Source organism: Puntigrus tetrazona, chromosome 21 (genome assembly GCF_018831695.1).
Source record: "Puntigrus tetrazona isolate hp1 chromosome 21, ASM1883169v1, whole genome shotgun sequence".
Taxonomy (NCBI): Eukaryota; Metazoa; Chordata; class Actinopteri; order Cypriniformes; family Cyprinidae; genus Puntigrus; species Puntigrus tetrazona.
The window spans coordinates 5,594,362-5,655,309 of record NC_056719.1 but is presented as its reverse complement, the minus strand read 5'-3'; the positions used below and the strand labels follow the sequence as shown (position 1 = coordinate 5,655,309).

Below are 60,948 nucleotides of genomic sequence, written 5' to 3'. Positions count from 1 at the left end.
TTCTTGGAATTAATTTTTTTGTTCATCATGAGTAAAAGATACCTAAAGAGTCATATTCCAAGCCTCTTGTTTGTTTCCTCCGCAACTGGGTTTCACCTGCTCCAGAGGTGCAGTAGTAAGTGCCAAAGGTTAACTTACCGTGGACCTGGGTTCGATACCTACCGGGATCATAACAGCTAACATTTCCCACTGATTCTAGGAATACATTTGGGTTAGGTTTAGGGGTAAGGATTTAGACAGTGATGTTAATCCAGGGTCATGTCTTACTCTGCAAAATCACGGCGACCAGATTGTCGTCAAATAGTGACTTACAGGTAGTTGGATATTACAGTACTTAAATATAGGCAACTTGTAACAGGAAAAAAATGTTTTTAATAATCAAATCTGTAATTTACTTTTTTTTTTTATACATCTATTTAGCTCAGAGTAAAGTATCTCTATCCTAAACGTACATGTGTCTGCCGTCCCGGACAGGTCTATGCTCCTGTCTAAAGTGCATATATACTGTACATAGGCTATCTAGCACATCATTGGTTCAGACAACAAGCCTGGGTGCAAACACTACATTAATGTGCCGCTCAAATTCTCTACTAAGGCCCAGTATCTAGCTCCCTGTAGCACTGCCTTTCCTCAGCTGTGACCATGGCTTGTTCTTTAACACGCAAGCAGACATAAAACAAAAATGTGTTAATGTTGTTGAACTGCTATATTTCTGAGCCATTCTGCGACGAAAACACACTACAACTAAACACTGGCTGACCAGTGAATATATTACAACTGAAAACACATTTACACAAAGTAATTTGTCATGTTTTTTTAATACCACAACATGCTCTGAGGCTCTCTCGAGGGCCAACCCCGGACAGCTTAGCTCGTGTAGTGGCGATTAGTACACGGAAGTGAATCGAGCACAGGAAGCTGTCCGGGAAGTCCTTCGTATAACCCTTTGAGAGAGCGATCCTACTGCCCCAGCAGGAGGATGAGAAAGTTAGGGTCATCGTACGGGGGACAAAAATAAAAAAAATATAACACTCCGCTTTAAACTTTTTGTACTGTTGTGTGGTCCGATCTTCTCTCAGGGTGTGGTTTAGAGAGAAGGAGCACACGACGAGGATAAAAAGTTAACGATTTTAATCATGCACGCATAAAGGAATAATACCCCGGGCAGACAGGCAGGTAACCTAAACCACATAAAACATTGACGAGATCGGACCAACGGAGCTGAAACACACATATATATACACAATAATAAATACACAATAAATACACAAAGTGATTGACTAAATTAACAAGACACTGCTAAAAACAATAATACAATTCACAGGAACGGAAGGTAGGGCACACAGAGCACATGGCACAAAACAAAAACAAGAAGAACACAGTCCACGTGTGTGACAGATATACATACAGTATAGACTTGATCATAACATCATAATCACAAAACACAGACAATGGACAAGTTAGACTAATAGTTCACCCAAAAATATACATTATACATGGGCGGTTGACATATGGATGTGTCCTAAGGCGTGATGTAAAAATGGCAAATGGAAAAAAAACTCTAACAGATAAACTTCTTTCATACTATTTGTAAATGAAAATGAAGATACCGTTATCTCATGTTATTTGGATGTTAAGGGTTTTTTTTCTAGATTTTTGCTTGTCACATCATAGAACACAGTTCATTTTTTATTTGTCAACTACCCTCATATATTACATTAAATGGTATATACTGTAAATACTACATTTAAAACAGACATTGAAATTCTGACATTACATATAAATGCAAGTTTATTATATAAAAAAGCCCACCTACATTTTAAAATCCAAGTGTTTTAGTTAATGCCAGCTTAAACTTTTTTTATTTCACTATATTTTATTTTGTTTAATTTCTTTTACATGAAAAACCATTTGAAAAGTTCTCTCTCTCTCTCTCTCTCTCTCTCTCTCTCTCTCTCTCTCTCTCTCTCTCTCTATATATATATATATATATATATATATATATATATATATATATATAAACGTTTTTCACTTTTCACTAAAATTCACTCCAGCATATAAACAACATACTTCATACTTTGTCATTTTTGGTAAAATTTATACATAATTTTAAGATTCTTTTGCGAATTTCTGTTAGTTTTAAGCCATAGATTACAGGATTGACTAGAGGTGGCACTACAATCATCTCTAAAGCCATAAAACTACGCAGATGAACAGGAAAATCACTTGATCCATATCTGTTGTAGATGGTATCAAACAGTATTGCAACAGTGAGATTTATCAATGAAACTATATGAGGCACACATGTCTGCCAAAATTTCCTTCTGCACTCCAATGAGACTTTACATGAAATAATAAGTTTTATATAGGACATTATAATTACAATCACAAGGCCAAAATACAATGCAATAAATATAAATCCATAAATATTATTGATGACAGTTGATTCGCATGAGAGTTTTACTATTGACCAGTTGTCACAATACAACTTTTCAATATGATTTCTACAGGGAACCAACGTATTTGCCAAAAAAACTGCAATGAACATATTAAGAAAAGGAAATGCCCAACATAAGCAAAGTAATATGCTGCATGAAAATCTGTTCATCTTTAAGTGATATTCTAAAGGCTGACATATGGCCACATATCTGTCGTATGCCATCACTGCTAATGTAGAATATTCACACATGACATAAGTATAAACAACAAAAGCCTGTAACGCACACATGTATGATGGAATTACATATGAATTCAATATTAAATCATGCAAGAATTTAGGATAAAATGCTGTTGTTCCATAAACATCATTTACACAAAGATTACACAGAAGAATGTAAATTGGTTCATGAAGGGCTTTTTCTAAGACAATGACTACAGTGAGCCAAATGTTCACAAACAGTATTATAACATAGAGGAACAAAAAGCATGTGAAATAGATACACTTGAATGATTTAGCATTGTGTGGTTCCATCAGGGTGTATGTTGTAAAATTCACATCCATTGTATATTTAACAATAAGTAACTAATAACATCTTCAATTTGAAAATATGACATACATGCTTTTAAAATACAATGAGCATTAAAACCAATCAAACATTACCATGTCATTATCATTGCCTTCTGTGATCTGCAATCCCAATTATAAGTAGTGTGAACCACTGACCTGCTTATAAATAACTTTTTTGCTCACCATCAGGGTATATTTTTGTTCTACCAAATATACCTAGGGGAAATTCACTGAGAACTGAATAGAGTGTGTGTAATATATATATATTATATATATATATATATATATATATATATATATATATATATATATATGTATGTATGTATATATATGTGTGTGTGTGTGTGTGTGTGTGTGTGTATATATATATTACACACACACACACAATTAAATATTTAAATTACAGCCAGGTGATAGCGTTACGGCCAGGAGACAACACAGAAGAACTGACAAAGTCAAGACAAGTTAGCACACAATATAAACATTGGATTATGGTGAATGGTGTTTCTATTTTCATGTTAGAACAATAGAATTGCCAATTACTAGAGCACTTTCATCAGGTTTCTCATTGGGTGCTTCACTGAGAACAGGGAGAACCTGTGTGATGTTCTGATCGGAACGGAGGAACGTTGTTTTGACCTGCGACTAGTGCGCCTCACAGTCACCCAGCTGTCCTGCTGCACGGGCTCTACTGCTGAAACCAAACAGTGTTCATGAATGAACTAAATATAGTCGCATCCGAAGGAGTATCTACAGCCCTCACATTCTTACGGTCCTTAATTAAAGTTTGGATGCACATATCTAATTATAAAACCCTCTCTGTTAGCCTAACTGTATTTAACACATATGAATCCCTGGTCGGCGACAGAGAGAGATAACAAAGGAAAACAACAATAGGTGCAAAATATAAACGTGAGTGGGAACGAGAGTGATAAAGCTGACCGGCTAACGACTGCCTAACACACTGCGGCCGCGTTACACAGTTTTAGATTAAAAGCAAACAATCAGCAGTCAAATTAGTCAGATTCATTTGATAAATATTATTAGAAATATGGAGGGAATTAAGTTTATATTTGATCGCTTAAAACAACAGGGAGAGATAAACAAAAGAGCAAAGCTACAGAGCTACAAACACACAACCTCTCGTCAGGAAGAAGCACTAGAGAGAGTGCAATGACAAAGCCATACAGCATGACAAGATATAGGTATAGTATACAGGTATAGTGCCAGAACAGGTCACTAACACTATCGGCCATTCATCTGCCTCACCTATTTATACACTTAGTGAAAACAGAGGCACCACATGTATGTTTCAAGGCCAAACAGTTTATTTTATTTTTTTTTAAATGTAACATGATCGAAACATCTGAAGTTACATAAATAATAATATTAATAAAAATAAGAAACTATACATATACAGGTGCAAGCGCAGGCAGAGTTTCTATTTAGTCAAACCCATCTGCAGCATTCAGCAATGCAGTGCTGAAATGTGCGTGCTCACGAATCCTCTCATTATAACACACAAATTATAAAAATTATGAAAAATTCATTATGCGTATATTTATTGTGTTATAACATAGATTTTTTAGATCGCGATGAACTAAGAAGTTTTTTTAGAGATTAGAAATGCAGAGCTATTTGCTGACATTCTGCCATGCCAAACCACGCAAACGCCACTTGCTTTAATTTTAAAACCAGTTCTTTGTGAATGTTGATGCTTTAGTGACGTATTTATCAGTGTGTATGCTAGATTTCCTTAAATGCCATGGAGAACAAAGTAACATAACTTGTAATGTAACTAATTGCTAATCAGAGCAGTAACATGATTACTTTTAAAAGGAGTAATCAGTAATTTGATTACATTTCAGAGTAACTTGCCTAACAGTCCAGGTAAGAACAAAGCAAAGTACAGAAAACACACAGCAGACTAGGGGACACGAGGGAGACAAGACACTGAGCTGAATATCAGCAAACAAGACCGGACATAAACTGATGTGATCTGTGTGTTTAAATAGCAGCTCTGGAAATGAGATGAAATGCAGGTGTGTTTGATTAGTATTCTGGTGAGATTGGGCCTGGATGTTCTGTTACAGATAACACCTTAAAGAAATAGTCAACAATTAAAATTTGCTCAACCTAAGTCTATAACTTGTTAGCATTACATCACTTGCTTACAATGGATCCTTTCAATAATCCATGGGCAATCCACGTGACTCCAGTCTTTAAATTCTTGCTAAGTGAAAATGATGCGTGTTCATAAGAAACAATTCAATCCTCAAGATCATTTACTTACTATCCTTACTTTACAAGTATTCGTATTCTATACTTTCAGTCTGTTGCTTTCAGCTAAAATAGTTACCTATACATAATATTGCTTTCTAAAGTGAAAAAGTCTGAACTAGGCTAGAAATATGTTCAGATCAAATATTGTTAAATAGTTAAAAAGTAGTTCTAAACAAACATATTATGATTTGAAATATATTATGGATATGCATTACGAAGTGAGATGACAACAGATTAAGGACTTTTTCACTGCAGGAAACATTATTATCATGTATTTTGGCAAGAAATAATTGTGTGAAGGTAAAAACACTGAATGATAGACACATTTCAAATGAAGTGGCTTTTCACTTCACAAGAGATTAATTGATCCACTTGAATCATGAGGAATACTTGATTTCTATCTTGAATGGCCTTCAGCCTTTAGTCTTCCGCCAATATTTATTTTTGGAACTATCCCTTTAGCAGAATTTGGCAATATTATTAAAAATAAAAACATAACTCAGCAAGTAGGTTAATCACTTAATTTATGATCAGAATAATGTATTAAAGAGTTACTTCATGAGATTCTATTAAGTTGCATTATTGGTGTCATAAAATAGCAGTATAATTTGAAGTTAAATATTTACACAGTAAACTGTTTTAAGCAAAATAGCTATGCATTTAAATCTCAGTGCTTATAATACTGTTTTATGAAAGTTTTATGATACTGTGCCTAATGTTGTTCATATATAATGTTGACAGTTCTGTTACAGTTCATTCATAAAATTATAACATTTGCATGTCTATAACGTTTTATGTCTTCTTGTGCTTCCAATACGTTCACAAAATGCATATGGTAAAAAATCTGCGCACTGCTCTGATATTTAACCCATAGATCAGAGGATTGAACACAGGTGGAACTATCACCAGTTCAAGAGCCAAAAAATTACGCAAACTCTCTGGAATGTCATTCGAACCGTATCTGCTATACATAACATCAAAAAGCAAAGCAAAAGTGAAATTTATCAGTGATAATACATGTGGCAAACATGTTTGCCAGAATTTCCTTCTATTTTCTAAAGATGCTTTACATGCAGATATCAGTTTAACATAGGACACAATGATAATAACTGCACAACAACAAAATATAACAGCAACAATATATCCATAGACATTATTAACAAAGGATGATGTGCAAGACAGTTTTACAATTGACCAGTTGTCACAATATAATTTGTCAATGTGATATTTACAAAACGGTCTCAGGTTTGATAACAGGGCTGCTGGAATCACAGAGAAGTTGGGAACAATCCACGAAAACAGAATTAATATTAAACAGGTTTTTTAGTTAACTTGGAATGATACTCTAAAGGTTTGCATATGGCTATGTATCTGTCATAAGACATCACTGTTAATATTGTGAACTCACACAGTAAAGAACTGTAAATAACAAAAGACTGCAGAGCACACATGTGAGAGGAGATCACATATGAATCCAATATTAAATCAGACAGAAATTTAGGATAAAATCCCGAGGCTCCATAAACTCCATTTACAGAAAGATGACACAAGAATATGTACATTGGTTCATGAAGAGCTCTATGCATGATAATGACCATAACAAGACGAATATTGATTGATAGTATGAGAACATAAATGAAAAGAAAACAAGTGAAATATATATGCCAATATGATTTAGATTCTTTAGGTACCATAAGAGTCAGTCTCAAAGGATAAGACATGTTATCCATCAAGTTAAGGATATTCTTCCAAATTGCACAAAATAATATCCTGCAAAAATTAAGTTTGCACTAAAATTGCTATACACTTATTTATCATACACATTTATCATCTGTTAATTAGACTTCAGTATCCATTGTTGGCTGCGGATAACATACAAAGATTGAGCTTGGATAAAATGGCAAACAATCTGATCAACAAATGATCAGCTGTGTCTGCATGTGGAGAGATGATTTTTTTTATAACATCTTTTTTTTCATTTGGGAAATGATCTGACAATATTATGAAACATCTTGGGATTCATTACAATTGTGGCCTATGCAAAATGTGCAATCATTATTTTTAATTTGAAAAAAGGCAACAAGGCCAATATATATATATATATTCCACATTGGAAGATTTCTTCTCATGAGATTGTGTCATAGGCTTCCATAGTTTGTTTGTTTGTTCATTTATTTTCACATTGTGAAGTCAATGGGGACCAGCAACTCTTTGGTTACCAGCAGTCTTCATATCAACTTTTATGTTCCAAAGAAAAAGTAAACTATTTTACTAACAACATAAAAGTGAGTAAATGGTGACAAATAAACAAGTACAGTAAACCAATAGACAGATATACAGACTAACTGATAGATACAGACAGTCAAACTTCACAGGACAGTTGTGGTAGCAGAGGGGACATGTAAAATCAATTTAATGTTAAATCAGTGGCTATATAAAATGATCAATATCAAGAAATCACATAAGTGTTCTGCCTAATAGACATGTTGGAAGTGGGCTTGTATCTGTGATACTAGTCTTAGCACTTGGCATTAAATTGGGAAAAATGTATCTGCCTTTCCAAACTAGCTCTCTTATATTTTCACTCATATAAAGAACACATTTTGCCATTAAATACCTCATTAGTCTAATTTAAGTCTTCTTATATATATTAATATGGCATGAAATTTATTACGTTTAATACTTTATTTACCGGTATTTACACATGACTTTAAGCTTCTTTTACGAATCTCTTTGAGTTTTAATACATATACTAAAGGATTGAAAAGAGGCGGCAGTATTAGCAGCAGCAAGCCAAAAACAACATAGACACTCTCAGGGACGTTGCTTGAGCCATATCTGCTGCACATCGCATCAAAAAACACAGTAAAACTACAATTTATTATTGAAAATAAATGTGGAACACATGTCTGCCAAAATTTTCTTCTGTTTTCTAGAGATGCTTGACATGCAACAATTAGCTTTATGTAAGACACAATAATTAAAGCTGTAAGACAGAAATAAAATAATAAAACTATCAATGCCATGAGGTTATTAATATCCACCTGTTCACACGAGAGCTTTACCATTGACCAGTTGTCACAGTACAATTTGTCGATATGATTTTTGCACACTGTCAACCTGTTCAGCAGCACTACTCCAATGAACATACAAGTAAATGGTAGAGTCCAACAGAATAAGAGTAATATGCCGCATGTATTTTTGGTCAGTTTTGAGTGTCTGTCGTATGCCATCACTGCTAGTGTGGTACACTCGCACATAGCTGAACTGTAAATTACAAAAGCTTGGAGGCCGCACATAAAATAAGGTATCACATATGAATCCAAAATTAAATCATGCAAGAATTTAGGATAAAATCCTGCTGCACCATATAGATAGTTTACGCATAAATTGCATAGAAAAATGTACATTGGTTCATGAAGGGCTCTCTCTAAAACAATGATCGCACTGAGCCAAGTGTTCATTAACAGTATCAAAGCATAGAGAAGCAAAAAACATGTAAAATATATGTGCCGATAAGATCTGGAGCCTCTTGGTTCCATCAGAGTGTACACTGCAAAATAGGTTTTGTTGTCCATATCCAAAAAAATTGTCTCTCTACAAAAATCATGTTCATTTGATTAAAAGCCATTGATCAACACTAACAGCAATATTCCAGCCCGAAACATCCTCTATAAACACAAGTAGTGAATCATTGCTGGTGAGTTGCTATCTTGCATGTTGACAATCAAGAAATGGAGGCATGAAAGTTCATTGATGCACATATAAATAACTTTTACAATGCTCTGGAAAATTCTCTGAGGTTCTAGGTAAACCCCAGGGGTTCAGTAAACTTTATAAGTTCTTGAGCTGTGTTTTTTTTTTAATATATCTAGACAATATGTAATGTTAAGATGAGTTGAAACAATGAATTCAGTAAAATAATTCTTAGTGATTTACAAAAAAGTACCTGTATCTACAGAAAATCACATATTTCTCTTCACTTGCTTTTTTATAAACTTTTTGCTCCTGAAACCAAAACTGAAGAGGAGTGACAATATTTTGACAAACTAAAACTATGTTAAGGATTTTTTCTAGTTCTGTCAAACAATTAATCGTGATTAAACCCATCCAAAAGAAATCATTTTGTTTACATAATATAGGTGTATAGTGTAAATGTATTTATTACATTTACATTTAGCCATCTTGCAGAATCTTTTATCCAAAGCGGCAATACATAAAGCAATTCAAACTGACAGAGGAAGTGCTCATAATACCAATAATACCAGCATTAGGCATTGTTCAAATAAGTTAGAAGGAAAGCTAGAAAGGAAAAGAATACATAAGAAGTTTTTTTTCTTTTAGATTAAGCAGTGTCAAAAGAGTATGTATATATACATATACATATGGATTCATTTGGGTTTTAGTCATTTTATACCATCATGCTTATGTAATGTAAAAAAATTATAGTCTGACACCTGAACCATCTCAGTCAGTTAGTTGTCAGAAACCCATCAATATACAAAGCACTGCTATTATCACCAGAACAACTTCACTTACATCAAGGGTAGTAAACAAAAAAAGTGTATAAAAAGTGAATAACCCTTCTCTTACTCCCTCTCTACATTAAACACAAAAGATAGTTTTCAATAATAGAAAAAAAGGCATCCATCTCTCTACAAAATATTTCCACTTATAATTAATTGTGTTGATTGTAACATTTTAATAAATTATTTTTATGTGTCAGAAACCCAAGAAATAACTGTAGGTAATACATGGATAAGATTAGGTTTAAGTGTAGGATCGGGTTTAATATCTAGCTGTTACCAAGTTATTATAAGTGTCATAATATTAATATAGTATGTACATGTGGAACAGAACTGTAAAATAAAGTGCCTTTGAGGCATGTACATTGTTCCTTAATCTGTTTATCTAAAAAGACATCAGGGAGACAAGGTTCACAGGTGTTGTCACTCATTATGGATTGCTTCACTATTTATACAGTGGCACTGCAGCAAAATTAGGCCATCTTATACCAAATCACATTAATCATATCCTAATACAAGCTGAATAAGTTGTAATGTTGTGCAATATTTGGATCATTTCACAAACATTACAACTTGTTTGTCTCACAGCTTTAGACACTGTCTACAAAGGATTAAAATGGCCTGAGAGGAGAATAAAGAGAACCAGAGGTCATTATCTATCATGCTTTGGATAATTGTCCCTCTTGGGCCATAATTTCTCTGATTGGTCCCAGGTGTGAGACATTCAGGCCACAACATCTGACCATGTATCAGAAAGTGTATCAGCTAATACTGCATTTACTTCAAAAACCATAGTTTTCTTCTGTCATTTTCTCTCAGAAACCACCATGGAGAGTTCTTTAAAATCTTGATTTATTTCTTTCTGGTAAAAACAGTGGTCATAAATCCAACTGAATGAGAAATTTTGGTCTTCTGGCAAACACAGGAAGGGAGGACAGGAAGAAAGGTTAGGATGATTCCAAGGGCCCTCATTAAGTATAATTACTATATAACAAGATCATTGATGTGATCAAGATCATTGTGTTTTTCAAACTGTAGGGTTTTAATAAACCTTTGAGAACAGAAACTCTCATGATCAACAATGAGCTTCAAATAAAGGTCTGCCATAATGGCATCAATTTAATAAAATAAGCAGTGCTCTGAAACATGATTAATAATATTAATGATAGGATAATTGTAGAATCGGGCCTAGATTCCTGAAATCTTCATTTATGTAGCTGATATCACATGGCTAAACAGGATTTCAATTTAATTGTAATTGTAGAAAGGTTATGTGTGTAGAAAAACAAAGAAAAGGAATGTAGAAATAATGGCTGTTTTTAAGACGGCCAGCAAAAGTTGCTCATAAACATTTGTGGTCAGGTTTAATAGATGTCCCTTTGAGAAAACCAATTTGAAATTATATAAACATGTTAATTAGAGGTCATTATTTCTTAAAGCACACAAATTCCCAGGGAGGCAATTTAAAGAAACCACAAATGAGTCTGAAGCACAAGGTCAACAAACTGACCCCAATGGAGACTGTCAGGAGGCCAAAATCACACTGTCGTTATCACGCCATAATGACCTCCCTAAAGAGCTTTGACTATCACAACACTATCCAAACAATGCTTGCAAACACTGATGCAATCACAACATTATATTACATCTTTTAGCTACAAGTAAACAAAATTATAATAATAGTCATAATTGCAAATAAATAGACCAATACTACATGTGACGTTCTGTTCTCTTAAAGTTTTAAATAATTATTGTATTTTTGCACAGTTTCTAACAATAATAAACCAATGAAATGAACTAAATCATATATTGAAAAAAAAATGAAAGTTTGCAGAGGCTAGTTTTAGGCAGACACCCATTTGACAACCATAAAAGCATATGTCACCAGAGAGAAGGGAAGATCCAGTGATAATCAAAAAAGGCTTAGTTATGGCTTAAAAAAAAAAAAATAAAAAAATATATATATATATATATATATATATATATATATATATATATATATATATATATATATATATATATATATATGCCTGAATGTAATATATACCATTAGACCTACTTTATATTTAAAAATTACAAGATAGAAACATAGAATAGAAAAAGATATTTAAACTTGCTCTGCTCTTACATGAATGACACTAACTCACTTTCCAGACATATAAACAAGTTAAGATAATTAAAAAACAATTAATGCTTGCCATCTATCTGTCACCTGCTTGTGAATAAAGTATATACTTTGGTATATGGCGTTTACAAAAAAAAAGTGTTAAATATGTGTTACAACTCCCTATTTGGTCGGCAGCTAGGGATATTTGGGAGGTAACATTTAAAATTTAAAAGATAGTAAAAATAGTTGGGCTACTGCTGCTTCTTGCTTTGGAAGTGTGGTGTGTGATTAAGCAGGCAGAGGCAAATTGTTTCTGATTTTTGTTTAGTGAAAGAAAAGTTTCACCGTAACAAAATATTCCCAAACAAACAATAATAATAATAACAATCAGAATAAACAAACCCAAAATACCTTTAAACCAACAAATACCTATTTACAAATTATATACAAAATAAATTGACGACAACATAATCGAGGGACAAGAGCGGTGCTGAAAGAAAAGAAAGTAATAAAACAAAACCCTCTAACTAACAACAATCAAGCTAATTTAAACAAAAAAAGAAAGTAACATCTTCAGCGTAGAACGCCACTAACTACGCTGACTATCAAATATAAATACAAAGTTGCACCCGCTCTCTAACTAGTGTGATTAGACAAAAATGTTACCCTGTGTGTTGTAAGATGTACGTCACGTGACATGCTCAGCTGGTCCCATCACTATGTGTGTAGGTAGGACAGAATTCAACTCAGAAAAACCGAGAGTCGAGTCACAGCACGAATGCAGTTCAATAGTCAAGTTCTTACAAAAGCAAAAGAGAAACAACTTAACACACGGTAACTAAACAAACTGAATCAAATGGGAGCAAATAAAGCAAATGTGAGAGAGCAACAAACTAAATTTAGCACTAAATTGGAGCAATTAAATTAGAGGACACTATCCTGGCAATTCCTAGGCCTACTACACAACACTAGCCTGGTCAACACTAGTATGGTCATTTTCATCATAGCTTAGCTACTATCATTTCATGCTAGTCAGCTTTTGTTATATATGGAGTGGACAGCAACAAAGCAATGTGACAATGTCGAACAAAGGAACTAAAGATTCAGAGCATGAATCCGCAAATCATCAGGAAGATGATGGAGATGGAGTTTGTGTAGAGTCAAGTCCTGCTAAAAAGAGAAAGAGGAGCATAGAAAATTTCAAGAAAAGTGGAGAAAGGGGTATTTATCAGAGCTCTCCTTGCCGTGTGTCACATCCCTGGACTGTTTTGTTTGTGTTTTTCACCCACCATGTGCTTTGTGTGACCTAATTTCTGTCTCCCTTTAACTGTCTCATTGTGTTCAAGTGTTTTTTGTTAATTAATGTTATTATCTCCCCTATATAATTTCCTGCTAATTCAGCTCTCCTTTGTCCAGTATTAAGTGTCATACCCATGCTTTCTCTGTGTCTCAGCCTTGTTAGTAATAAATTTATTTAATTGCCGAATTATCTTCATCTCCATCGCCTGCTTTTAAAGCACCAATGACAGAATACTGGGCCCTAACAATAAAGATAGAGTTTGCTGCTTGTCTCTTCGCCCCTTGTCTAGAGGGACTTCCCCTTCTTCTCCTACGCCAATAAATTCCACATGCTGGCCACAGGAACAGCATTGGATGACGCTGCCCTCATACATCTGTTTCGGCTCGGGGCCAGTTACAATCGCCCTGCAGACCTCAAAAACCTGAGCATCCAAACCCGAGTCGAAACCAGCTAGCCATTCCTGTTTCCCGTGGATCCCAATCCACAATCATGGCCAGGAAAACTCTTCCTGTTCCTGATTCTCATCGATCCCGCTTTGCAGAAGCCATGGAGGAGGAATGGCAGTCGACTCCATGGGGCCGACCGATGGCAGCGGAGCAGGTGATGGAGGAGACTGAGGCAGAGGCGAAGAGCCGAAGAGCCAGGGTGACACCAAGGCGCTGGAGGACCTAGGCAACGTCGCTGGCTTCGGCCATTGATGCGGAGATGGGGGACGAGAATGACGCAGCAAAGCCAGAGCAACAGAGGACTGAGGTGGAGCCGGAGGGATGGAGGAGCCTGACAGAGCCGGAGGGATGGAGGGACGAGGCTAAGCCGGAGGAGAGGAATCCCGAGGCGATGGATGGTCGACAACAGACCAAGGCAGACGAAGGGACGATGGAGCTGGTGGACTGATGGGCCACTGTGGAGAGGAGGGAGCTAGGAGCCTAGAGGGGAACCGATGGGTTTACGGGCAGAAGTGGAGTCCAGGACTCAGAGGCCGGATGATAAGGCACTGGAGTCAGACATCTGGACTCAGGATACAGGGGAAGTGCCGGGTCTAATTCCAGGTCTACATCATCCAGCTCTTCCTGTAGATCCAGAAGCCCCAGATAGATAATCAGCTCATCCTCAGCCGTGGTGCAGTGGGCGGTGCTCCACTCCGCGCTCTCGTTGCATTCGGTTTTCTCCACCGTAGCGTGCTCTGTAGCCGCTCACGCACCTGGTCTGACGCAGTCGGCTCGGGTCCGGTGGCACTCCACTGCTCTGTCGCTCTCTTGCGGCGATGGCTCCTGCGTCATCGGTGGGCTCAGGCTGTGGCTCCGCGACGCAGTGAGATGGTAGGCTAGACTATGGCAGGCTGGCAAGACACAAAACCACATGCATTAAAGACGAGAACCCATGATAAAACAGAAGTAAACTGGAAAAAATATACACAGGAATTGACTAAACTAACACGACACAGATGACGACAAATTAGACAATTAACTGAATGTAGATCACACTGAACACATGGCACAGGACAAAACAACAACAAAAGAGTCCACGTGTGACAACTGTGCAATAATGTTATAAGGATCTCATTGATTTTATTACTTTTTGGCCATATAAATTTCAGCATCTGCACCAAATTGCATTTTTTTCACATATCACATGAGCACTGAACCTTTAGGTAACATCAGTGTGCAAAGAAAATTCCATAACTTTATTTCACACATTAATACTCAGATGGGTGATTTTAATGTATCAAATATGTTACTCAATGGAAAACTACATATGCAGGGTTTTTTTTCAAGTGATCATGTGATCTGAAATCCCTAGATTACCGACCAAGGTTATACTCAATACTCTATATAAACAGCATAAGTGCACTGTAAAGTAAGAGTCATTTTGTATCATCCATCTGTTATTCATTTGATTTGAATCTGGATCATTCTTTGCAGATATCTTCGCTATATAGATGGATTGGAACGCTGCCAGCACCAATGTAGAATAAATCCTGAAGAAAGGCGTATTTTAATATAAAACAAGGAGAATATCTGACATACCAATTTTGTTTTTATAGTCTTTTGAACATTTTAAGATGAAAAACTCATCCATTGTGTCATCAATTATATTGGAAGCTTTTTACAGAATGGAGGACTTCAAATACCTATATTTTGTGATCTTTCTCGTGTTATATATGTTTGTACTCTTTGCAAACACCATTGTGATTTTTGTCATAATTATCAACAAAGTGCTTCATAATCCTATGAATTACTTTTTGTGTAACTTGGCTGTGAATGGCATCTATGGTAGCACAGCTTTGCTTCCCCCCTTGCTGGGTACTTTATTGTCTCCTTCTCATGAGGTATCTTTGGCGTGTTGTAAGGCTCAAACCTACTTCCTGCACACTTATGCTATCATAGAGTTCACCATTCTGTCAGTGATGTGCTACGATCGCTATGTGGCCATCTGCTACCCGCTGCAGTATCACGCTATCATGACCATAACAAAAGTGTATAAACTAATAGTTTTCTCATGGGGGTATCCTTTAGTGGTATTTGCTTTGTTTTTTATTCTGACCCTGCGCTTGACAATCTGTCAAAACCGCCTGGCGAGGATTTACTGCCTCAACTTTTATCTGGTCAAAATGTCTTGTGAGAACACATATATTGAGAGCATAGTGGGACTGTTTTTTGTTGTTGTCTACACTTTTCCTCAGTTAGCAATGACCTTCTACTCATACGGACATATTCTTAAAATATGCTTTACTGCCACTAAACAGTCTAAAATAAAAGCACTGAAGACCTGTACTCCACACTTATTCGCGATTCTGAACTATAGTGTGGGATGTTTTTTTGAGATTTTACAAAGTCGCTTTGACACAAGTTATCTTCCCTTTGAAACGCAAATATTTATGTCACTTTATTTCTTGATATTTCCTCCTATTCTGAATCCAGCAATCTATGGGATGAGTGTTAAAACATTAAGAGACAATATTTTTAGATTGTTTGCATCTAAAAATAGAATGTTGCCTTTAAAGTAAGATTTTTAGAGTGTGCAAAACAATATAATACTGTTCTCAGAATAAATAAGCAAGCAACTAAAGTCTAATGTGTGAAGTAAAAACACAATAATGTTTACTTTTATTTAGTGTCTTTAAATTTAACTGAAAATGCTAATTCCATGTAGAAATTTGACATCCAAAGACCTGAAAGAACCCCATCATGCTTTTCGAAATCAATTACTTGTCATCTTGTGTTCAATAAAAATGGATGGAATGTATATAATTTGTAAGCAATGTATAAAGTAATTAAAGGAGAAATATACTTACCTAATGTAAGACCATGTACTACTCTCTACTGCATCATCGTGACAAAGGCCTCCAAAACAATCACAATTCAGGCCTAGAACACAATTTGTGTCACACATTATAGTGTTTATCATAACCATTGAGCAAATGCCTTTTTTATCATATCATTGTTATTGTCTGTAACTTATATTTTACAACTAAACATGATGGCCATTCGAAAACATTTTCTTAATGAACATGTTATAAATAAATATTTTATACTGTTATAGGCCTTATTTTTTTAAATTAGGGTTTTTCTGTTTATAAAATATATTGTGTTGTTTTGTTTATGGTGTGTACTTTCATTAGGTAGTTAGGCAGACTATATTTAAATTCTAATATTATTGCTATGGTTTATGCCAGCCAACTCTAATCTGTATTAAGCACATATTTTACCTCTAATTTATATACTTAAACCTGATGTGTCCTTATGGACATTTATTTCTCTTTTTCTGTCTTTGTCTCTGTTGAAACCCATTAAACTAAGGCCATTTAACTATAAAAGGATGCATTATTTGTTAATTGCCTTTGATTTATATGTAGATGGTGCCATTTTCTCAGGTTTGACCCATAAAGGCAATACTTTTTTTTCCTGTTTTCTTCTTTTGCTGTATTGTAGAGTCAGTTGGACATACAGCTATAAACGTGTGGGTATGCTGGTATGCATGTGTTGTTTGTATGTGCTTTCTAAACAAATTGTGTGTATGTTTGTGTGTATGTAACATTAATGTTTAAGACTGAAATTATACTGTACTGCGAATTACAAATCAACAGAGCTTTGCTAGCATCAGCGGGAAAACTTTGGTACTGCACCCAAACAAAACCTTTCTAAAAACACATTTTTGTATTATCAGCCTCAAATTTGGAACACAGGTTGTTTACATACAGTAAAAAAAAATATTTTTATATAACAAGTTGCTCATAAATATGTTTTACTAAACTAAAACATCAAACTTTTAGAATCTTTTTACTTGTAAATGCAACCAATTCGAAGGGAGCATAATTAGCTTTTTTTTATATTTCTTCACATATCCACATGAGATTGGGCTACTTACATAAACTGAATGTAATAACGATGTGATCGGAAAACACGGGCAATTCTCTAGAGTTACAGGTAACAGACATATAAAGAGAGAGAAAGATGCTCACTTTCTGTATTTTTTGTGTGCACCATGCTTTTTCATTCACCTTTCACCCAACTGACCTGCAACCTTTGCGATAGCTGTTTTGAAATTATGGACATATTTTCTTTCTCTGATAGTGCAGGGAAAGCCTCCTCATCTTATAACTGGCACAACTGATTCGAAAAATTTGTGAAGAATGTAATGGACCGTTTCCTTTTTTCTACAGTGTGCTGAATAATTAAGAGAAGATGAAAAACTCATCGATGATTGTACTGGAGGCCTTTTACGGAATGGAGGATCTTAAATATCTTTATTTCGTGATCTTTTTCATGTTGTACATGTTTGTACTCTTTGCAAACGCCATTGTGATTTTTGTCGTAATTAGCAACAAGGCGCTTCATAAACCTATGCACATATTTCTATGTCACCTGGCTGTGAATGGCATCTATGGTAGCACAGCTTTGCTTCCCCCCTTGCTGGGTACTTTAATGTCTCCTTCTCATGAGGTATCTTTGGCGTGTTGTAAGGCTCAAACCTACTTCCTGCACACTTATGCTATCATAGAGTTCACCATTCTGTCAGTGATGTGCTACGATCGCTATGTGGCCATCTGCTACCCGCTGCAGTATCACGCTATCATGACCATAACAAAAGTGTATAAACTAATAGTTTTCTCATGGGGGTATCCTTTAGTGGCATTTGCTTTGTTTTTTATTCTGACCCTGCGCTTGACGATCTGTAGAAACATTATAGGGCGAGTTTACTGCTCCAACTATTCTCTTGTCAAACTGTCCTGTGATGACACAAATGTCGTGAGTGTGATTGGACTGCTTTCTGTTATTGCATACACTTTTCCTCAGTTAGCAATGACCTTCTACTCATACGGACATATTCTTAAAATATGCTTTACTGCCACTAAACAGTCTAAAATAAAAGCACTGAAGACCTGTACTCCACACTTATTCGCGATTCTGAACTATAGTGTGGGATGTTTTTTTGAGATTGTGCAAAGTCGCTTTGACACAAGTTATCTTCCCTTTGAAACGCAAATATTCATGTCACTTTATTTCTTAATATTTCCTCCCATTCTGAATCCGGCTATCTATGGGATGAGTGTTCATGCTCTGAGAATCAATATATTTCGACTTTGTGGTTCAAGGAATAAGATACTACCTTTAAAGTAGGGTCTTTGTTATTTTGTATAGGTGAAAAAATAATGTCCAAGTTTTCATGTATTTTCATGTGTCAATAAACAGCTGACACTCTTAATATTTGTGATCATCTACCCGTTTCTACAGGTTATGACAACAACTATAAGAGAAAACAGTTAGATGTAAAACAAGATTACAGATGATTGAGGACAGAGAAATTTATGAATGCATTTAAGAGTGGTTTATTAACACGGGATTGGGGAGTAGAATACAAGGAGAAAAAAACTGTTGAATTATATATAGATTGACCATGGATCATAAAGGGTTTACTAAATGCATGTAAAAAGAAGAATACACCCTACAGAGAATTTATAAAGCAAAGTAGTGTCAAATAATATACCTATAAAATATAAATGAATTGAATTGAAATAAATCCCAACTCAATGTTGGAAGAAAAATAAATTATGAATATTGTAAATAAGTGTAAAAATAAAATATGTACTGATTGTAATGGCAAGGTCATTGAGGGGAATTGTAATTTATAATTTCATACTGGTAAATTTCCAAACAAAATGAAAATGGCTAAAGTGGTCACACTGTATAAAACTGGGATAGACAGAACTTCTCAGACAGGCCTGTTTCTCTACCAGCACAACTTTCCAAACCTCTACAGAAAAATATTTAATAATACATTAGACACACGTTTTTAGATTTTTAGACATAAACTGTACCGGATTGGGTAAAAACGTATTTAAGAGACGTTAATATTTGAGAATCTCTTTACTGAGAAATGTAGAAGAAAAGAAAGGGATCACTGATTTGGGTTGGTTTCAACATCAACACACATGATAGGCCTACTCTGTAGGCATAAATGTAAAAAGTACTTTTAAAAGGATTTCAAATTCAAAATGATAATTATTGATTATTGACAGATTACTCGTTTCAGCCTAATATTAGAGCATTTTGATAGGCAGTTCAAGTTAGCAAATACACATTCCAAAGTTAAATCGGGAAAGATGTGGTGTTTATTTATTTAATTACTTATTCACAGTTAGTTTGTAGTGGTTGTTTAATATACATTTATAGAAAATGTAAATGAGCTGTTATGGATATGGATATGTTTTTTCAATGGTTTACCACAATTACACACACACACACACACACACACACACATTCTTGTACAGCACCACCTGCAAGCCTCCATGTACACTGATGTGGAAAAATTTGACCATATTTTTCAACAGCAGATGGCAGCAAATAAAAATAAACACGACAGGTTTGAATTGCTTTCTCTACATGGCATGCCCTCTTGACCCATACTTTTGTCACTAAAAAGGCAGAACCTCTTAAGTTGGTATTGTTTTGTGACATTACATTTGCTTTGCACCTATTCTAAACTGGTGAAAAATAACACTAGTAGCACATTTCTCATTCAGAAAATTTTAGTACATTTCAAAACTCAGTACAGATACACAGCAGGTAACACATTTTATTAAACATCATTGTAAGGGGAAAGACTAAAACTGTGTTCTTGTAAAAGAAAGTTCATAGTTTTATATCTAAAACGTTTTTTGTTTATATGTTTTTGTTTTGGTTTATATATATATATATATATATATATATATATATATATATATATATATATATATATATATATAGGTTTATATATATATAGGTTTATATATATATATATATATATATATATACACACACAAAAACAAACGACATTTTTGTCTTTCATTGTAATACAGGCTATGCCATGGCTTACTTAGGTATTTGTGTTTCTCGGTTAAGCGTCTACCGTTATCAATCCGCTGATAACTATAATAGTTTATAACATTTAATACAGCGTAGATTTATTATTTTTAATTGCCTGAGGGCGATAAAGGATCAGTAAGGTTTATCGGCACGTTCTTAACAGTAAGCATGACTTGCACTTTCTTTTGTTACTGTCCGGTTTGGAGGAGGAGGAGCCCTCTGGGCGAAAGCGGAAAGTTTCAGAAACTATTTCGAAGCTCAACAACATACTCTTTTATTTCGTGACCTACCGGCGGACTATAGAAACCCACGATGTCTAAAAGAGTAGCTGTAGTGACAGGCGCAAATAAAGGCATCGGACTCGCGATTGTTAAAGGACTGTGCAAAGCGGGTTTTAATGGGGATATTCTCCTTACTGCACGGAACGAGAAACTCGGACAAGATGCGGTTGCTGGACTGAAATCTGAGGGATGCAATAACGTGATCTTCCACCAACTTGACATATGTGACCAAGGAAGCTCTCTGAAGCTGAAAAAGTTTCTGCAGGAAAAGTACGGCGGCCTGGACGTTCTTATTAACAACGCGGGAATGGCCTTCAAACGTTAGTTTTGAATGACTTGTTTTTCACCGAAAGCATTTCAAAGAACAGTTAACACATTCGACAATTAAAGCGTTCTAAATATAATAGGTGTAGGTTAATTTAACATATTACAGTAAAATATCGTGTTGTTTTATTTTACTGTAGTAAAAGTTTGGTAAACATGGTTTGTTGGGGTATTGATTACCATTGATTACCACAGCCAAAGCAGATTCGGTTAAGATTCAGTAAAGTAATGTTAGTGTGGCAAAACATCGGATAGACTGTAGTTAACATGCTTTAACTACTAACCATGTTTTGTTTTTTTTTTATAGTTAATGTTCCTTAGGGGGAATTGAGATTTAAAAAAGTTAAAAAATAAAAATAAAAAAAAACATCCATAGACCTTACTTTTTTTCTCATTTTACTGCCCTGCAACATAGAAATACATTAGGAGTGAATGACTCCTATGGATTATCTTCTAGCGTAAAGATAACGATTTATGAATTGTATGTAAGAATATGTTTATTTTTGTATTCTATTTATATGCAGCCATCTGTGCTGAAAATCGTTCTGCTATGTCAAAGGCCGTTCACGTAGAACTTTTTTCATTCCCCTTTTCAAAAATGTTTCCATGTAACTATGTTAGTCGATGTTTACTGTTGCACTCAGGTCTCTTGCGAGTTTAAAGGATTTAATATTTTGTGTGAAAGACTTGGGGACTATATCTTCTGGAGGAAGGATAGCATTTGACTTAATAAAATTTGCTTTTAATTTATTTTATTATTGCACATTTTGTATTACAGCCAATTGAAACGCTCCTCTTTTTCTAGATTCGGCAACGGAGCCGTTTGGAGAACAGGCTGAGGTGACCATGCGCACAAACTTTTGGGGAACGCTGTGGGTGTGCCATGCTCTTCTGCCGATACTTCGACCCAAAGCTCGTGTGGTCAACGTGTCCAGCTTTGTTAGCAAGAAATCCCTTGACCAGTGCAGTGCTGAACTGCAGGCAAAGTGCGTCGACCAGTTTTTAGAGCAAGTTAAATTACATAACGTGTAGAATATTTATTATTATATTTACCTTTGGACAGATTCCGAAATAAAGATTTGTCTGAGGAGGAGTTGTGCCTGCTGATGGGAGAGTTTGTTCAGGCCGCACAAGCAGGGGATCATACGGCCCAGGGCTGGCCGAACACTGCATATGGTACCACCAAGGTAACGAACATCCTTTTTTTCCCGAAATGAGGAGTCTGGCGGTGTATTTTAGCAATAAGCAGGCCCAGACTAAGCATGTATTTCTGTTTTAGATCGGTGTGACTGTGCTATCGAGAATCCAGGCTCGGGTTCTTACCGAGACGAGGCCGGGTGACGGTATCCTTCTGAATGCTTGCTGTCCGGGATGGGTGCGGACAGACATGGCCGGATCAAATGCTAGCAAGAGTCCAGAGGAAGGGGCAGAAACTCCTGTTTATCTGGCAATGCTTCCTGAAGGAGCCAAAGAGCCACACGGACAGCTAGTGTGGGACAAGACTGTACAGGAATGGTAGGGTGAAGAGGGCAGGCGTCATCGGTTCATTCCATCTGCAAAGAATTTCACGATTACATCTGATCCAAAATATGCCGACATGAAAAGAATACTGTTAATGTTAACTTCTGCCACATTAAAATACATTGTAAAAAAAGCTCTAACTTGCTACAGTTTTCTTAAAGGTAATTCTGTGATTTATAGATGAGATATAAGCTGACCATATCTTATTTTCTGTATCTGTTCAGTGTCTATGGTCATTTTGTTTATCTAAGACAAACAGATTTTGGCAGATTTTCACAAAACTTACCATTGAGAAAACCTACACCTCTGTATACATTCCTATTTTGCGAAGCATATATTTAGTAGACAAACATTTGTGAGCTTGTGATCTTAAACTAACCAATAAAAATGATTTGCGGTAAGCTTGACTGACTTCGTGTTGTTCATGCTCAAAGGTTATTTCTGGAGAAAAGCATTAGATAGAGAAATAGTTACTGTATTATAGAATACTGGCTTGTGTGCCCTGCAGTCTGTAAAACAATCCAGCTTTTAAAAAAAACAATAGTATCTAAAAAAAAAAAACAAAAAAAAAAAACAAAAAGCAGTTATCAGTGTAGATAATGTAATTGTATTTTTTTATATAATGTAATTGGACAATTGCTAACTGGTAGATAAAAGTTTGGTGTATGTGGTAAAACACTGATCAGTTCTGGTAATAAAATCCACACCTATCTTGTTTGGATCATGCTCACAATATAACACTACTGAAGTCGATGAAACTGATGAATTGAAAAAAAAAATCAACAAAATGTTTCTATTTTGTTTTAGATAGAGTGTATGGTACATGTGTTTCCAGTAGAGGGCGCCAGAGATGTTAGGATAAATAATTAAAAGAAGATCTGGAAAGCCCTAAAACACCATTCCTTGAAGGTATAATAGTTATTGGAAAAATACAAATTTTAAAATATCTGAATGTCAGAATATCTTTTTTAGCACGCATCTAATCACTCTAGAAATCAAGTATTGATGTCCCTTTGTTTTTGTGGAAAGTGCTAACAAAGCTAAAATAGCATCATCTCAGTTGTTCCACTAGATGTCAGGATAGCATTAAAAAAAAAAACTAAAGACTATCCTCAAACGCTTCACCTCTTTTGTTGGATATTGTGTCTCCTGCGTTGGTAGTCTACTCTAAATAGCAATGGCTGTATAGTTTTTGAGGCCAAAAATATATACAGTATGTATAACAACAAATGGCTGCATAAACATAATTGATAAGAATTAACTGGCACTAATTATGTTAAATAGAGTAAAAGAGATCGCATGGAATGCAGTGTATAAACTTTTAATTCACATCCTTTATAAAAACAAACAAGAAGAAGCCTTGCTAGCTCTGAAGCCACAACAAAATAGCTGGCAGGAAATTGTCTTTCCTGAACACCTGTAACAAATGAGGATGTATTTAAAAATAAGTAAACAATGCTCGGTGACCTAGAAGTACAATTGTAATATTACACTTAATACATTATGTACAGTAAACATATGTCCAATGGTTTTTATATGCATTTTCAGTAGTTTCTGATGAAAGAGACGGAATGATCTACACATGAACTGCAATGAACGTTTTAAGTCGCAATTTGATTTTCTGATAATTGGTAGTAAACACTTTGGGCACCTTTATGTCAAACAATGAATATGACCACTTTTATGACTAAATGTACAGCAGTTGAAGAGTGTTATTCACAACACAAATGTACAACAGTATAAAACAACCAGTGCATCCGAGTGTGGTACAGTGGAGTCAAGTAACATGAAAAGGACAGGTTGACCAAAAAAAAAAGGAATAAAATAGTTCCCCTCAAGAAGTACTGGGTTAAAATTGCCTCAAGACGTTCTTCTCTTGTTTTTGCTCATCAGGACCAAGCAGAGCTTTTAGCAACACTTGCAGGTCTTCACAATCATATTTGAGAGCTGTTCTACCTGCGGAAAGTTTTAGCATTATTTAGAGGACATTTCTGTTGACCACTGATGAAAGTGATATTAAAAACATCAGTGAATTTAATTCTGACCTTGTGTTGGCGGCCCACATAGTAAAGGATGGGCAGTGGGTCTAGAACCTGCGGTACACAGCAAGGCTGAGCAGACGCACCGGGATTGTGATGCCTATACAGCGCAAGAACCTGCAGGTAAAGAAAACCAGACTATTTCAGGGCCATATATTCAAAACAGACCGGTTGTCAAAGATTCCAGTCCTGATTTCTACCTGCGAGTACTTATTTTCTGAAGTCCAGACGTAAGAGCAAGACCCAGTGCAATAGTTGGCATAATAACCAGAAGGTTCATGTATCCACTTCCAGCCCAGGTCTGTGCGGAAGTTAATGTACAGGCTCCGCACACAGCAGCCCTCGGACTTGCTGTATTTAACATGAAGATGGCACACAGTGAGGCATTTGATACAGTAATAATATAGTAAAGTATGTCAATTTTATTTTATGTTGACTCATAAAAGACTAACTCGGTACAAACTCCATCTGTTTCCGTTTGACGTTTTCTGCGAGATTTTGGCGAGCTGTGGCCATCAAGATGAAGTGACATTACCAAGATGTGAGGCCTTGGCATATTATTTGCTATGATTTTTGTATCACCTCTTGTACGAAACAAACCTGCAGACACAAAGAGCAATATTAGCTTGTCCTATCGACATCAAGACATAGAGGATTTTATTGTAATTCACAAACCTTTTATTCTAAATGGAAATTGCTTCTGAGGCTCACAATTATCAGCCAACTTCAGTTGAAATCCTTGCACTGCCTCTATGAGTCAAATTTTGGAGAAAGTTTTATTCATGATGCAAATAATGCATATACGTAATAAACACTTCTTTTGAACACTTCTTTGTGTGTGTGTTTTATTAATTAACTTATTTATTTTATTTATATTTATGCTTTTTAAACCCTGTTAGAATAGTTTTAAGGCCTTAGCCTAAATCCTTGATTTGTGAGTTTGTTATCTTCTAGCATACAAACATTAAAAATAACATTTTCTTTTGAATGAAAATTCACAAGATAAAAATGAAAATGCAAAATAGACTACTAAAGGAAATAGACTAGGAAATGGTAAAAAGTTATTTTTAGTGTTTATATTTTTATATTAATATATTTGTGTACCATTTACTGACATTTTAAATTAGCTATTTATATTTTTGTTTTAATTAATCATTTGTTCAGTCTTTTTATTTTTTTTTTATATTTATGGTTATATTTTTTTGTAGTTTAGCTAGTATTTTAATTATTAAAACAATTTTAAATGCAAGTTTTAGTACAACAATAACAACACTGGTCTGTATTTATATTTTTGTAGATATAATATCAATAAATAATTGTGTTTCTAAATGTGTTTCATAATTACTTTTTTTGGGGACAGTCATTCAGGTTGCACGCAAAATGTGGGACACAGCTACATTCTAATTACAAAATTGAAAATATTTTTACTGCAGTAATTTCCGTAGATTAAGATGAAAGATCTGAATCCTTATGCCGTCGACACATTAGACACTTCCTCACAAAAATCACACAAGGTCACGTTTCTCACCATTCCTCTTAAGCCAGTCCTTCAAGGTCTGTGTGACATCAAATGACAGCCACTTGCCAGTCATTTGTGTAGAAACGAAATGTGATTCCAGGTAGCGTGATTTGTTCGCGGTGACCTGATACAGCTCCAGTCTCTCCTCTGAATCAGGAGCCATTGAAGTGTGACTGATTTGCAGACGGAGCTCCACTTGGGAGATTGTGCGGTTTAAACCCAGTTTGTGGTTAACATCTGTGATGTTGAACCATAAGAACTTGTCCGGGTTTTCCTCCACTGGTGATGAGATAGAAAGCAAAAATGTTTGAAATACGTCGAAATATGCCTTTGATGTCCTTTTAAACTTTACAAGACACTGTTTTAATAGAGCACAGAAAAGGAACAATGAACTATCTGTGTTCGTATGAGCTGTGAGGGAACATCTCTGTATTATGAGAACCACGAGAACAAGGTTCTGTAATTAGGTGCCTGTGATATAGTCATACTGCAGGTTAACGCTTTGCACAATGATACTGTATGTAAAGATAAAACTGCAATGATGACTGCAATGAATCAGATGCATGTAAACAAACGTATGTAACTGACTTATGTTCAAAACTACACTAAACCATTATCGTAAAATATTACTACAATTCAAAATAACATTCAGAAATCATTTTAATATGCTGACTTGATGCTCAAGAAACAGTTCCTATTATTATCAACGTTGTAAAACGTGGTATTGTTTATATATATATATATATATATATATATATATATATATATATATATATATATATATATATATATATTTACGTGTGTGTGTGTGTAAGTGTGTGTTTAAATCGTAATGTTTTGCAGCAGGCATGGGAAACCTAAAAATGTGTGGCTGTCATTGTCGGTGGTTTTTGCACGTTCGTTTCAGACGCCAAACAGCAAAACCTCCCTAAACCACTGTTGTCATTTTCAGCCAAATAAGGTTTTAGGAGGCAATAATAGATACACAGATGTTTGGAGTCAAGCGATACTGTAGTTTACCGAGGAACTCTAAATCCAGGATCTGAGTAACTTCATTAGCATTCACTTACCAGCCTTCCTTCCTGTTTGTGGTCAGATAATTTGCACACACCCTGAATTCTCTGAGGAAATCATCGGGCACATGGCATACATAGCCATAACACAAAGTAAAGCGCTGTAGTCATTCAACAATCGATGGGCTGGACAATAGAGAAAGAAAAGACCCACTCACTTGGATTCATGGTGAACTTATGAACCTCTTTAGCGTAGTATTCCTCCTCCGTAAGATCATCTACAGGCTGGTGTACAGGAGTCACTGCCAGCTCCTCATTTAGCTCCACAGTGCTGTTGTACACCGAGACGAGCTCTGCTGGGATCTTGTCTATCTCCTCTACCTCATCTACTTCTGGTTCCTTCGACAGTCGTAGCTTGCTGAGAATCTGTCCCCGAATGGCTTCGATGCGTTTTCTCTTTATTAGTTCCAGGTCTAAAGAACTGCACGTTGACAACGCTAAGCTATAGTGCACAAGTCCCAACAGGCATTGCAATGCCAATAAACTCTTCGCCCTCATGGTCAGCTTCGCTGGAATTGGTTGATTCTTTGAATGTGGCACTAGATGGTTACAGAACTTAAAGGTCTTGAGCACTTCTAGATACAACGCTGGCGTCACTTTAGCATTGCTACAACGCAAGCTGGCGATGTCTTCTTTACCTCGAATTCAACGGCCTGAATCAGAACCCAAACATCACTGAGACAGTGATGTCCATACTGGCACAACAGACTCAATGGATCTGAAATAAAACAAACAACACTCACCGATTAAGTCAGAGGTCCATCGAAAGAACACGACAAATGTCCTTGTAAGCATTTAGAGTACCATTTCCATTCGATAACCTCAACGCTTCCTCGGGTCTCGCTCAACAGGAACAAATAAATACAAGTATTTGAGGTTCAAAGTAGCAGGTTTTGTTTCTTTCGTGTCCCGTACCCTTGTTCTGAAGACACTTAGTTTGCTCTCAACTCAAGGAATGACAAAAGAGGAAAAGGAAGCAGCACAGTTTAACCAAATGACACAACACTTCCTTTGCAGCACAGTAGTTTCCCCTGTAGATTTAACCCAAACTGTGGACAATATGTAAGGCAAAGCGTTTGGTTTAACTCATGATGGTATTCACATGCCTGGAGTTAGCTGGTTACAAGAATAATTCAATCTCCCTAATTAAAGGATTCATTATTTAAAATGTTACATTAAAGCCTTCTTCAGGCCTGTTCACACCAAGAATTTGAAATAATTAAATCATTATAATGATAATTTATTTATTATAGCCATACACTACAGTTCTGTTGTCTGTTACTTTAAATCCCCAAGCTTTTAAATGATAATCAAAGTTCTTATTGCTAATCAGCTAGAAAAAAAAAGTGATTGCAATGATATTGTCCTTCTGCGTCATTCTTGTTATAGTTGTAGTGTGCGATTTTTCATTTTCAAAGAATTAGAACAATTAAGTTTGATAACTGCAGTGTTATGCATGACAGTAATGTAATAGGTGGGTGTTCTCTGGGACTTTACCTTCTATGACATGAAAATTTTTTCTGCTGTGCTGAACTTTGTCGCAAGTGGGACACTGCTATCTCGTGTGTAAGCACGCATCATTTTGAAAATATATTTTGTATGTAAAAAATTTTAATGAGCAAGACATGAGTGAGATAAGTAGGGTATATTAAGGTAACACTTAAATGGCACAACTCTAAAATTATGCTAGGGCTGCAGTTTATCTGTTAGAATATCTTCCGCATCTTCAGTTTACAGTTTACAGACTCAATTCCCAAAGGAGGTATCCTACTTTCAACTCTTAGAAGAAAGCATAGTTTTAAACAGCAACTTAGCAGAGGTACCAAAAATTATGACAACTATAGCTACACACTCATCAACTTAAACACCCCACCCTTCTATAAAAAGAAACTGAAATCAAGAAAGGAACTGATGAACCTCAATACAAGCAGGATGCAAGCCAGTGCGTTAAAATGCTGTTTAACGCCCTTTCAAAACAACATTTCTGAAACAATTTTAAAGATTTCACCCCTTTAGAACAGTCAATACACTTTGTTTGTTTTATATATACATATACATATACATATACATATATATAATTGAGTTGTATTTTTGTATTTTAAATATACTTTTGCTGATGGCAAAAATTTGCTTTAATCTTACTTGCCTTTTTGTTTTTTGTTTGAAAGTCGAAACAGGAAATGAGCAAAATGTGCCAAAGAGCTATCTACATAAAACAGAGCCTGCTACAAAAAAAAGTTACACAAAGCTGTGTCTATGTTGAGAAAAAACTGAAACCATGTGCTGAGCTGAACTCAGCTGCGTCAGAGTTTCTCGTATGAGTTCGAAATGTTTCATTTTTGAACACTGCTAAATTTAATTGCATCAGAACAAAATAGAAATCTATAAAACATACAAAGTATACAAAAAGTGTACAAAAGCAAATACAAAAAGTATTGTTTGAGATCCAAAGCACAAATACACGTTATCAGTCCTATCACACACCTCCTTACACTACCTCCGGCCCAATATAACAAAATATTTGACCTTCTTTTCCTCTCCATATATCATAGATCTGAAATGTATGACAACCTGCAGTCTGTTCTCAGCTCTCCACACCATATCTGTCAAAGTGGCGCAGAATAACGCACAGCTCTAGTTCAACTGTGCCCATGCCAACTGTGTGGAGTCTGTATCGGTCTGCGCCGCTGTAGATGAGATCTGGCGAGCGCAGCTGCGGTCCTCCTCCGACAAACATCTCAGAGAGTTGATCCTGCCACGATCCCAGCGGACGCCATGTCACGCACTGCAGACGATGCTGTCCTGGGCTTGATGGCACGTGGATATAACCATAACCATACAGCTGGCATCGGCCAAAAGAGTCCTGACTCCACACCTGGAGATGAAGCTTAGGCCATCCTACAAGTAGAAAATACATCTATATGTTAAGTCGTGCTTAAGTGATTGCAAACTTCTGCTGCGACGCTAAAATACAAGATCAATACCTTGTAGGCCTTTTGTAGTGTAGTGCAAATCAATGGGGTGACTCCAGTATGCCATGTCCCCTATCTGAGGCATGTCCACCTGAGTCTGGCCTTCCTTCAGACCAGAAAGAAGTCTCCATGCTCCACCTGGATAGCAGAGAATTTGAAGGTTTCAGCACTCAAAGCAAACTTTGAGATGTCAAATAAACATTAAAAAACATTAAAAAGTCTTTACACCATTAAAATGTAAATGTTTTTTGGTCACCACTGTACAAAACGCCTAAGTGAATATGGAGATGGGAGGATTTTTCATGTTTCCTCTCACAAATAAAACTTTTTTTTTTTTTTATTTGGGGGGAGGACACAAAATTCTTAAAACACAATGATTGTGCATACAAAAATTTTGCTCTACTTCCAATTTAGATTTTTTTAACATAATCACAGCATCACTTCAGGGGTCTGTAAATACCTGCATGTACACCCCATTTGCAGAAGAGGCTGTTCTGTGGGAATCCGGTGGCCCCGATGATCTGTCCAATTATGTGCAATTCTGCCATAAGAGTCCTGAAAATCATTATATAGTATGTTACTTATCACATTTACATACATACACATCTACACATTCATACACTGCATTAGCATATATCACTATTCTTTTTATTTATTTTTTTTGATTCATGCATTTTCTGACAAATCGCTCTTTTTTGCTCCAACATATATTAACCATTTCCGTCTACATGTTTGTGATTGGTAATTCATACTGTATCAGTTTTAGCATTGACATTATTCAAAAGCGTCATACTTCTCGACAATAAATACACTTTAAAATTCGTTACAGGTTCTTTAGATGCGTTAACACGACCTTGGGCGTCAGTTAAGTCTTACAGATACCTGGTAACTAAATCAAATTAAAACTAGCACACTGTAGCTAATTAGCGACCCATCTGTACTTGTCTCACAACTCCATTAAGAAAGCCGTACAATTACAATGCACCCGCATACCACAATCACCGCGATCGATTCATTGATCGGCAATGCTGGTAAAAACGAGCCGATAACGCTAATCCAGCAGATCTGGTCCTTGTTTACAGCGCCTTCCTGTAGTCAAGGATCACTTCCTTAGCAACTTACTTCCTCGTGCTCTGCGTTCATGGATATTTTTAGTTTGGCAAGATTTGTAGCTGCCATCTAGCGGCCAGTGCTTGTGTTGCATTGCAAGCAAAGAGGAAGAAGCGCTGTAGCGTTGCCATTGCACTTTCAATGTTGAAAAAAAAAACGCTAAAACTGGTCTTAGCTGGTTTAAGCTGGAAGTAGCTGGTTTCTGGTCTCCCAGCCTTACTAGGTTGGTCAGGCTGGTTTTAGCTGGTCGTTTCAGCTGGTCTCGCAGCTTGACTAGCTAAAACCAGCCTGGCCAGCCGGGAAGTGGCCAAAACCCCTCTGAAATCAGCCTGCTGACCATCTCAAACCAGCTAAGACCAGTCAAACAATAGTTTAAGTTGGTTGACAGGTTTCTAGCTGGGGGTTTTATGTTTGTTTTGTTTTGTTTTCAGCAGGTTTGCCTTAAAGGTGCAGTGTGTAATATTTAGGAGGAGGCAACGTGCAACTATATTATCAGAGGTGTACAAAGATCTTAGACAACAAACCATTATGCTTATATTAACTTAATTAGCTATATATCTATATGCATGTCCTTATATGGAAGTGGGCATCATGTTTGTACTGTAACTTTTATAGTATAGAGCTGCAAGAGATTTGCACCTTTAAACTTTTTTTTTTACGTGTAAAATTACTTCTTTTTTTTACATATTCCAATGAACATAAAACATAACGTATTCCAATACATTGTACAGCAAAATATTTAACATACATTACAATATTTATACAACATGTTGATACAAAAATAAAATAGAAGCAATAAAAGAAAAATAAATAAATAAAATAAAAGGTATGAAACAATCTGAAATGACAAAAGATTGGATTATACAATATTTTTTAGACCATTTCTGTTTATGTATGTGGTATTTTCCCATAATCAAACAAAGATTAACAACGGAGATCACATTTAGTGTGTAATTTTTTTCCGAAAAATAAACTTTCATGCCTAAATATTTTCCAAATCTATCCAAAACATTGTACAAACGATTTAAAAGACAGTAATTTGTTTCCCAGCTGTGATGTCATTTCCACTAATTATGCCAACTGCAAAGTTTTTCACAATTTGCTGAACTAGGTAATAGATCAGTCAAAATTAAAGGTGTTGGAAAAACCCTCAAAAGGTGTGAAAATATCGTTCATTTTGTGCATTTATAAAATGCTAGCTAGTGAATGGCCTAAATTCAGCGCTTAAGTTATTGTCACTGCACATCAACGTCTTAGAACGTCACCTGAAGATGTAATGATTATTTAATACTTTGATGTTTACAAAGCGCACTCGATAACAACATGTGCCAAACATAAGGTTTTCTTCTCCCTGTGGCCCAAAGTACCCACCTCAGGTAGAAGTCAAAGCCTCGGAGACCACAAACACACAGACAAATAGTAAATATTTAATGAGACTCATAATGGAAACGCCAGGGACTGTTTGTGGGTGGATTCTGATGTAACCTCCGAGATTGACATCAGGTGGTTATGAGAGTTCAGATCAGCACTGTAAGTGCATATCCTGTTTTGAAGCACACAATAACCATGATGCAATTATTCCATAATAAGTATGATTATAATTCGATTTTATTTGGAATACTAGTTGTTCGCAAAGCACATTTCTTAATATTATTTCTAAAATATATTTTAATGCCACTATTGATGAGGACTGTATGGTCTTTGAATAATGTCTGTCTTTTAATGCAAGATATATAAAGTGTACCTAAAGTATACTTGTAATAGTTCCGCTTCAGCACAATCAAATATACTTAGGTATATCTTTAGATTTCAACCCTACTTCTGCACATATCTGCACAATATTCACCCCTATTGCACAATTAAGCACTAAAAATTAGTTAAACATTTTTTAAACACTAAATTACTTTCATATATGTCATATATTATTTCAAATATTATCCAGTTTAGCAGGCTTTATGTAGGCCTATAACATTTTAAAAATAAAACTGCAGGTTATTTTTTATAAGTACATAAATATGTAAATGTATTTGTAGTATACTTGTAGTAAACATATTTCAAATACGTTTTAGTATATGTATTTTTCACTATAAATAAAAGTAAAACGCGTACGATTGGGTTCTACGAATGCATGCTTGTTTCTACTTCTATTAGTACTAACTGTTAGACAAACAGAAGCTAAGTTTGTCTAATGTAATTTTAATGAGTGAACTGATTTTGATCAAATTGGTGCGTGGACCTATTCATATTGGAAATCAAAAGTACTTATAAATGTTTCGGTGAAATCCTCAAATGGTTTGAAACGATTGAACATTTGCTGAAATTAACACACCCTCAGGCTCCAGTCCATCAGCTGACATCTTGTGAAGTGAAAACATCATGTTATGCAAAACAAATGGAATTATTACAAACACACAAGTCTTTTACATCTCATGCACACACACACACACACAAACCAGCCGGTGGGATTTAATACGTAACTTATGACAAAATATTTGATAATGGTATTTAAAGTGTGATGTTCGAGTGGCACTCAGCAGTCATTCTCTCTCTGCCTACAACAACAGTAACAAGAGAAAGCCCTATTAAAGATATGCAGCATGGAGGAAGGATTTTATAAATTACAGTATTGTTCTGAATCAGTAGTTAATAACAGCGTCTGTTGATCAATTTGTTCTATATGCCTTATACTAGATGTCTAATTTGGATGTGTCTAACATCACTCTGACGGTAGTGATGGATCAAACCGCTCCAGTGAAGGTGTTCTTGTCTATGACCCCGTGTGTCATTTTCCTTTACGTTAATGGGGTTATGCTCTTCACCTTGAGTAAAAAAACTGTTTTTCAGGAGAAGGCCCGCTACATATTGTTTGGTCACATGCTTTGGGTCGACACACTTAATCTGTGTATGAGCGTAGTGTTGTATATATGCGCCGTTAGTAAAATCTCAATTATGAAAAATGTCTGTTTTGTTCTTCTCTTTTTTACAACAGCCCTCTTACATGTTTCTGTGCTGAATCTGGCTTTAATGTCACTGGAGAGGTACGTGGCCATCTGCTTTCCTCTCAGACACGCAGAAATCATCACTTCTGAAAGAACTAAAATGGCCATCGGTATTGTCTGGATGATGAGTTTGATTCAGCCCCTCTCTGACATGATCACTTTTTATGCTGTTGATTCTACGAGTGCAGTGATGAATTTGTTCTGCTCAAGGACTACTCTTTTCAGGCTGCAGATCTATAAGAAACTAGAAATATCTATCTCTTGTGTATTTTTTGTGTCTGTGTGTTTTGTTATTATCTTTACTTACGCATCTATAGCAGCTGTGGCTAAAACCGCCTCCGGTGATAAAATGTCAGCCAAAAAAGCCAACAAGACTGTTCTGCTGCATTTGTTACAACTGGTTCTTGGTCTCGTGTCCCTTTTATTGGAACCCATTTTTGAAGCAATTTATGTTCGTCTTGGCCTTACTGCTTCAGTAAACTTAATGTATTTTTTCTTTGCAGTCTTTATCATTTTCCCAAGATGTTTAAGTCCTCTTGTATATGGCCTGAGAGACCAGGCCTTTGGCGTGTCTTTCAAATATTACTTCACATTGGGGTTAAAAAGGCAAAACAGATGCAATACAGAGATACATGTAGTAGCGAGAGGTTGTAAAATATAGTTTGATGTTACAATGTTCTTCATACGCGTTAGCTGAAAATATTTTGAAGCTAAAAAGATCATTTTCTGAAACTGGCAAATATGATTATGTGATGGGATATTGGAGTTACCATATTAAAATAATTGCAAAAAAATTTTCAAACTCTGAAGTGAATACATAATTTACCCCTAAAATGTACATATCAGTACCTTAAAGTATATATTAATATCTTAATGGTACTATACATGTTAGTACCTTTTGAAAGTCTACAGCAGTATAAATCAATGCATTTACTGCTTGACTTATTGTTAAGAGTTCTTGTTATGATAGAAAATAAAACATGAAATACAATATTTTTTCTATTGACCACTTGATTGCTGATACAGTGCTAAATCAAATTTTGAAACATGCAGCAAACCTGCGCAACGTCCTTAATGCATATGGTCTGGTATAAATGTAAACAGGTTTTTTCTTATAATGTACATTACAGTGTAACATACAAGAAGAACTAGCAAATGAATTTGCGCCCATTTGTGCGCCCATGGGTGCGCTGGTCTAAAAAAAAAATGCTTTCAGGTGTATTGGTGGCACGTTGCTATTTCGAGGAAGTGAAAATAGACGGGGCCATAGACCAGTGGTTTTCAAACTTATTCCTGAGGACCCACAGATCTGCACAATTTGCACGTCTCCCTAATTTACACATCTGAATCAGATCATCAGCTTAGCAGGAACAGGACTGAAAACCAGTGCCACAGACCAACTCAAACCTGGTCTAAAGTCTACAGTCAATGCAGTATTTGTATTTATTTTTAGTTGTTATTCAAAGAGTGTGTCCGCAGCTAGCATTGAATTTGTTTATTACACACATTTTAAAAACTAATGGATTACAGTGTAAAAGAATATTATTGTGTAGGCTACGTACATATAAAAAATGCAATGATGGACAGTCATCGGGTGTATAGTAGATGACTGAAAGACTGGCCACTTAACATGTCATTTCAGCAAAACATCACTTGTTGAACAAGTTAGTGTATTTTATAATGTTATGTATTTTCGAATTGTTCAGCCAAATTGACTACCTGCTCCGTCAAAGTATTGAAAGACAAATGAGGCAGAGGATCTACCAGCTGAAGTCCACAAGCTTGAAGTAGGTCGTTCCAACATCCCTTGAGTTCGATTGGAGGTATATCTCTACCTGTTGTAAGTTCGGCCATATATGCAGTAACATCAAGCCTAGTCTGACAAAATAGGGTCAAAGAGGAGTTTTTGACTAACTTTGGGATCCCTGAAGTTTTGGGTGCATGCAAAAGTCCCCTGTCAGAGAATGCTCTGATTTACGTTCATCGTAAGGGAACCCTTTCCATCAATATACAGATGATTTGCGATGCAACAAGGTTTTGCATGTATTTACATATTATCCTGGATCAAGCCATGACTCCTTTATTTTGGACAACTATGTCATTCCTGCAGTCTTTCATGGTGACCCATCGCTGGGTGGGTGACTGTTAAGGGACAATGGATATCTATTAAAGACATGACTGATTACACCTTATTTCATGCCAACAACAGTAAGGGAAGGATTTTTAAATTGTAAACACACAAAAGCATGAGCCGCCATTGAGATAATGTTTGGCCTGCTAAAAAATGCACTTTAGGTGTTTGGATAAGTCAGGGGGGACAGAAGATCAGAAGCGCTTAGAAGATCAGAGCATTCTTTGTGGCATGTTGTGTGTTGAATAACATTGCCACACACCATGGATGTCTTTTAGGATTAGAGGACTTTAGAAGGCATGAAAATGAACTGTATGGCAATTAACCCAAATCCTCAAGCAGCAACACAGGTGAGTAGAGAGCAGCTGGCAGAAGAGCTGCTTCGAATATAGCCTAGTATGCTGAATTGTTTGCTAAAAATGCAAATCTTGCATTTATTTATATATATATATATATATATATATATATATATATATATATATATATATATATATACAGTATATATACCATTTTCCCATCATTACAATAGCAAAAGTGGATTTAGAGTGCACCTGCGCCGTGCGCTTTAGACTTTGCATTGAGACAGTTAAAATAGGGACAAAAATGGTTTAACTGTTCAAAGACTTCTTCTGATTCGAAACTGAGAGCAATCATGCTACATCAGCTGACAAGCTTGTGAATACAAAGGGCACATTTGTCATAGTTTCAAAGAGAAATGTTCACTGAGTGGCGGTAAAATGTAGGTTCAATATGTGAACCCTGGCATTTTATTGCGTTGACATAGGTACGTATGTATTGAGGCGGTTCAGAATTTAAAAATCTGTGAACTGTTGCTAAAAGTTAATGTACTATCATGTTGGAAATATGCCCTACACCAAATCCAACCCTAAACCTACCAGATAGTGTTAACAAATGCAAAACTGAGATAAAAACACATTTGCTGATGCAAGCTTTCTTTTGCACCAATTTAAACTGTTTTGTCAAACCATATTTACACAAGATTCAAACCAAAGCTCTTTGCCTTTTATGTACTCCGTAAGCTACCGAACAAACCTACCGTCTATGAAAACCCACAGATCTGGATATGTGTGATGCTAACATTCAAAAGCATCAGTTTTAAAATATCCCAGCATGTTAGTATTGCTAACATGATACTCTTTAAGTAATTGTGGGTAAATTATGCTTTATTAATCGAAATTCTGCAAATTTGTGTGAAAGTAGGTAATAAAAATTATATTTCCATTAACTGGCTCTCTGACCATCATGACAAATGGTTTTTCCCAAACGTGAACGTAATTTTTTTTTTTTGCGCATAACCGCTTTCTAAGCAAATGCACAGCCTGTGTTATAACTTCAAAGACAGAAACAAACAAAGAAATATAAACCAGGCACTCAACCAAGGGTTATTTCTTTTTTTTTAACAGGCATTTTGACAAGCCACTTTGACACAAACCAGCCACTGGGGTTTTACGTACGTAGTTCATGACAACTATTTGGCAACGATATTAAAAGTGGGATGTTCTCTGATCATTCTCTGTGTCTTCAGCAACAGCGGCGACACAAGTTTGAACATTTGCTATTATAAGGACTTTGAACTTTCACAGTATTATTCAGTGTTTTATAATCGTTTTAATAATGTCTACGTTTAATGATTCTACATCTAACATCACTCAGACTGTACTGCCGTTGCATCAAGATTTGAAAACATTTTTGTCTGTGTCCTCATGTGTTGTTTTTCTTTATGTCAACGGGGTCATGATCTTCACTTTAAATAGAAAGGCTGTTTTTCAGGAGGCATCTCGCTATATTTTGTTTGGACACATGCTTTGGATTGACACCCTTAATCTTGTAATGAGTGTAGTGCTGTTTGTGTGTGCTCTTTGCAGGCTTTTTGTTTTGAAAATTGTCTGCCTTGTGCTTCTCATTGCTGCAACAGCTCTCTATCAGGTCTCTACCTTGAATCTGGCTTTAATGTCACTAGAGAGGTACGTGGCCATCTGCTTTCCTCTCAGACATGCAGAAATCACCACTTACGGAAGAACTAACGTTGCCATTGGTGTTATTTGGATCATGAGCTGCTTTCAATCCCTGTCTGAGATTATTGTCTTCTATTCCATTGATACCACAAACATAGCAATGAATTTATTCTGCTCAAGAACTACTTTTTTCAGACTACAGATCTATAAGAAACTTGGTATAGCTTTCACATGTATATTTTTTGTATTAGTATGTTTTGTTATTATCTTTACTTACGCCTCTATAGCAGCCGTTGCTAAAACAGCTGCCTGTGATAAAACGTCAGCCAAAAAAGCCAACAAGACTGTTCTGCTGCATTTAATACAGCTGGGACTCTGTGCTGCGTCTATTTTAGTTGAAGTCATCCAAGAAGTCATTTATGTTAATTCTGACTATATGACATCATTGAATGTAATGTATTTTTGCTTTGTAGTGTTTATGATTTTTCCAAGATGTTTAAGTCCTCTTATATATGGTCTGAGAGATCAGGCCTTCAGCTGTTTATTTAAATATTACTTCACTTTTGGTTTCAAAAAGAAAAACAGTTGTAATACAGAAATACATTTAGTATCAGGTGGTTGAGAAATATCAGATTTATCTGATGGCTATTGGAATGTTATCTGAAACTGACTACATTACAAATGCCTAAAATAGTTAAAACTAGAAAAAAAAGTATAAAAAAAATCTCAAAGGAACATAGTACTACTAAAATGCTTTAGAATGTCACTGTGTTTTCACTACATTTGTGTATTATTGCAAAACATGAACTTATGTCTTGATACAAAGATGCTACAGAAGGTAAGCCACGTAAAATAACTTACAAGCATATTTAATAAACACATTAAACTCATCATGTTTGAAAATGCACTGACCACGGATATGGTTTATAGATGTGCATTTCTCACTACTTGTTGTTTGTTTGCACCTTTTCTGTCCATGTGATAAACAAAATTACAGCTACTATGGAGTTTTTTTTCTTCTGTCATTTTATGGAACATATATATATGTAACATCAAATTGGGTTTAAAGGTTTCAGCCTTTTTGAACGTTAAACAATAAGACAAAATAATGTCAATAGTACAGACCACTTGGACTAATATGTCTTTCTTGATTACATGATTATGTAAATAGGTGTTTATTTTATATTGTTCATTTATATGTGCTGTGCTGATTGCTTACACATTGGAGAAGGGTGTCTCTGCAGAACAACAGTGGGCTTTTTTTAAACTGATTGGCTTTTTTAAGTGGTGGGTTTCTAAATCAGTCAGTGAAAATCATGCAGTGAAAATGATGCCCGATATCTGACCAGGGCCATCACTAGTGGGGTCAATCAATCAATCAATCAATCAATCAATCAATCATTTTTATTTATATAGTGCTTTTAACAACACAGGTTGTATCAAAGCACTGCACAGTATAAAGTAGAAGAACACAATGATAGGGATGTATAATGACAACATTGAACAATTTGTTATTAAATGCAGAGACGGTCTCTGTAATCAATACGACGATAATCACTAGAAATTAATTGTCCCCAACAAATCAAGCCAGAGGCAACAGCGGCAAGGAACCAAAATCCCATCCATACAGAATGGAGAAAAAAAAACCTTGGGAGAAACCAGGCTCAGTTGGGGCCAGTTCTCCTCTGACCAGTCCTACTTCATCTGCTGGTGTCCACTGTATTATCTCCGGTTAAGTCTGTCAGGGATAGTATCCTAACGACCCTAAAAAGGCTTGTACCAGTGTCTTGGTCTCGGGCCCTCAGGGCAGAGCGTATCTCCTTAATGCTTTTCTCCTGTGGTCGAGTGAGACCCAGTCTCACCTGGAAACCCAGATGCTTTGCCTTGGAAAGCGGTGAGTCCATCCCTCTGGAGCTCTGAGAGCACCCTTTGCAAACGGTCCAGGTGGTCTTCCCATGCCTTGGAGTGGATTACCATGTTGTCCAGGTAAGCTTGGAGGCCAAAGGGAAGCGTCTGGTATTGCCAGGGGCCACTAAGGGAGGAAAAAGCAGTTTTAGGTTTGGCATTCTCAGAGAGGGGTACCTCCAGTAGCCTTTGATGAGGACCAATGTCAAGATGTACCGGGGGTTGGGAAAGATGGGGGTTGACATTGACAACCACAGGATGACGAGGGCCGTGAGCTGGTCTCTAATCCTGACCCACTTCTTCAGAAGATTGGTGTGGTACAGCTAAATGGCTCTTCTTCTTCCCGGCATTGAAGATGGTAAGTGATCGGTCCAATCTTGTCCAACACTGTGTAAGGACCCTCTAGGTGATCAGGAACTTGCAGCATTTGGAACTAGGACCATGACTTGATCTCCAGGATCAAACTCCTGTGGTTGGGGAGCTGTGACTTGACTTGATTCTTGAAGATCAGTGGTGTCTTGGCTTGATGTGGATTGGCAGCTGTGGCACAAAGAGGCGCTGTTGTGTCCTCCATTTTGCGAATGTCACTGCCAGTTCACAAGCGTGTCGAATCAGTGAAGCAGTGATCAGTAAACTTGAATCACCTTAAGCTTGTAGCTGACTAATTCTCACAGCCACCCTTACTGACCTGCATGCAATGCCATATTACTTCTCAACAGCCTCAACACTGAAAGATGAACCACTCATGTGCAGTGCAATGTCAATGTAATGATCCAGAGACCAATTAATTTCATGAAATGGCATAAGTGAACGGAGCAGCTCAGAAAACCCTCCACGGAAATATATCATTAAACATACATTGTCCATTGAAGTCAAGTTTTCCACTTCAGTAAAGTCAGTAACATAATGCTTGATTGGCTGATTTCCACTGCTGCTCAATCCATGTTTTTGCTTAGTTGTTCTGTAACATAGGGAAACAGGGAAGATACACCTGCAGGAGGTTGGGATAGGGTAAAAACACACAGAAAACCCACCCACCCACCCACTCACACACACAGACACACACACACAAAGCCACTAAGATTCAACACGTAAATGACATAATGAGTTTAACCATATTTAAAGTGCGATGTTGTGCCAACACTCTGATCTTTCTCTCTCTGCGTCTTCAGCAAGACACAAGTCTGGAGATCTGCATTCAAATTAACTTTGTAGATTGCAGCATTATTGGGTGTGCTATACCAGCATCTGTGGTCAACATCTTCATGTCTTATTTTTTTTAAATATGTCTGCTTTTAATGGTTCCACATCGAACCTCTCTCAGATTGTATCACTGGTGGATCAAGATGCACCGGTAAAAACGTTCTTGTGCGTGACCCCATGTGTTATTTTTCTCTATGTCAACGGAGTCATGATCTTCACCCTGAGGAAAAAGACTGTTTTTCAAGAGACTTCTCGCTACATTCTGTTTGGTCACATGCTTTGGCTTGATACGCTCTATCTTTTTATGAGTGTAGTGCTGTTTGTATTTGCTGTTAGTAGAATTACTATAATGAAAAATGTCTGCATCATTCTTCTTGCGGCTGCACAAGCTCTCTATCAGGTTGCTTTGCTAAATCTGGCTTTAATGTCACTTGAGAGGTATGTGGCCATCTGCTTTCCTCTTAGACATGCAAAAATCACCAGTTACAGAAGAACCCGATTTTCTATTGGTGTTGTTTGGATGTTAGGTTTGATTCAGTGCTTGTCTGAAATTATTATTTTCTATGCCATTGATTCTACAAACACAGCAATGAATTTATTCTGTTCAAGAACCACTCTTTTCAGGCTGCAGGTCTATAAGAAACTTGAAATAGCTTTTACATGCATATTTTTTGTGTTAGTATGTTTTGTTATCATCTTTACTTATGCCTCTATAGCAGCCGTTGCTAAAACAGCTGCCTGTGATAAAACGTCAGCCAAAAAAGCAAACAAGACTGTTCTGCTGCATTTAATACAGCTGGGACTCTGTGCTGCGTCTATTTTAGTTGGAGTCATCCAAGAAGCCATTTATGTTTATACTGACTATATGACTTCATTACATGTAATGTATTTTTGCTTTGTAGTGTTTTTGATATTCCCTAAATGTTTAAGTCCTCTTATATATGGTCTGAGAGATCAGGCCTTCAGCAGTTTATTTAAATATTACTTCACTTTTGGTTTAAAAAAGCAAAATAGTTGTAATACAGAAATACATTTAGTTGGAGGAGGCTAAAAAATACTGGATACTATATAAAAGCCTTTTAGGTGTTAAATTAAAAGCTTTAGTAGATCATGTGCTTTTATTGTTACGATACAAAAGTATATATCTCTAAAATTGTAAAATATGTGATTCTGTAGGTGATATATTGGAGATCAACCATACAAAAATTGTTGAATTGTGGTAAGTCATGTAACCAGGTATTATAAAAACATTTAACCTGTCACTACTTTTTGCCAGTGTAATGACCGCAGATATGACATTTTGAATATTTGTTGTCTTATTAATCTCATACTGTATCTTGACAACTGCTTTTATAACACTATGAAGGAATTTACTTTCAATCTAACCTAATATGTAGCAAAGCATTTTATGCAGCATTTCTATTATTTGTTCATGAACAAAACTTTTCCTTTTACAAAGCTGTTGCTCAATAGTCTGTTATATTGTATAGTTTTTTTGTTTTAATTTTTTCATTACTCTTTTTACCTATACAGTTCTATGAACAATTCCTTTTTAAAAGAGTTTATCTGGAATGATTTGTTTGACTCAATGTTCTGCTGTATCTCCTTTCAAATGCATCTACACAATTTTTTCTATCAGTCTATAAGTCATTTTTATTCTGGCCATCTGATTTATTTGATTAAATGTCCTTGTTAAGCCCTAATCGCACTACACTTTACAGCAGTGATGTAGAATTGATTTAAGATGGTATACTTTGGTATACTTTGAATTTGTCATGTGCATTATACACGCATCTATACTGATAAATGTAAATAAATTGTATTGTATTGAATGTAATCTAGTTTGTCTTTTATATAAATATGCTCACATCATCTACATGCTAAGAATAAGAGGTTTTATTTTGATTTACAGAATTTTTTTGTGGCAGCATTTAAAATGTACTTCATTAGTACATATCAGTGTCTAAACTGTACATATTAGTAATATTTGAACAATTACCACCTAAGTGACAGACATCAAGAGAAAAGGCATAAATAAACATTTTTTTTTTAAATTCAAGTCCACTGACAGCCTGGTCAGTCTGGTCTGATGTTTATAGGTATTAATACATAACATTTACAAGCACAAAACGGAAAATTTTGTACATATTTGTAGATGCTAAAATGTACAATTTAGACATATTTCAACATTTAAAATGAACAAATCAGCCACTCAGATTTTTGATCTTTGATTTTCACCAGTCACGTCAAGTCATTGCTGATCCTCACATCAATGCCGATCTGACAGAATCACATGTCCACCACCACCAGTCTGCCAAAGTCACTTCAAATCATTGCTGACCTGCCAGACTCACGTAACATCTACGCTGATCATCCACAGCCACATCTCATCTCTTCTGGTCACCCACAGCCACCTCATGTCTACGCTGATGGCTACAGAGGCTGCTTCTATATCCTCATCCTACCCAGTCACGGTCATGTTAGTTGCCTTTGAATCTTTGTGTTCATCTTTGAGTCCTTGTCCAGGCCTGTCACAGCTATGTCACAGCTATGCAGCCTGTACTGTCTTGGCCGCAGGGGCCTCTCTGCCCTGGAGATTCCCAGCTCTGCCTCTGCTCTATGGACCAGGTCCATCAAGGCTCCGTCCTCCAGGACCGCCATTGTTCCATTCTTTAGCTGCTAGGTCCTTTCTACATGTACCTGGCCCTCCATCATGCCCAAATTCTGTCTCCGTTTCGCCTCCCTCAGAATCTCTAGCTTGTCCCCAGTTAGGACCGTGTGGACTATGATATGATCGTCAGGTGGAGTGCCCACGAACTGCATTAGAGGGCATTCCACACCGGACTGGTTGTTAATTTTTGTAACGATATAGCATTAAAAATATTTCTATAGTCCCTATCCTACCTCTAAACCTAAACATAACTATTTCTGTACAGTATAAAAAAATAAATGCAATTACAATAATTTATTTATTGCAAAAATGTCAAAAGCTAATGTATTGGTCATTTTTGGTAATTTATCTTATCTATCTGGTATGTTTGTCAGACAAAACAACAGATTCAACATTACGATTGGTTAGATGGCCTGTCAAGTAAACTGTCGAAAGGAGAATTGAGGATGTGTCTCTAATGGGACGTTTTGCTGGATTTAACTTCTGGGGACAAAGTAAGCAGGCACACACACAAAGCGGCTACTGGGAATAAATATGTACACTGTTATATAATAATGAGATTAATAATATTTAAACAGTGATGCTGTGCCAGCACTCTGAATCTTCTCTCTCTGTGCCTTCAACAAAACGCAAGCCTGGAGATTTGCAATTACAAGGACTCTGCAGCTTTCAGTATTATTCATTCAGTGTGTTATAACAGATTGTATGGTGAACATCTTTATGCCTTATTTTTGTTTTAAATATGTCTAATGTTATTGAACCAAAATCAAATTTCAATCAGACTCTACCACTGGTGGATCGAGATGCACCGGTGAAAGCGTTCTTGTGCGTGACCCCATGTGTTATTTTTCTCTATGTCAACGGTGTCATGATCTTCACCCTGAGGAAAAAACCTATTTTTCATGAAGCTTCCCGCTACATTCTGTTTCGTCACATGCTTTGGCTTGATACGCTCCATCTTTTTATGAGTTCGCTGTTGTTTGTATCTGCTGTAAGTAGGATTACTATAATGAAAAATATCTGTCTCACTCTTCTTGCGGCTGCACAAGCTCTCTATCAGGTTGCCTTGCTAAATCTGGCTTTAATGTCACTGGAGAGGTATGTGGCTATCTGTGTCCCACTCAGACATGCAGAAATCACCAGTTACAGAAGAACTAACATGGCCATCGGTGTTGTTTGGACGATGGGTTTGATTCAGTGCTTGTCTGAGTTGATTATCTTCTATTGCATTGATACCACAAACACAGTGATGCCTTTGTTCTGCTCAAGAACTACTCTTTTCAGACTACAAATCTATAAGAATCTTGATTTAGCTTTCACTTGTGTGTTTTTTGTGTTAGTGTGTTTTGTTATAATTTTTACTTATGTCTCTATAGCAGCCGTGGCTAAATCAGCCTCCTGTGATAAAACGTCAGCCAAAAAAGCCATTAGCACTGTTCTGCTGCATCTAATACAACTGGGACTCTGTGCTGCATCCATTTTAATTGGAGTGATCCAAGATGCAATATATTTGTATATTGACTATTTGACATTGTTACATATAATGTATTTTTGCTTTTTAGTGTTTATGATTTTACCAAGATGTCTAAGTTCCCTCATATATGGCCTGAGAGACCAGACCTTTTGCTCTTTATTTAAATACTACATCACATTTGGTCTCAAAAGGCAAAATAGTTGTAAAGTACAAGTTTAGTACATACTATGCTGCTGTCTTGAAATCAATACTTTTTCACTCTTATTACTGGGATAATAAAATCATTATTTTTTTATAATTGAAATAATATGATTTGTCATGGAGTTTATCTATGCTTAAACAACTGAACCTTCTCAATTTTAGGTAAATATTTCTATAACCAGATTACTTTAGCTAAGAAGCAATGTATAAGACAGGAAGACTGTTGTTATTTAGATAATATATCCAGAATATATCCAGAACTGAACTTATTTAAATGTTCAAATCTGTTAGATATTTTACTGGGGAAAAGACAAAGCAAGATATCTAAGTTCAAGATTTATCATATATATATATATATATATATATATATATATATATATATATATATATATATATATTTATAAGATTTTAGATCTTTATTTAAATAGAAAATAATATTTGGTCTCAAAAGGCAATCCAGGCATAAAACAGACTTACTTATTTTAGTGTTTAATTCTGTTTAGAATTTTTTTTCTAAAAAAGGGACACAGTAAGGATTAAGAAAATGCTTGTATGTTGTATGTCATATGCGCATTTGTAATGGTAGGAATGTTGTTGTTTTTTCCTAATGTGGCCACAAGATAGCCTAATCATTATTATTTTCCTTTAATCAGTGTTTTGTGACAGAATAGAAAATAAAAATAATAAAATAATAAAAAAAACAGTCATCACTGACTAATTATGCTGTCAGACCTTATTTAGTGGCTTTCTTCTTAGGCTTTCTAAAAAAAATGTAATACAAGAGTGAAGAGTCAACCAACTCAATAAATAAATTGTGTTAGAATAGTGCAAGCAATATGAAACTAACAGTGAATTGGAAAACTGGCTGCCAAGAAAGGGTTGCCAATGGACTGTTTAAAGCTGCGAGTACAATGCAATCTGAAAACATAACTTCACAAAGACTGGTCACCTACAAGTAAAGAGGGTTAACTCTAGACACTGCGAGAAAAGTCCTGATATAGATAATCCTTCAAGACTGCTTGCACTAATAATCCCATGTATACACAGAAATGGGCCCATTGACTTTCATGTACAATTATATCAGTGCCTTCATTATAAGAACACTCACCAATTTGACTACCGATACAGCTCCTTTTAGATGCAACTTATCATAGATCATTCAATTTGGTTATACCATAACCAACGCGCTTAAAAACGACCACAAAGATTTAAAATTTTTCCTAGCTGAGTACTATTTTCAGGCACTGTGTAATATCATTGCAACTGCTGTACAAATTGTACACCAGCAAAGTTTTACACCGGACTGAAAGTGTAGTTCCTGAAAGTATCAGCCTAAAAAACTTTTCATTTTTCATTGGTCTTCACTGGTCATGCACTGTAACAGGAAAAAACAGGAAACAGGAAAAATATCTAAACTCTTTTGTAATTTTTGAGTGAGATACTAACAGTCTAATCAGATTCAATGATCTATGCTAAGCTTTAACTAAAAGTGCTACCGCCAGATTTGGTTGAATGGATTCAAAAACTGTAAAACCCAACTGTTTAACTCCTGACTAGAGAGTCATAAAATTTGCCTATTTAAAAAAAAAAAAGATTGCTATATAGGTATAAATTGCCAAAATAAAGTTTTAAATGTCAGAATAAAATGTTTTTTTTTCTTGGTGTAGCTTATTAATGTTTATAACATACTGTATTACTGTCATAAATATTTATTACAATGACAGTGTATGTGAAAGAGGAAGTAGCAAAGGGCTTCATCCAGTTCCCCAGATACAGCGGGTTTCTTCTTTCCCTCTATTGATTATTGTCACTTGAATGAGATCACAGTGAAGTTCTGCTATCCTCTACCATTAGTTCCAGCTGCTCTTGGACGGGTTTGTACAGCCAAATATTTCACCAAGTTTGACTCACGTAGTGCCTACAATCTCATTTGTATCCAGGAGGGAGAAAAGTGGAAGAAGGCCTTCTCTACCAGAACCTGATTTTGAGTTTCTACTTGTTCTTTGTTGACCCTGGAACAACATTGTGATTAGCCAATCAGATTTGTAGAAAAAATGTATAGTTTTTGTGAAGTATAGGTATACAATCAATGTTTCTTGTATAGCAGTGTCATTCATCTATCATTTTCTTTGATTTTGGACATTACTCATGGGTAAGGATAAATTAAAATGTAGAGATATAGACAAAATTCTTGGGTTAAAATGTTCCAGGGCCAACAAAATATGTTGACCTAGGAACATAGGACAAATCAGGACGTGCACCACCACTGGGCACTATGAATATCTTTTTATGCCATTTGGACTCGCCAATAGTCTGTCAAAGTTTCAAGCCTTCAATGTCTTATTGATCACAAACGCCAAGCTAGAGAAGTGCAAATTTCTATCCTGGGGTATGTCATCAGTGCTAATGGGGTGGCGATGGATGAGAGGAAGGTGGATTCAGTACTCAAGTGGCCCCAACTGAGAACTGTAAAGAAGCTGCAGTGCTTTCTGGGCTTTGCCAACTTTTACAGACGATTAATTTGCAATTTCAGCACCGCTAACATCTCTTCTCCAAAGAGGCAAGCCACGTCTATACTGGTCAACTGCAGCACCTCGAGTTCACTGTAGAGGTTGATGCATCCAACACGGGAATCGGATCTATCCTTTCTCAACGCCAGCATAATCCTTCAAAGTTGTTTCCCTGTGCTCTCTACTCCCAAAAACTAAATGCAGTGGAGTGAAATTATGTGGGGGATCATGAATTTGTTCACCATGATGGCAGCCTTTCAAGGAGTGGAGACACTAGTTACAGGGCGCCAAACTTCCATTCACAGTAATCGAAATCTGGAGTACATCAGATCGGCCAAACGGTCCTCCACAGGCTAAATTCTCCACAGGCTAAATGGTCTCTGTTTTTTCAGTTTGACTTTTGGATCACATATCACCCTGGCTCAAAGAACTGCAATGTTGATTCCCTGTCCCAACAATTAAATTCCTCTATATCCTTGGGACGCACAATCTGGCAACCCCTCACCTCCTGACTGCACACAAAACTGCACCTATGTTCCCCAGGACCAAGATGATTCACAAATCTCCCAGTTTCAGCTCCTTATTTCCCTGGTTAGGAGAACCATCTGAACTGCTGTTGATGACTGGCTACAATGCAGTAGGGAGAATTGGAATGCTGCCCATGTACACCTTCAACGAGCAGTTTGTCACATTAGAGCACAGGCTGACCGTCATCGTAGGCCTGGGCCCAAGCTAGGTTCCTGGACAGTGGGTTTGGCTATCTACCAGTGTCTTATCATTTAGCTCTACATGGCAATTATTGTATCTCAACCACTTTCCATGTTTCTCTGCTTAAGACTGCCAGTGGTCTGAGAAGGGAGGGGGACCAGGAGGAGGCCTCCGAAGAGAGCACCTCTCCCATCATGGTGGAAGGCGAGGAGGCATGTATCGTGTTCAGGAAACCTTGAATACCCGATAAACCTGCACCTTGACTCATTGGAGGGCCTCAGCACAGAATAGCCCCTCACTTCAGTAGCCACTCACAGAAAGGAGGATCTGACATAAATTAGGCCTATGTGGCCTATCCCGATAATTACATAGTAAACTTAATATGAAGTGTAATAGTTTCTTTATAAAATAGTGCTGTTAGTCCTGTTACACATTTGTACTCACACATACCATTCAGTGGACTGTTACTAAAGATGCATCAAAAATCATTAGCTAATATTTGTGCATTTTGTCAGTAAAGCCAGTTCTGTAATAAGCAGTAAAAGATGAGCACTGATGAGCTGTGCAAATTCACTTAATTTGTGCATCCCTAGTTGTTACATATGTGTAGTTACACATACATTATGTCGTAGATACTATGAATCAGTGTGTACTTACACTGTGGTTAAATACTCTAGTTACTATGTCAGTACACAGGTATTAGTGCCACCTAATTTAAAGTGGGACAAAATGGTAAATATAACTAAGAGAATGATGTAATTGCAATCACATTGCATAGAGTATGCTTTTTCTTTCAATCTTTTTTATTCTCTAGGAGAAGGGGCCTCCAGCTATTTCTTTGAAACTGGCAAAGGCCACCTCTGACTATACACTATGTTTAACCTCTTTTAGTAAAATGCACAACCTAGGTCTTTGTGACGCACATACACAAATCACCCAGTGGGATTCAGTGTAACAGTATTTATAATGTGATGCTTTGTCATCTGTGCCTTCAACAGCACCTGTGAGGGAAGCACACGCTGAAGATTTGCAGGACTTCAGAGATTTCAGTATTACTCTATTCAGTGTTCTGTAACAGCATCTTGATCTAATGTATGCTAGTGCTTCTGAAGATGTCTAATTTTAATGAATCCAAAACTAACCTCACTCAGACTCTGTTGGTGCTGGATCGAGATGCACCAATGAAGGCGGTTTTGTTTGTGACCCCATGTGTTATTTTCCTCTATGTCAATGGAGTCATGCTCTTCACTTTGAGGAAAAAGACTGTTTTTCAGGAGGCATCCCGTTATATTCTGTTTGGTCACATGCTTTGGGTGGACACACTTAATCTCTTTATGAGTGTTGTGTTGTATATATGTGCTGTCAGTAGGATTTTAATTATGAAAAATGTCTGTCTTGTTCTTCTCATTGCTGCACAAGCTCTCTTTCAGGTTTCTACAATAAATCTGGCTTTAATGTCACTTGAGAGGTATGTGGCAATCTGCTTTCCTCTCAGACATGCAGAAATCACCAGTTACAGAAGAACACACATTTCCATTGGTGTTGTTTGGATGTTAGGTTTGATTCAGTGCTTGTCTGAGATGATTATTTTCTATGCCATTGATTCTACAAACACAGCAATGCATTTATTCTGTTCAAGAACCACTCTTTTCAGGCTGCAGGTCTATAAGAAACTTGAAATAGCTTTTACATGTGTATTTTTTGTGTCTGTGTGTTTTGTTATTATCTTTACTTACGCCTCTATAGCAGCTGTGGCTAAAACAGCTGCCTGTGATAAAACGTCAGCCAAAAAAGCCAACAAGACTGTTCTGCTGCATTTAATACAGCTGGGACTCTGTGCTGCATCCATTTTAGTTGGAGTGATCCAAGAAGCCATTTATGTTTATACTGACTACATTACTTTATTGAATGTGATGTATTTTTGCTTTTTAATGTTTATCATTTTCCCCAAATGCTTAAGTCCTCTTATATATGGTCTGAGAGATCAGGCCTTCAGCTGTTTGTTTAAATACTACTTTACTTTTGGTAAAGGCAAAGTCAAACCATTTGTCATAGAGCAACACGTTTAGCAGTGGCTTAAAAATTAGCACTTCGGTACGGAACTGAAATATATTGGATATGTTACTGACCATGGAGATAATAATCTGAGGTATAATTATGTTTAATAAAATGAAAACTAATAAAACTATAAAAAAAAACTAACCTGCAAACATTTTGACAATGTTTGTTAATAGATGTTTTGTGACTGCTCATTTTTGCACACTTTCTTGTCATGTGACATAAAAATTGATACAGCTGCTACAGTAAAGTTTTATTTAATGCAACTAACAGGGGGAAAAAAAGGATTTAGTATGACAAGGCCCAGACTCAAAAGCAGTGGCTATAATGTGTAATAATAAATGTCTTTTATTAGGCTTTAATTAGCGGTCAAAGATTGTATATTCTCTGTACAGTGTAAAATGACATTTGCTTTACGGCAGTGAGACTTTATAGTCCAATCAAAACAAATTTTGCCATCTTTTACTCACCCTCATGTTTTAAACAGTATGACTTACTTTGTTTTGTAGAACACAAAGAAAAAAATGTAAAGAACAGTTTTAGTAACCAAAAAGATTCAATCTGCACTGTAAGCAAAACTAGTTAAGCAACATTCTTCAGGATATCTTTGTTTATGTTTTACCGAAGAAAGAGAGTCATGCAGGTTTAGAGCAACATGGTGCATAAACGAATATAGAATAGTTGGTATTGTGGACTATCCTATTAATACCCTTGGGTTCAAGGCTGTTTAACATCTCATTTGTCCAGCAGTGCCTTTTTACATTGTCAACATTGTCAACTACACTATAATATGGCATTAAACCTCTGGTCTTATTCATGCCACCTCCTGGAGCAACATATGTAAGCTTTTCCTGCAGGTTTCACATTCATGGACTGGCCAGGCTAAATGTTTAGCTATTCAAATGCTACTAGATAATAGCTGCTGGCTGATACTGGCACTTTCTTTAGATCACAAATTGCCAGTACATCTAACGAAACTTCATTAAAGTTCCAATATTATATGTTTTTTATCAGTTTGTGCATTTCTGACCAAATGCTTACCAAGACACTTTATTTAGTTGAAAGAACGTTTCATTTTAATGTTAAGTTGTAATAAATTGATTAAATAAAAAATGACATTAAAATTAATTTACTGAAAACCAATTCCAAATATAGACAAAAATATATTTATATAAGAATATTCACCGACTTCATATTCATATTATATCATATTCATTTCATATTGTTGATTTGCTCAATTTTAAAGAATATTTTAAAGAAAAATTAATTAGCATGTATTCTGAGAAATGAAGTATTCATTTACCTTGGTCCATATATTTTAAATGTTTATAGTTTAAAATGAAATTTATTCATAAATTAATAATTGATATAATCTATTATTATACTGAAAATACTATTTAAATTATTTAAATATTTTTATGTTTAATGTTTTTATTTTATATGAACTCCACTAACATATTTTATATGGATTTTAATTCTAAAAATCTCCTTTATAATTCAGTTTGTGGTATCTGTCAGGCCTGTGTTTCCCCTGCCTCATGTTTTTCCCTCCCTCGTGTTTCTTTATGCCCTTATTTGGAGTTTGTCTTCGTGTTTGTGTTTCCGCTGTGTTCATTTGATTTCAAGTGTGTTTATTTATCCCGTCTTTATGTTTAAGATTTAAGGTGTCTTCTGCCCTGTGTTTCTTGTCCGGTCTACTTGTTATGTACATCTCTTGATAGGATCTAGTATAGCAACAAACAAACGAACATGACATACATTAAATGTCATTGGCATTTTCAAAGCACATCATAAGATTTCCCTACTGTCATTTTTTAGAAAAGAAACTGTGTCTTGAATGACTTGAAAGCTCTGGAGTATCACAACAAACACCCCCACTGGAACCTCCCTTCGCCTCAAAGTCAGTGATCGCATTAATTATTTATGTTCACTTTTGGAGATGAAAAATATGTTTGTTTTTATACGATTGTTTGGGAATAGGCATTTCCACGAAGACTGACAGATATGAGATTACACTATTAGTCCTCGGGGCCTAAATCCTTCACAAACATGTTTTAATGAGCGGTTAATCATACAAGACTCATTTAACTACTTTCTATGATGAATAGAAATGACATCTGGGTATGACTCACTTATATTCACTTGAGCTGAATCTGGCTGCAGCTGTGGACACCCAACAGAGTTGTAATTCAGAGCAATTAAGTGAGTCATCAACAGATTCATAAGAAAAAGCTCCTGGATTTTATTACATCTGTGTCTTCCTTCAGGGTTGCTATCATTAACTTAAACTAAAAAAATGGATTATTACTTGAACAAATATAGGCTGAATTATAAAACTGCATGCAGAAACTACTTGATATTGTAGCCTATATTGTCATGCTGCAATGTAATTCAGGTCACTGAGAGGGGTGCTATAAGGTTAAACCAAAAAACAGTACGTGTAAAACTGTATCCAAGCTTTCGATTAAATGTCATGGCGGTGGTGAAAAAATAAGTGCACTTGCAGACCTGGTTGTGGCAGTTATGGCAGTTTGACTACATTTTGACTGCTGACCGACCAAATGAAACTGAATATATAAACAAAAAAAGGCTTATCATTAACCAAATCCAATGCTGTGAAACACATTAAAAATGCTGTGGGTTGTAACCCAACCTTGGGTCAAATATGACTTATTAATGTTAAAATGGAAAACAAAAGCTGGATTAGTCCTTGAAACAACCCAGCAGTTAAATTGAATATTTTAATGGTGGTGTAGAATCTGAAACTAAAAATAAAGAAATAACAGTGTTTCTTTTGACACATTTGAACACATTTCATAACTACAGACTAAATGAAAATTTGTACGAAAATTAGTAGGTCTCTTAAGGTTGACTCATCCTTATTATATAAGGAGTATCTTCATAATCAATAATAATTAGTAGTATTTGTAGTAGAATTAGTAGTAGTAGTATACTGCCTAAACAATAGGCCTACTTAATGTACATTTTAATATATATGTAGTATATTAGTGGTAGTAATAGTAGCAGTAGTGTAATTCGCATACATACAGTCTAATTAAGTATTCATAAGGCTCATTATTATTAAACAGTATCTGATGGTGCAATTCTCAGTCAACACCGACAGGGAGAGAACTTCATTTCTTCATCTCAAATATGGCGGCTTACCGAAGAAAACTGTTTGCTGTAGGATTGAGGTTGTGAGAAATATTTTGAATAGTGCCTTTTTTCAATATTTACACAATTTCGTGAATCCCGAACGCAGTGTATTTGTGGTTTCCGCGCCGTTACGAACAATGGGACATTCGTTGCGTTACACAAACATGTCTGTAGATTCGCCCAGAATGCTTTGACAGCTACAGCTCGTTGCCTCGTAACTTCCTCGCTTTAGTCGTATTGTTTCGTAGCGTACTTCTGGCCTCGTGTGCGTGTGAACCGTCGCGTGTACGAAGCGTTGGCTCTGAGCTGAGGTTGTTCCTGACGTGAGCTTTGTCGTTGTTTTTGTGCAGCTGTGCAGCGTCCCTGAGCAGAGGCTCCAGTCAGAGTAGACGCGGACTGGCAGCGCTGCCCACCCTCCTCAGGAGGAACTGGATGAGCTTGAGTCTCACAGGTGCTCTGTGTGCTGTTCCTTTCATCCAGGTCTGCGCCACACCGACTCTTTGATTGCTATAGCTGCTAATATTGAGTACAAAAGATAGGCTAAGGGCTAGCCTCATTCCTGATACGATTGCTGTATCCTTCACATATGATTGAGTGACTCGTACATAGAGTTTGCCATTCAGCTAGTTAAAATGATTTATTTATTAGCATTTTTAGTCATTCAAACAAAATGCATTATATCCGTTGTATCTTGATCTTTAAGCGGTGACCTTTCAGCTAGGTTTGAGTCTGACATTGCGCTGTGCTGAAAACCTTTTTATTATTATTATCTAGCGTATTCCTAGTAATAATTGCTTTTATGTTTCACGTTATGCTTTATTATCGCCAAATCTTGGATTCTATCTTTCTTTTTTTCTTTAAATTAGCGTAGGTTGTAAATTGATTGTTTGTAGGCCTCAATTGTATGTGCTTATAGACAAAAAAGAAAGACAATTGTGGATAATACTTATATTCACTCATAAACTTGTATGCTTAAGCTTAAAAAAAAAAGGCCTGCAAACAATCAATTCCAAAATTATCAACAAAAAAAAAACAGTTAGGGAAAGATGTTACAACTAGCAAAGTCATAATTTACTAACCTTTGAGTAGTTCTAAATCTAACCAGTATTTTTTTTTTCCTACTATGGAAGTCAACCTGGTTACAAACTTTTTTCAAAATATTTTACAGATTTAGAACTTCTCGAGGGTGAGTAAATTAAATTATGACAAAATTTTCATTTTTGTGTTATTTTAAATAGCATTTTTGAGTTGAGATATTGAGTTGAGATTTTGTTTGGAAAGATTGGAGCATTATTGGGAAATAGTGTGTGTAAATATCATAGAAAATGTAAAGCATTTCAATAAAACATTACACAACTTTAGTAAAGTACATCTGTGTAGGACCTCAATTTATTAATAATGGCCAACCAAGGCTTGGGTCGCGTATATTAGTCAAATAGCATGATTGAATGGCCTATGAAGATGACAGTCTCAGTTCAGTCTCAACTACGTAGTTGGTCTTTAGTGTTAATTTCCACTAAATTGTTATTTGACAAACTCCTTAACCATTCTTTCCTCTTCGTCTCGTTTAGAATCCGGAAAATCTGACCCATGAAGATCTGGTGCGGAGAGCATCATCTCTGGTCACAAACAGTGCTAATACTTACCTCTCACAAACTACTTTAGCACTGCTTGATTCCATCTCAGGTTATGTTAAGGTAATTACAACTATCAGGATAGTTGTTTTTATTTTCATGATGAAAAAAGTCATTCCATACGCCTGTCTTCTCTAGGCTATAAGCGGTCTTGTGACGATCCACAGGCGCTATTCATCTTCGATCAGCAAATTTACTCCTGCGGAGGAGGATGCAGTCTGGCAGGTCGTTCTTAGACAGCGTCAAGAGGTAATGACTTAAAAAATAGTTATTGTTAACAGGTTTTCAAATTTTAAGTGTCGCTATTTTGCTTTGTTTAGTGGTAGTTAATTTTTAATCAAATTTATTGCAAAGCTGATTTTATTTTATTTAGGTAATTGACAGGAGAAACGATTACAAACGATTTCAATCCTGCTGGATGACGGCCATCAATCTTTCAAAGCTGGCAGCAGAAGCAGCTTTCAATGCAGGTAGCTATTTTAATTTTCTGGAAGAGGCATTTAAGGCTTAATTATTTATTTATTTATCTATCTATCTATCTATCTATCTATCTATCTAATAAAAAAAATAGATCAGTTATTATATTATATTATAATATTATTAATATACTTAGCTTCATATATTATACCTTTAATAATATTGTTTTTATTATACAGCTTTTTATATAATACATTTTTTAAATATTTTATGAACGAGATTATATATTTTTGTTATTATATATAATAACATTATTTTAGAGCTGTAATGCACGTGATTTTTGCATCATATTACTTTAAAATAAGTATGATTTATAGTTATAGAGCTCTATTGAAATTTGGCGCCTGCTGCCCCCTGGTGGTCACTTGTTAAATTGCACTTAGCCATTTGTAGAAATAGGTTCACCAGGCTTGTGTTCTCCAGGGGCTGACCAAGCTTCTGTGGCAGCTCAGAACAGTCTACAGCTCACACAGTCCCAGGTGGAACAAGTTCGGCTGCAGATGCAGGAAGCTGAGAGACAACTCAAAAACTCTAAAGCTGAGGACAGCGAGAGGCTTCAGAATGCTCTCAGTGCTGCAATGAAGGAGGAAGACGTCCCGGATGCATATCTACGAGAGGACTAGTCACATCGAGACAGCTTTAAAGCATCTTAAGCACTCTGGTTCAAAGGCCTGCACCACTACTGAAGCACAGAATTATATTTCTGTTTGATTAATAGGACAAATGCTGTGAAATGTGGGAGAATCTGCGGTGCAGCCAGGAGAATTTATGTAAACGATGCATAAGTATTAAATACAAAACTATGAGGGCAGGAAAAGGGATAAAAACTTTCTAGATCATGGGCTGCACATTTGTTTGTAATTGATAAATGCAATTAGAATTTAATGCCATTTAAATTTAAATCAATTCATCAAAATCAGCTTTTTTACCTGGTAGACAATATGAGTGAGTTATGATTACAGACATATACTACCTTTGTGATTTCTTTCATTTTTAAATAAACAGTAAAAAATACTTGTTTTGAGTCTTTGTTGACTTTATATATTTAGTTTTCATGATAGAAATTATTAAAAATAAATTTTTATATAAATTAATTTTATATAAAATTAAAATAAATGTTATATAAATTAAAAAAAAAAAATAAAAAAAAATATATATATATATATATATATATATATATATATATATATATATATATATATATATAATATTATTTTTAACTTCATTTTCAGTCTCTTTCTCAGTCATCCATAATAAAGAATCTACATCAGCATTTTATTTTTCAGCAACAGTAATGCATCTCTCATCGGTGTGGTTTTTTCAGAGCCAGCCTTCCATCATCTATCTCCTGTAATCTCCACCTGTTGTTTTCTGTGTTGTGGGCTGAAGGGCTCATTAGCAGCGGATCCATCATGTCAGTAGAGATGTTGTCTGTCTTTGTGGCCTTCAGCGTTTTCTATTTTAACTTGCCAGTTTTCAGTCAGAACCGAGGTCATATATCATTCCTCCGTCCCTTCATATTTGAATCTAATCGGATTTACTTATTGTCTGATTCGTGGATTGCAAGTTAATAATGACACTGATGTCTGGACTTAGCAAAGAAGAGATTTAAAAATATCTCGAGTGATGATTGAACAACCGCAAGGTGGCGCTATAAGACAATATATAGTTGACACGAACGTGACGCTGCTGTAACGTTATGTTTGTATTCAGTCGTTCATTTCAGTAATTTTTTTGTTAAATGCTAATATTTCATTTTTTTTAAGACAATTGCTTTTATTTACAACCAACAACAAACTTTTTTTAAGCTTAGAGCTACACTTGCAAATGATGCTTAAAAAATTGTATGAAATGTACAACTAGATTTTAAATAGTCTATAAAATGTTATTTGTGAGGACTTACCTTAGGCTTAAATTTACAATATTAATAAAGTATATTTAAAATTGTAGATAATGTTGGGAACAACCAGATTAGATATGATTAAATAGATGAAGAACAAAATTTCGAAGTAAATTTTTTTCAAATATTGATAAAAAAAAAGTGACCCATAAAGACCACGAATGAAACACTTTCTGAGGTAATTTGACCCTTTAACTCGATGCTATTTTATCTATTTGTTTTCTTTAAAAAATCAAAAAACGCTTGACCTTCTAACACTTTCTATTCGCTATTCGTTTTCTATTTTCTTTAATAAAAGGCTCCACCGTTGGCTTTCTCTATTCCTTTTCTATTCTGTGTACATGTTTTCCTTTTATTATATAAATAAATGAATAATCTTGCTATGTGTACTCTCTTAAGCTAACTAAAACTTGTGTCAGATAAATAACTAAAAATAAGTTTGTTTAGCTATTGCTGGTTCTTGGCAAATCCTAGTTCCGGTATGAAAAACAATGTGATGTTTCTTTACCAAACATTGGTCAAACTGACATGAAGACAATAGAAGAGTCAAAAACGCAGTTCCTTCCCAGTCATCATTTCGAAATCTCACATCTGACATGTTCGTGGGAAACGGCTCGCTAAATTGACAAAGTAAACTACTCCACGGTTTATATAACTTAGTTTGATTTTATCCCATCACTGACTGCCCTCTGCGACCATTGTGATGGAAATTCGTCTAGGACTGCATGGATTTGGACACTGGATCCCACTTCAGAACTTCACTAACGTCCCAGTGTTGACTGAACACTGAAGTAATTTGGGGTTTGCCGGACTAATCAAAGGAAAAGCCCATAGTCGGCCCTGACAGCAAACATCTCGTTTTTTGATCTCGCGCTCTGTATTTATAAAGCAAAAGACTTGTTTATTGAATCCGAAATAAAAGAATGAGCATAAAAAGAACGCTTCACGTTGAGTGATGGGGTTGAACACGAAAATGAGGCAGAGAGCACGAATGCATAAACAGCTCTTCCATCCTTCCAGCCGGCATCAGACACCCTTCATTCCCTGCAACTCGAGTGCTGGTTACTGGCATGCTCCGTGATGACATTAGACATGTGATTTATTGTCTGGGGGGGGTGGCTGTTCTATGTTACTTGTCTAGGAAAAGTTTAAAACTGCAGCTTTATGAAATACCAGCGTATTTACTTGAATAAACTATAGCGTGCTGTGCAAGGAGGGAGTTAAGTCAGGACGTGTTGGTACAAAAGAGAGTGCACCAAACCTCCTCTTTTAAGGGTCCTTGAGGACTCATGCAACATTCCTGGAGCAGGCAACACCCTCGGTGCGCTTCCCGGTTTTACAAAATGCAAGAGTGAAAAATCGCATTTTCAGGAGGTAAAATATACTAAACATTCAAGTGTTTAGATTGAGGAAAATCTTTCGGGCACGTAACGCTTGATAAACGTCAAAAACACTTTGCGGAGTTTGAAAAGGCAGGTTCGAGCAATTGCATTTCAAGGGCTCTAAAGTATGTCTATTTGTTCTGGTTCCAAGACATCCTCCGGAGCAAGATGAGGACTAGATCAACTGCACTATCACTTGAGTTCAGGATACATTACCATTTGAATGTTACCATGGCATCACACCATTAGAGACACAAAAACCTCTTTGAGGGCAGGTTGCCCAGTGACTAATTTAAATGGATTTGTTGCTATCTAATGAAAATATGTGTAAATTATGTAAAAAATGTTCAAATGAGGTTTTTAATGGCATTAATGTAATGACTTGATTCATTAAAAAAAAAAAAAACTAAAGGTCAAATGCCTGGTTTTAAAATACATTAGATGGGTCAAAATGATTGTTTTTTTTGTTGTTTGTTTTAATGGCAAAAATCATTAGGACATTTAAAAAAAGGTCATGTTCCATGAAGATATTTAGTACATTTTCTACAGTAAATATATCAAAACTTAATTTCTGATTAGTAATATGTAATTTTCTCAATTTTTAGATGTTTTGAGCCCTAAATAAATAGTTATATCTTGGCCTAATATTGCCCTATCATAACAAACCTATTCATATTTATTCTGCTTTCAAATGATGTATATATCTTTCAGAAAATTGACCCCTATGACTGGTTTTGTGGTTCAGGCTCATGCATATAACAGATGTTTATATCCATCTTAATACCGTGGACTACAGATAAAGCTACAAAAGTTTAATTTGACCTAAATCCTCTAAAGGAATGTCTGGAACATACTGTAGTCAGAACATTTTCACTTCAATACAGAGACAAACATACAGACATAGAGGAGAAATGAAACTTTATCGATCCCCTGTCACACATTAGAGAACAACTGTGGGATATACATCAGAATTAAGTTATTCATTATCATAAAATTGTCAGTCACCCAGTGCGTAAGTCCGTCTTGAATTTTTTAATCACTTGGAGTAGCTCATAAATAGTCCCTCTCTCGCTGCCAGGTGAGAACTTGTGCCCAGTTTTCCTTCACCTTTTTCCATCTTTTCCAAATTAACAAATGGTGAAAGAATGACTTAGC

General features: G+C 35.9%; 13 protein-coding genes and 1 pseudogene across 14 annotated transcripts; 9 read left to right on the top strand and 5 right to left on the bottom strand.

The window, feature by feature from the left end:
* Window positions 1-2,071: 2,071 nt before the first annotated feature.
* LOC122326971 (olfactory receptor 52Z1-like) lies at window positions 2,072-3,001 on the bottom strand. Its single transcript, XM_043222197.1, has one exon. The coding sequence runs from the start codon at window positions 2,999-3,001 to the stop codon at window positions 2,072-2,074; it is 930 nt and encodes a 309-aa protein (XP_043078132.1).
* Window positions 3,002-6,109: 3,108 nt separating this feature from the next.
* On the bottom strand, window positions 6,110-7,011 carry LOC122326970 (annotated as a pseudogene).
* A 963-nt stretch (window positions 7,012-7,974) lies between these two features.
* LOC122326807 (olfactory receptor 2A14-like) lies at window positions 7,975-8,868 on the bottom strand. Its single transcript, XM_043221967.1, has one exon. The coding sequence runs from the start codon at window positions 8,866-8,868 to the stop codon at window positions 7,975-7,977; it is 894 nt and encodes a 297-aa protein (XP_043077902.1).
* Window positions 8,869-15,285: 6,417 nt separating this feature from the next.
* LOC122326969 (olfactory receptor 52Z1-like) lies at window positions 15,286-16,230 on the top strand. Its single transcript, XM_043222196.1, has one exon. The coding sequence runs from the start codon at window positions 15,286-15,288 to the stop codon at window positions 16,228-16,230; it is 945 nt and encodes a 314-aa protein (XP_043078131.1).
* A 1,678-nt stretch (window positions 16,231-17,908) lies between these two features.
* LOC122326968 (olfactory receptor 52Z1-like) lies at window positions 17,909-18,844 on the top strand. Its single transcript, XM_043222195.1, has one exon. It carries the CDS (start codon window positions 17,909-17,911, stop codon window positions 18,842-18,844), a length of 936 nt encoding a protein of 311 aa, XP_043078130.1.
* Window positions 18,845-20,769: 1,925 nt separating this feature from the next.
* cbr1l (carbonyl reductase 1-like) lies at window positions 20,770-23,096 on the top strand. Its single transcript, XM_043222136.1, has 4 exons — window positions 20,770-21,170; window positions 21,980-22,160; window positions 22,238-22,361; window positions 22,454-23,096. Exons 1-4 carry the CDS (start codon window positions 20,882-20,884, stop codon window positions 22,691-22,693), a joined length of 834 nt encoding a protein of 277 aa, XP_043078071.1. The 5' UTR covers window positions 20,770-20,881; the 3' UTR covers window positions 22,694-23,096.
* A 904-nt stretch (window positions 23,097-24,000) lies between these two features.
* On the bottom strand, window positions 24,001-28,302 carry tgfb1b (transforming growth factor, beta 1b). The gene is made up of 8 exons (XM_043222051.1): window positions 28,131-28,302; window positions 27,485-28,044; window positions 26,263-26,532; window positions 25,410-25,484; window positions 25,187-25,334; window positions 24,935-25,085; window positions 24,741-24,851; window positions 24,001-24,651 (listed from the first exon to the last, which is right to left on the bottom strand). The coding sequence occupies exons 2-8, from the start codon at window positions 27,822-27,824 to the stop codon at window positions 24,604-24,606; spliced, it is 1,143 nt and encodes a 380-aa protein (XP_043077986.1). The 5' UTR covers window positions 27,825-28,044; window positions 28,131-28,302; the 3' UTR covers window positions 24,001-24,603.
* Window positions 28,303-29,269: 967 nt separating this feature from the next.
* Window positions 29,270-31,427, bottom strand: b9d2 (B9 domain containing 2). 2 transcript variants are annotated; one of them, XM_043220902.1, is made up of 4 exons: window positions 31,292-31,427; window positions 30,759-30,853; window positions 30,311-30,436; window positions 29,270-30,224 (listed from the first exon to the last, which is right to left on the bottom strand). In XM_043220902.1, exons 2-4 carry the CDS (start codon window positions 30,844-30,846, stop codon window positions 29,911-29,913), a joined length of 528 nt encoding a protein of 175 aa, XP_043076837.1. In that variant the 5' UTR covers window positions 30,847-30,853; window positions 31,292-31,427; the 3' UTR covers window positions 29,270-29,910. The 2 variants fall into 2 exon arrangements, with proteins under 2 accessions (XP_043076837.1, XP_043076838.1); XM_043220903.1 differs by having other exon boundaries at window positions 31,271-31,414.
* Window positions 31,428-34,099: 2,672 nt separating this feature from the next.
* On the top strand, window positions 34,100-35,068 carry LOC122326966 (odorant receptor 131-2-like). The gene has a single exon (XM_043222192.1). It carries the CDS (start codon window positions 34,100-34,102, stop codon window positions 35,066-35,068), a length of 969 nt encoding a protein of 322 aa, XP_043078127.1.
* A 3,105-nt stretch (window positions 35,069-38,173) lies between these two features.
* On the top strand, window positions 38,174-39,136 carry LOC122326965 (odorant receptor 131-2-like). Its single transcript, XM_043222191.1, has one exon. The coding sequence runs from the start codon at window positions 38,174-38,176 to the stop codon at window positions 39,134-39,136; it is 963 nt and encodes a 320-aa protein (XP_043078126.1).
* Window positions 39,137-41,704: 2,568 nt separating this feature from the next.
* On the top strand, window positions 41,705-42,673 carry LOC122326964 (odorant receptor 131-2-like). Its single transcript, XM_043222190.1, has one exon. It carries the CDS (start codon window positions 41,705-41,707, stop codon window positions 42,671-42,673), a length of 969 nt encoding a protein of 322 aa, XP_043078125.1.
* A 2,362-nt stretch (window positions 42,674-45,035) lies between these two features.
* Window positions 45,036-49,425, top strand: LOC122326962 (odorant receptor 131-2-like). Its single transcript, XM_043222188.1, has 3 exons — window positions 45,036-45,958; window positions 49,022-49,193; window positions 49,315-49,425. Exons 1-3 carry the CDS (start codon window positions 45,036-45,038, stop codon window positions 49,423-49,425), a joined length of 1,206 nt encoding a protein of 401 aa, XP_043078123.1.
* An 873-nt stretch (window positions 49,426-50,298) lies between these two features.
* On the top strand, window positions 50,299-51,255 carry LOC122326054 (odorant receptor 131-2-like). The gene has a single exon (XM_043220724.1). The coding sequence runs from the start codon at window positions 50,299-50,301 to the stop codon at window positions 51,253-51,255; it is 957 nt and encodes a 318-aa protein (XP_043076659.1).
* A 3,087-nt stretch (window positions 51,256-54,342) lies between these two features.
* Window positions 54,343-57,525, top strand: diablob (diablo, IAP-binding mitochondrial protein b). The gene is made up of 6 exons (XM_043220725.1): window positions 54,343-54,438; window positions 54,751-54,880; window positions 55,972-56,097; window positions 56,173-56,283; window positions 56,408-56,504; window positions 56,935-57,525. The coding sequence occupies exons 1-6, from the start codon at window positions 54,398-54,400 to the stop codon at window positions 57,132-57,134; spliced, it is 705 nt and encodes a 234-aa protein (XP_043076660.1). The 5' UTR covers window positions 54,343-54,397; the 3' UTR covers window positions 57,135-57,525.
* The last annotated feature ends 3,423 nt before the right edge of the window (window positions 57,526-60,948 follow it).

Excerpts from the sequence above, each read along its gene's own strand:
- LOC122326971 (XM_043222197.1), bottom strand. The coding sequence starts at position 3,001 with ATGGATGTGAATTTTACAACATACACCCTGATGGAACCACACAATGCT.
- LOC122326807 (XM_043221967.1), bottom strand. The coding sequence starts at position 8,868 with ATGGACAACAAAACCTATTTTGCAGTGTACACTCTGATGGAACCAAGA.
- LOC122326969 (XM_043222196.1), top strand. The coding sequence starts at position 15,286 with ATGAAAAACTCATCCATTGTGTCATCAATTATATTGGAAGCTTTTTAC.
- LOC122326968 (XM_043222195.1), top strand. The coding sequence starts at position 17,909 with ATGAAAAACTCATCGATGATTGTACTGGAGGCCTTTTACGGAATGGAG.
- cbr1l (XM_043222136.1), top strand. The coding sequence starts at position 20,882 with ATGTCTAAAAGAGTAGCTGTAGTGACAGGCGCAAATAAAGGCATCGGA. Across the intron at positions 22,161-22,237 it reads AGTGCTGAACTGCAGGCAAA|ATTCCGAAATAAAGATTTGT; the intron begins GTGCGTCGACCA and ends ACCTTTGGACAG. Across the intron at positions 22,362-22,453 it reads CTGCATATGGTACCACCAAG|ATCGGTGTGACTGTGCTATC; the intron begins GTAACGAACATC and ends TTTCTGTTTTAG.
- tgfb1b (XM_043222051.1), bottom strand. The coding sequence starts at position 27,824 with ATGAGGGCGAAGAGTTTATTGGCATTGCAATGCCTGTTGGGACTTGTG. Across the intron at positions 26,533-27,484 it reads TAAGTTCACCATGAATCCAA|TGGAGGAAAACCCGGACAAG; the intron begins GTGAGTGGGTCT and ends TCTCATCACCAG. Across the intron at positions 24,852-24,934 it reads CAGAAAATAAGTACTCGCAG|GTTCTTGCGCTGTATAGGCA; the intron begins GTAGAAATCAGG and ends CTTTACCTGCAG.
- b9d2 (XM_043220902.1), bottom strand. The coding sequence starts at position 30,846 with ATGGCAGAATTGCACATAATTGGACAGATCATCGGGGCCACCGGATTC. Across the intron at positions 30,437-30,758 it reads CAAATGGGGTGTACATGCAG|GTGGAGCATGGAGACTTCTT; the intron begins GTATTTACAGAC and ends TCTGCTATCCAG. Across the intron at positions 30,225-30,310 it reads CACTACAAAAGGCCTACAAG|GATGGCCTAAGCTTCATCTC; the intron begins GTATTGATCTTG and ends TTCTACTTGTAG.
- LOC122326966 (XM_043222192.1), top strand. The coding sequence starts at position 34,100 with ATGTCTAATTTGGATGTGTCTAACATCACTCTGACGGTAGTGATGGAT.
- LOC122326965 (XM_043222191.1), top strand. The coding sequence starts at position 38,174 with ATGTCTACGTTTAATGATTCTACATCTAACATCACTCAGACTGTACTG.
- LOC122326964 (XM_043222190.1), top strand. The coding sequence starts at position 41,705 with ATGTCTGCTTTTAATGGTTCCACATCGAACCTCTCTCAGATTGTATCA.
- LOC122326962 (XM_043222188.1), top strand. The coding sequence starts at position 45,036 with ATGTCTAATGTTATTGAACCAAAATCAAATTTCAATCAGACTCTACCA. Across the intron at positions 45,959-49,021 it reads ATCACATTTGGTCTCAAAAG|GACCAAGATGATTCACAAAT; the intron begins GCAAAATAGTTG and ends TATGTTCCCCAG. Across the intron at positions 49,194-49,314 it reads AGCACAGGCTGACCGTCATC|ACTGCCAGTGGTCTGAGAAG; the intron begins GTAGGCCTGGGC and ends TCTCTGCTTAAG.
- LOC122326054 (XM_043220724.1), top strand. The coding sequence starts at position 50,299 with ATGTCTAATTTTAATGAATCCAAAACTAACCTCACTCAGACTCTGTTG.
- diablob (XM_043220725.1), top strand. The coding sequence starts at position 54,398 with ATGGCGGCTTACCGAAGAAAACTGTTTGCTGTAGGATTGAG. Across the intron at positions 54,881-55,971 it reads GTGCTGTTCCTTTCATCCAG|AATCCGGAAAATCTGACCCA; the intron begins GTCTGCGCCACA and ends CGTCTCGTTTAG. Across the intron at positions 56,284-56,407 it reads TTCTTAGACAGCGTCAAGAG|GTAATTGACAGGAGAAACGA; the intron begins GTAATGACTTAA and ends TATTTTATTTAG.